Source organism: Grampus griseus (genome assembly GCF_964374135.1).
Source record: "Grampus griseus genome assembly, chromosome: 3".
NCBI lineage: Eukaryota > Metazoa > Chordata > Mammalia > Artiodactyla > Delphinidae > Grampus > Grampus griseus.
Genome location: NC_139019.1, coordinates 97,865,827 through 97,937,915, shown reverse-complemented (window position 1 = coordinate 97,937,915; position 72,089 = coordinate 97,865,827). Strand labels below are relative to the sequence as shown.

The 72,089-nt window shown below is 40.7% G+C and overlaps 1 protein-coding gene across 1 annotated transcript; it reads right to left on the bottom strand.

The window, feature by feature from the left end:
• Positions 1 to 43,829: 43,829 nt before the first annotated feature.
• On the bottom strand, positions 43,830 to 48,943 carry FAM170A (family with sequence similarity 170 member A; the record flags this gene model as incomplete). Its single annotated transcript, XM_082649996.1, has 5 exons — positions 43,830 to 43,898; positions 44,503 to 44,561; positions 44,834 to 45,560; positions 46,367 to 46,507; positions 48,874 to 48,943. The coding sequence occupies 4 exons, from the start codon at positions 48,941 to 48,943 to the stop codon at positions 44,555 to 44,557; spliced, it is 945 nt and encodes a 314-aa protein (XP_082506122.1). The 3' UTR covers positions 43,830 to 43,898; positions 44,503 to 44,554.
• Positions 48,944 to 72,089: the final 23,146 nt, after the last annotated feature.

The window sequence follows — 72,089 nt, the reverse complement described above, 5'->3', positions numbered from 1 at the left end:
ATATTAGGAAGGTAATGCATATATTTACATGAGTCTAAGAACATTTTTGTAGCCTCCTACAGCTGAAATATACTGAGCCACAACAAGCCTCCAGACAAAGCTCACTTCTATAATTTAAGTCCCATTTGCAATAACTTCATAGGACAGCACAGACATTAAAACATATAATTTGTGTCGGCGGCAAAGAGATTCCATTATTCACTTATTCATCTTGAGATTCTCAGTTACAAACCAAAGAAATTGTTCTAGCTCATTAAAGCAGAAAAAAATACTTCATTAAAAGGATATAAGTTTCAGAATCTCTGGGAAAGACCCAGAAGCAGGCTTGATGTTCACTCTTCCAAGAACAATCTCCAAAATAAGACACAAGACTGTTCCAGCACCAGGGCTACCACCAGGTACAACATCACAGTTTGCACTGGTGGTTCCAGGTACTAGAGACAACTCCTAGAGTCTTTTGGACTGTGCCTCTGGAAGGCTGGATGTCTTGGCCTGCGTCAATGTTTGTGCTTGGCTGCAAAGCATGATGGCTAGAAAAGTAAGGTTATGGGCTCTGCCACTGTGAGCGGTGGGCTAATAAGGCAAAGAACTCCCCACACACAAAAAAAGGTATACAAAGGTGCTGAGGAATCAAATGACCACTGCCCACCCGCCCACCCCTGCCAAAGCAACAGGGCATTAGATACTGGGTGAGAAAGTGTTAAAGGAAAATAAAATAACATGTTAAGAAACAAATTCTTGTGGAATTTTTAGTCTGTTGGGGAAGACAGGACAAAAATTAAGCAAATAATCACATTAATAAATGTATAACTACCAACCGCATAAGTGATCCAAAGGAGAAAGTTCTGGTTCTCTGAGAGCTCGTATCAACTGGAGATCCAGAAGACTTCTTAAGGAAATGATTTCTGACCTGGGATCTGAAGAAGGAATAAGAACTAAACTGATGAAGGGAATTGAAGAACATTCCAGAACATTCCATTCAGTGGAAGCACATATGCAGACAGCTGTGATGAGAGGGAACACAGCAAGTTTGAGGAGGAGGAAGGACCATGTATTTACTTGAGATTAAGGTTAGGGTGGGAAAAGAGTTGTGTAAATAAGGTTTGAGAGGTAGATGGGGCTAGATGAGGCAATATTTATGTCTTCATTCTGAAAGCAAATGTGGAAGGGGAGTGCAAGAGTACTCTAATCAGATCTCTGATAATTTTGTGTCAACTGAGCACTGGGAGGCTGTAGACAACATGTGGTTCAGGAGAGAGGTGATTGTAGTCTCACCTCTTACAAGACACTTGGAGAAAACCCACCAGCCACTTTACAGTAGATTCTTGTTGCTTTTTCTTCGGCGTGTGTAAGTTCTGTTTTAATCAGTTTTGCTAAAACTGTTATTTTGCAAAATTGAATTACATACATGCTTAAAACATTTTCTGATTTTGAAAAGTTTAATGTCATAAATATTCCTTTTTTGGAAACTGCATCTCTGATGACACTCCAGAGCATTTGCAATTCATAGCCTAATGCATTTGGCTAAGTTGAAATTCCTTGAAATTCAGAATTTATAATAAAAGGCATTATGGTTTCCAAATAGTAGTGGATGACCAGGGAATTACAGTATTTAGCGCTACTTTTCAGACTTCCACCTGAAAACTGCCTTTCCCTGGTCGTCTGATCTACTGTCTCTTCACCAATTAATTCTTAGTTAATTTCTGCATAAATAGCAATAGAAAGCTCTATAAGAACTTCATTAATTTTTTCTTCAATTACTTGAAATTTGGTTAGAACTGAAGATTTCTTTGCATTAAAGCAGCCTGAAGTATTAGCTTAAAAAAGTGTGGTTTGAAGCCAGGAGACTTGATGTTAAGTTCTGTTTGCATCACTTCCCAGATATATGACATTTTGAAAGTTATTGGAGTCTTTAGCCTTTGTTTTCTCAACTGCAAAAGAGAGGGCCTCCAGCTGAGTTGTAATGAAGATAAAATAAGAGGCTATTTCATCAAAGTGATTCGCACGCTAGACAAGTGTAGAAGCATAAACATGAAAATGATTTACTAAATAAACGGGGCTCGGAAATGCAGAAACATTGGGGTGCTTCATAGCAAAGAAAATATTCAAAACTTTTGCAGCATTTTAAGAATACGCACAAAAGTAGAGACCGGAACTGTTTTGACTGTGCCTGTGTTCCTTCTTTCGGGATTTTCCTTGTTGGTCTCTGAGTTTAGAGCATGTGAAAACCCTGGATCAGCCTCTAGCAGCCTCCCAGCTGGGCCACACCCCAGAAAGCAATCGTGGCAGTGAATTTAAACAGAGTCCAGGAGTAAGCAAGGCATATCTCTTCAACAGCCATGTATGCTTAGGTTCTTTTGGTGCACTATGTTTCATTTCATTTTATTAGCTGTTTATCAGATATACAGGGCGGAATTAATAATACGCCTCAGCTCAAGGCACTTTATAATCATCGATCCATATGAGTCTCTCTAGTTTTAACAGTTATTTATTCTAGTTATCCACATCTCCAAGGTAACCATTCTGCTGTATCTCTTTTTTTTTTTTTAATTTATTTATTTATGGCCACGTTGGGTCTTCATTGCTGCGCGCAGGCTTTCTCTAGCTGCGGTAAGCAGGGGCTACTCTTCGTTGCGGTACACAAGCCTTCTCATTGCAGTGGCTTTTCTTGTTGCAGAGCATGGGCTCTAGGCGTGCGGGCTTCAGTAGTTGTGGCACACGGGCTCAGTAGTTGTGGCACACGGGCTTAGTTGCTCCACAACATGTGGGATCTTCCCAGACCAGGGTTCAAACCCGCGTCCCCTGCATTGGCAGGCGGATTCTTAACCACTGCACCACCAGGGAAGCCCTATTTATTTCTTTTTATTTTAAAGTGCTCTAAAATGTGTTGTGTGATTTTGTTAGCATTTCTTTTAAACTATGTAAATCCTTATAGATCTCATTCATTTCCTTACTCTTTTGGACTAAGTACTATCTTTTTAAGATCCAATCTTATTTCTATGTGTACATCAGATATGTCCCTCCTAAAGCTCCATAACCACCCATGGTATGTATTCTCCAAGTCTTGCCTATTTACTCTACCCAAACTGCCACCAACTCCCACCACTGTAAACATTACTGTAATAGCTATCTTTATATCTTTCACACTATAAAAATATTTGAAATTTTCTGTGGGATAAATTCTCAGTAGCAGAATTGCTGTGTCATAGTATGTATGTACACTTAATTTGTCTACATCATGCCAGACTGTTCTTCAGAATGGCTGTATCAATCTACTCCCCATGAAGCTTTCTGCATAGCTGCTTCCCTGACAACACTCAGCATTATCCAGTTTTCTAATTTTTGCCAATTTAATACTGTTAATTTAACCTGAATTTCTCTGATTACTATCTTCAGCATGCCTTTGAGGACTTGGTTTTGAGAGTTTTCTTTTCTGTAAATTGCTCTCTCATAGTCTTTACCTGTTTTCCTATTGCGGTAACTGACTTGTCAATTTACAGAAATTCCCTGCTAATTATTAATTCCTTTCCAGTTTTGAACATGGAAAATACCTTCTCCCATTTAGTCATCTATTAATTTGGTCCATAGTGTTCTTCATGAATGAAAAACCTTAATTTTCCTGAGCATAATGAAGCTTTCACAGATTATTTCTTCTTTTCTAACTTTCTCATCCTTGGAGATCTTCCCCTGTGGTCTTCTCCCTGCCTGAAGTCTCACCTGAGGGTGCTGGGGACAGAATGACAGCTGCTCAAGTACAGAGGATGGATCAGTTTTGTTTGATGCTCTTTCCGCACAACTACAACAATGCCTGGACCAGGGTTAGTGCCATTATATATAAGTGCTAAATGAATGAAGTTAGAAAGTCTCCCAGAGCTATGGAGAGGTCGTTTCATCTCCTGGATTCTTTAAGGTGCACAGTTCCCCACAACTTACTTGGTTTGCGTACAAGAAAAATCCTTCTTGCTCAGGGAGGGAGGGCTGCAGTGGGGTGGAGCAACGGAAGCTGTTTGTCACTCTCTTTCCATGATTTCAATTTCCATGATTTCAATCTCCATATTGTTCCCAGTGGATCGTTCCGAAAAGTCAGTATCTGGAAGATTTTACATAGTTATGCATATGAGTAAGTATCTTGCTGGTAACCAATATTTCTTGCTGGTACAAACCAATCCAAAACGTACATTCCCACAATATTTCTGATTGTTTTCTTTATTGGGGTATAACTTACATGCAATAAAATTCTCCCATCTATACAGCATATTTGCAGGGGGAGCCTTAATTCTGATATAATTGTATTTAGCAATTTTTTGCTTTGTTTTTCCTTTTGAAATTTTTTGAAGTGTTTCCCCATTCCTAGATTGTAAAGATTATCTCATACATTCTCTTAAATCAGCTGTATTTTTTTCCCTTCTAACTTACATGTTTAATCTATCTGGAGGTAACTCATTATGTAGTCTTAGGTAGGGATCCAATTTTTCTCCATATAGTGAGACAATTTCCCCAAAAAACTTCAACTAAACATTTTCTACTGATTTGTGGTAATTCCTTTAACGTTTATTAAATTCCCATGGATATATGAGTCTCATTCTGAGTGTATCATTTTTTCCACTTATCTGTTTATCTGATCTTATACCAATAGCACATTGCTTTTACTACTCTGGCCTTGTAGTATGTCTTAATATCTAACAGGGAAAGCTCTTCATCTTTACCACTTCTCTTTAAGCAGCAGACAGCCATGAACTTTTATTTCTCTCTACAAATTTTACAGCAAATTTAATAGTTTCCCTAAAATATCTAACTGGAATTGTTACTGAAATTGCATTGCATTTATATACTAAATTAAAGAAAATCTCTGTCTTAATAATATGAATTCATCCCATCCAAGAGCATGAAATGTCATTCTCTTTCTTCATAGCATCTTTCATGTCCTTCACCCAAATTTTAAAGTGTGACAGGAAAATTATTTGAAACTTGGAAATAAGACCACAAAAAGGTGAGTGGGATATCCTTTCAATATCACATGAGGGCAAAGGTCACAAAAGTATAGTTATGAAATGTATTTAGTTTATCTCATTGTTCACCATTAATAAAAGGTCTCAAACTTAGTGAGGTTACATGTTAACTTCTAGAATTTTTTCCAGTAGATGCAAATAATTTTGTGTCTAATGAAAGAGATGACTCCAAAGATTTATGGTCTGGGTTTGGGACATTAGTTTTATAACTAATTCAGCAGTCCCGATATTTCTCTGCTAAACTGCCTATAAATCCCTGGCATCTTAAGTTCTCTTTGAACTGGCCATACACCTTATTGGTCCCCGTATTAATTAATGGGTTTAAAATCTTTAACATGTTGATTTTCTATTTGCATGAAAGTCATGGTTTTAACTTTTTGAAAAGCACACTTCGGTGAGTTCCTTCATAAAGGTCTTACATATTCTAGGTTACTTTAAGTCTTAGATAGTTTATAGTTGTATTGCAATTATGAATGGAATATTATTTTTCTGGAGTTTCCCGATTAATTACTGCTGGTATAGAGAAATATTTTTGATTTTGTAAGTTGATGCTGTATAAAGCAACTTTGCTAAACACATACTGGTTCTAATAGGTGGTCTCTGGATTCTATTAGTTCTTTTAAGTACACAATTACAATATCAGCAATTAATGAACAGCTAGATACTATACACTAATAAATTTTTAAAGATAGATAAAGTGGATAAATCCCTAGAAAATTATCAAATGCCAAAATTAGCCCTAATTTTACAAATACTTCCCTTGAGGTTGATCCTAGGTTTAGCTTCTGACTCTCAATAAAATTCATATTTATGTTGTGTACATAAATGACCTCATTTAATATCCACTAAAATTCTGTAAGTTAAGTGCTATGCCCATTATATATTGAAGAAAATAAAAAAGCGCATCGTAAAATAAGCGCATCGTACAAAGTCACAACATTAGTTGTGGTGGCTCCTTGTCAAAAATTCAGCTCTTGTGCCTTGAAACCTGGTACAATTTTCTGAGGCAGAAACTTTTGTGTGTCTCTCTGCCCCTATCCTCCAGGTCGTTTTATTACCTAGAAGTTCAGAAAAAAATAAAATTGATCATAGCAAAGAAATGTTCATCAGCTAATAGGGTAAGTATTCACATGAGGTTTGATTTTTGCTACCCTTACATCTACAAAGGAAGACCAATTTGTTATCACAGAAAAGTGAGAAATACAAAATGATATCTCATCAGGGGTTTTGCTTTCTCTTTGGAGTCTGGAGGACAAGCAGTTTCCTATAACTGATGAAGCTGCTTTTAAGATGTACTTGTGGCAGTGTTCTCAGATTCGGCAAATAAATATACAGGGTGCCCAGTTAAATTTAAATTTCAGGTAAACAATGGATATTATTTTAGTATAAGCATGTCCCATGCAATATTTAGGATATATCCAGTATGTGTATATGTGTGCATACTATATATCCAGTGTATATTATATACATATAGTATACATTATAATCTTTACCACAACCCTGAAAGATTATTATTCACCTTTTAATATTGATAAGGAAGCTGAGGTTCAGAGATATTAAGTAAATCATTCAAGGCCACCAGGTGGTAACTGGCAAAGCTGATCAAGACCATCTAAAACCCATGCTCTTATACTGCTTCCCCAGTTCCTCAAGTAACCCTGTGGGACAGCACCATGTTTCAGTTAACCCCAGTCCCATTCCCAGCCCTCTCCTCCCTTGCTCCACTCTATGGCAGGGGTTGGGAAAACTAAACTCTCCCTTTCCAGCTTCCATCACTTCCAGAGCAGGCCATGTGACACAGTTCCGGCCAGAGAAGTGAAAGCAGAAATTGACTGGAGCTTCTGGAAAATCTTGGCTTTCACGATCAAAGGGACAAACATGAGTCACTGATCTGCCCCTCCTCCTCTTGCCATGATCACAGATTTGATGACGGGCGATGTAGCCCTCATCTTGTGATGACTATTAAGGAAAGGCCAGGGGGTCTATAGAGTTGCCAGCCAACCCTGGTACTATCGAACCTCTGAACCAAGGAAGAGCAACACCTACCTCCAGACTTCCTATTAGGTAAAGATAAAACTATTTGTTTAGCTACAGTAAGTCAGGGTGCGAATTTCCTTTCCACACTAATTATTTGGGTGTTAGGGATTCTCAATAGATTCAAATTCAGACAACATGAATTGGATGCCTAATACTTCCAGGCTCCTTGATAGATGTCATCATAATTTAACCCTTACAATAGCCTTGTGTGGTGGGGATTACTGTACCCATTTCACAAAACTGCAGTTCAAAGAAGCCTCGCAGCCTGTTCAAAGTCTACCCTAAGCTGGTAGCAACATCAGGATTCAAACCTGTGTCATCTGAATCTGACTGTAGGCTTTTCTCTTTTAGATGACTGGAAACACTCGTATGATACTGAAATAACGGTTTGGTTTCATTTTGAAAGTATGCATTCAACAGGAATTTTCCAGTTTTCAGAGATGAATAATCATTTTATAAGGAAATTTTACTTTTACCAAAACTCATATTCCTTAAACTCACTGAATACATTAAACTAGCCTATGGTTTTTCATTTTTATGTAGAGCAAGTTATGTTCTCTACTAGGGAGAAAAGATGTGTGATAAAATAAAGGTTGAAATCCAAGGAACATTTTTTTAAAAACCAAGTACCAAAAACTACTACGTTACAAATGTGAAAAAAAAAACATGGAATATGATTGTAATAGTTACATCTCACATTGGCTGAGGATGGAGTATGTAATGCTGGAGAATTCTTTTACCATTGCATTTTACGCTGAGTTCACAGTACTACACTGACTGGCAATCTCTCTTCATAATGAGAGTCTTTCGGCAGAGGAAAAGAAAAATAAGTTGTCATCTTAAAAAAGAAAAAAAGTACTATAGAAAGGGACAAAGATTTGTCAAAGGGCAGCACAATAACCATTATGGGAAGGCATTACAAAGTCAAAGAGAGCTGGGTAACCACTCATTTGCCCACCAACTTAATAGGATAAATTCCTCCAGGCTCTTAAAAGATAATCAGCACACCAATTATTTTCTCAGGGCACAGGAGCAGGTCGAGGAATTACTGCTGTGTTCTGACACAATAACACAAGCCAGACAAGTCAGAAATGTCATCATCAAGCAGTCTAAGGATATTTGAGCAGAGAGATGTTAATCACAGGTGAGTCTTGCCAGTGGCTCTCCAATCACAGAAGTCAGGGTTCATTTTCAGTTCAAGCATGATGCTCTCAAATCAAATCTGGTATTAACGACATCCCACAATAAGGAGATTTGCAGCAACCATAAATCTTTAGATCTCTAAGTCAGTTGTCTATTTGTCCTTGTTGTCAGAGAGCACATATTTACTCAGCTTTCAGAGCAAAATAATTCATATAGATGCCAGAGATAGGGGAAGATAGCATTGATTCATGGACATGGGTTGCTGTGCAGTAGGTCTTTTGACGTAATAATAATTGCTATTTGTTTTGTACACTAAAAATAATTTCCAGGTACAAATATTACAATCTGTTCAAATCTATTAAGTTTTCAGGGGAAGTAACAAGAGTTTTGCTGGCTTAAGCAGTCCTCTGAAGTTCTTTTGTTGTTTCTATTGCTGTTCCATCGGTCTTTTAACTTTAAATATTTTATTTAAAAATTTTTAAACCTACAAAAATGCTGAAAGAAGAGAACAATAAATACCATTCATCTAAATTCATCAAAATATTAATATTTTATCACCCTTGGGTTTTTTTTCTGGGAATTTTCTTTTTTATTTTATTTTATTTTATTGATTTACAATGTTGTGTTAACATTTCTTTCCTTCTTGCCTATCTCTGGACTAATCATATTTTTTAATGTAAGAATATATATACTTTCTTGCTCTACCATTTGAAAATAAGTTCCAGACACCATGACAGTTCATCCCTAAATATCACACATCTGCTAAGAATGAGTGTTCTCCTATATCATCAGAGTATCACTTTCATATATCCACATTCAAATTTCCCCAGTTGACCAAAATTGTTTTTTTTAATTGTTTTACTTTTTCAATCTAGGATCAAATCAAGGTTCACACATTGCCTTTGATTATGTCTTTTAGTATCTTAAATCTTTTCCTGAAGAGCATTCTTTTTGTTTCTGTTTCTATTTTCACAACATTGAAAAATTCAGGACAGTTGTCCTATATTGTGCCCCACATTCTGTATTTAATTGTTCTTCACCACGAGAATCAGGTTAAATATTTTTGGCATAAGTACTACATAGCACACAGGGGATGCTGTATACCTCCCATTGTGTCAGGTATCTATTCTAAAGGTTAATTTTCCTTGGCAATGAAAACACATAATCCATGGGATAATACCTCTTGCCACCTCCAACAACATTTTACTCAAAAGTTTTAGTATTCTTTGATGATCTTTGCTTGAATTGCATTCAGGTGCAAAATGGTGATTTTTTTAAAAATTCTCTCCTTTTTCTACATTTACTATAATCTTCTGTAAAGAAGAGCTTTCCTACTTATTTCTTCTCTCTCCCTCTCTTTCCCCTCTTCCATCTATCACTATAGATTTATGTTCAATGTGATATAATCTCTTACCATCATTATTCTTTTCAATGCTCAAATTGTCCCAGTTTTTTTTTTTGGTTTTTTTGTTGTTGTTGTTGTTGTTTGGTTTTTTTTGCCATACGCGGGCCTCTCACTGTTGTGGCCTCTCCCATTGCGGAGCACAGGCTCTGGATGCGCAGGCTCAGCGGCCATGGCTCACGGGCCCAGCCGCTCCGCAGCATGTGGGATCTTCCCGGACCGGGGCACGAACCCGTGTCCCCTGCATCGGCAAGCGGACTCTCAACCACTGCGCCACCAGGGAAGCCCTCACTCAGACCTTCTTATCAGATTTCCCAGAAGTGGGGCAGAATGGGAGGAGGGAAGGATGAGGTTTAAGATGTCAGCAAACATCAAATAAATGGGGTCAGATAAAATTTTAAATATTTTTTAAATTTGTTTAATTTAAAAAACTTTAAAAATAGAAAAATTTTAAAAAGTTATTTTAATTTTAAAAAATAAATTAATTAAAATGTTTTTAAAATGTTTAAAAATGGGGTCAGACTATTACACTGGGCTACACTTACATTCTTTTACATAAGTCTATGAGATAGAGATCTGTTACATAGGTACCATGTGCGCCCAAATCACCTCCACAGGGTACATGTGAAGTACCTGGAATAAGAACACAAGGAACTTCCAGCTCTTTAAGTGGGAAACAACCTCTATTAATACACAGTAGCAGCAGAAAAATCATTATTCCTTTGCAAGTTACTTGACATTTTCAAATTGTTTCTAAATCAGTTATGGACAGGGCTATCAATTTTCTGTTTAGAAAATCAACTTTAGAAAGGATATGTGCTTTCATGATGTCAGAGGGCTCCTCAGAGGGTCAAAAGCATTTAAACTTGTCTCTCAGTCAAGACATCAAGATAATTCTAAGAGCCTCTATATTTCATATAAATGTCAGATTAGAGCAGCTCATCATTAAGTTGAATTAATAGAAATAACCATTACATTTAAACACTCAAAAAATAAAGCTACAGATCTTTGTCAAAACATATAATGATAAAACAATAATATTAGCAGCTAACATGAATTGAATGTCTTTATGTTCCAAACACATTATAGTCATCCTCGTAACAGTTCTTTGGATTTAATATTAATATTATCTCAAGTTTGCAATGAGGAAATTTAAGCCCAAAGAGGTGAAATAATGTGACCAACATCCCACGGCAGGTAAGTGAAGAAGTGAGAATTCAAACACAAAGCAGAAAAATAACATTGAAAATTCAACATTTCGGGACTTCCCTGGTGGTCCAGCGGTTGAGATTCTGTGCTCCCAGTGTAGGGGCCCCAGGTTCGATCCCTGGTCAGGGAACTAAATCCCCCACACACTGCAACAAAGACCCCACAGGTCACAACTAAGACCAGGCACAGCCAAATAAATAAAAAGATAGATAGATATTTTTTTAAAAAAAAGAAAATTCAACATTTCATTACTGTATTTTAGCTCTGAAAGTAGAACACGGATTGATTTCCACTAAAGATAGAAAGCGCCAGACTGGCTCAGATTTTAACCTAATCAGCATAAACTTTTATTCTCTTCTCTTCTATTTTTACCTTAGAATATTAGGGTCCAGCATCCAAGACAGCCAGTAGCCAAATGACCAGGGATGGGGCAGAAGAACTGTTTGGACTTTTCCAATCCAAAGGATCACATCAACAATCAGTTTGGAATTCAGTGAAGTATGCCCTGTTGCGGTCTTGAGGTGATTTTTTTCGGCTGAAATCCAGATTTCTCTGTGTTGTAACCACTCTGAAGAAACAGAATAAACCCCCCACCCAAAATCTGGTTGGAACGTCAAGACTGATGACACACAACAAGAAGGTATGAAAGGTTTATTACTTACATGAAATGAGAGAGGCGTTGAGTTCAAAAGTACCTATAGACTAATGGGTTAAAAAAATTGTTCAACCACTGTTTGACCTTCAGCTTTGGAGATCTCAATATCACATGTGTAGCGTAATAGTCTACATGACATATTTTTCAGAGCACTTTTACACACATCTCATTGAATCACCTCAATAACTGAGTGTGAATGACAGAAAATTTACCTATGCAAACGTGAAGCAAATATCTCATGTAATCAATATGTGTATTCCAGTAGGCAGAGGGTGCTAAACACCTTTATAACCCCTTGCTGCACGGCTTTGCTCAAATGGCTGTGGCAACCAGCTGTGCCGCAGATATAACCTTTGACAAAATGACACACCTCTGCTGTACTGCCCGTCACTTGCTTTCTGGCCCAAGCTTCTCTGTCCACTGAGATTCTGGGCTGTGATGGGTCACATGCAAATCTGTAAGTACAAGGAAATTAACACCCCTGGAGCAACCCTTGATTAACATAGGATAGGAACTGGGAAATAAACACTCACCTTTCCCTGTCCCTGGTGGACGATTCTGAGGCACATTCTGTGTAACTCCAGTGGGGCCCTGCTAGCATTGAGCCCCAGCTGCACGCAGCCACCTTCTTAAAATTGCATCCTTGGATTCACTTCCTTTCTCCCCTGTTCCACTCTTCCCAATCTGCTGTGCTTATCCTGCTTTATCAGATTTGGCTACAGTAGTTAATTAATAAATCGTTAATATATACTTCAAGAAAAATCACATTCCCTGGGGACTATTCATCAAGCCCTTGTCATAGAATCTGCTTTAGAAGGGAACCCAAACAAAATCAGAGAGTTTAAGTAACTTAAAAGAGAGTCAGTTAATGTTGCAGTTAGAAAACAGGTCTTCTGTCTGCTTATGGGATGTGATTAAAAGCACAGGCACTAAAGTCACATTCAACTGGGTCTGAAACTAACTGGTGTACTTTAAGAATGTGACTTGATTTTTCTGATGCTCAACCACTTAATCGGAATATTAATATAAATGATAATAACAATGGCCAGTCATTATTGAGTGCTTCCATGTGTACACTCTTTGCATATATTAACCTTCTAATCCTCACCGTAACCTTATGGCATATATATATATTATATATATATATATATTTTTTATTATTATTATTCAAGACCCATTTATTCTCTAATTCTGCCCACATGGAGACACCCTCCTTGAAAAGGCATTGAATCCTTCCATTCACTTTAACACCTTGTGCTGAAAACATGTGTTCTGAGGTTTCAACTATGAGATCCACATTCTTAAAGCACTGATTCTTAAACCTCATCTAGATTTCTCCCCTTGGATGGGGGGAGATGACCCAACCACAGCGAAGAACAGCTCAGGACTGTGGGCTCTGCTCGCCCAGAAGACCTTGCAGCTCCCCTGACCACCCGGCTGGATCCAGGACTAGGGCCCTGAGACGAGGGGTGCCTGCTGGACTGCCGCCAGCGCCACCGCCCCCAGCTCCTGTCCTCTTCACTAGGCTGGCTGTCACCTCTAGTTTCCCTGGAGTTTGGGGATTCCAGACGGTCTCTGCTCACACTTTTGTATGACGCCTGCTGCCTCAGCACTGCTGATCCACACTAATGGGGGAAAGCACACAGAACTGCTTTTCAACACACCAACATTCCACACAAAAGTTATTTTATAAGCCTGTGGGTTCTTTTTCAGCAGAGGAGATTTCCAAGGTCATGACTTCCCCCGGCTCCCCACTGCCCTTGCCGGCAGACTGGATATGCGTGGCCGCTGTGCTGAGTCGGGCACACTCCCGTGGCTCCACTCCGGAGCACTCTCCTGGAGAACCGAGGACGGTTCCCTGGGCTCATCTGTCCTGAAGCCAGCCCTAGAGTGACAAGAGCCACACCTGCAGGTCTATTCCACTGACCAGCCGCACAGGACCGAGCTGGGCCCACCGACCTTGGTCTGGATTGTGTTGGCTGATCATTCTTGCCTAGGTTCACAGGCCAACAGCCAGTGCCCTTCCTTCCCTGCTCATCACTGCACCAGTGGCTCACTCCTACCTGCTGCCATCACAGGCCTGGCAACCTCGTGTTCGGGGCCAGCCAAGAACTGAGACCCCAGCAGGCCCCTAGTTCCCAGCAGGCAAACTCCCCATTAAACTACCGCTGCCTGGCCGTGTTCTCGAGGCCTCAGAGCCGGGAAAGTCCGAAGGGCATAGCAAGCCGCTGCGCCCCCAGCCCCGGACCCGCCATGCTCCGCGAAGGCGCCGGGTCCTCGCCGCACCACTACCCCCAACACAAGCGACCTCTGCGCCCGCCTGTCCCGCGGACCCGGGTGCGCCTCCGGCCACGCCTCCGGCCACCGTGACCCAGGACGGAAGCGCGGGGCGTGGTGCTCGGCACGCGGCGGGCGCGCGGCGGGCGCGGGGACGGGCCCGGGGGCGGGCGCGCGACGGGCGCTGGGGCGGGCGGGGACCCCGGGTTCCGGCCCCGAGGCTGCGCGGACCCGCCAGGCCCACCTCCGTCCCCGCCGCCCGGAAAGCGAGATATAGTAATAATAATATTAATAATAGTATTACTAATATAATAATATTAATATATTGTATTAATAATAATATATAATTATATAATAATGTTGGTATTCTATTATTAATAATTATTATTATATATTATTATTATTGTCACCATTTTGCAGATGAAGAAACTGCGGTACAAAAAGCTTACTATGCCCAAGATCATAGAGCCAATAAGTGGCACCTCAGGTATTCAAACTCCAGACGCTCAAACTCTAGGGCTCACACATTTAATCATTATTAAACACATTTAAACACTATTAGCCTCCTCACAGCGTTGTAATAATAAAATTTAAAATAAAGCATCTAGTACAGTGCCAGTTGCATAAACAGTGCTTATAAACATTAACGCAAAAAGGAAAGAAAATACTTTTTAAAAAGTTTAAATCCTGATTTAAAAATTGACAAATACTTCTTTTCTGTTAATTTATCTTTGTTTCTCTAATTTCCTTTTTTCTTGGACTCTCTTCCATTAAAATGTCACTGCCCTTCCACCACTGTGACTCACTGATGTTTTATCGTTCCCTTGTTCCTGGTCCCCAATCACCTGCTCCAACTTTACCCATTTCTTCCTTTCAAAGCTCATTTTTCTCAATTTCAAGGCTGCTGACAGATCAGCCTGTGAAACATTAGAGAGTTTATTTTCATACCATTCCCTTCAGAATATCACCAGAATAAACGTATTTGTGGTACTTGAGACAAACACCCCAAAATACATGGACAGTTGCAATCAGTATTTGTCAGACCCTTCAGTATGTAAACAGAGGCTTCTCAGTGATCAAAAGGGATCAAGAAAAGGATTTCCCTGCATTGTGGGTGCTGCTTACAGTCTGAGGTACAAGCAAAAAATAAATAAATAAATAAAATAAACACTTTATTTGATTCACTAACAAGATCATCTTTCTTTTAATTAATAGCATAAGTACTAACTCACCTTAACTTTCCTCACAAATGATACCAATGAGGATAATTTGCATATGCAAAAGATTCACTCAGGGAGCTTTAATTAAGGTCCCTGATAACTTCTCTGATTGCATTTTTCACAACTGCCAAGAAACAGTGCAGTGCGGACTTCTTTCCCCTGGTCGAAGAATATTTTTTATAGAATTCTGAATGATTCAATGATCACTAGTGAAACATCAGCAGATGACACATAGATGATTCCACAACTGATGCACTTTGTCTCCTTAGGCAACCTTGAATTATCCTAAGTTTTAGGAAAGCAACATCTATAACAGCTTGACTCTTCTTTGGAACTAAGCCGAGTATGAATTAATTTAATTTATTTTAATTATATTAGGTATTTCCCAATGAAGAAACATTCCCAGGCACTGTAAGTAAACTTGCAGTTTAGGATCTCCTTTTGATATAGCCAATATTTTATGATAACTGTAAATGGAGTATAACCTTTAAAAATCGTGAAACACTACATCGTAACTTATATAATATTGTACATCAACTATACCAAAATTAAAAAAAAAAAACCTTCCATCGAACAACCTTTTCAAGGTGGTTGGCACATTGACATTTCCAAGGTTTGCACTGGTTCCTCTATTCCTGTGGAAAACAGCCATTTGCTCTGACTTCTGCACAATGGTTAATTAATAAAAAAATTAATCTACACATCAAAAGACCTTAATGGATCCACATCTCACACTGAAATATTCCCCCAGCTGAAGAGTTTACATATTGCTTACTCTTTCAGTCATCACTTGTTTCAAATGAGTAATTAAAGGAAAAGCAAAATTCTCAGGACCCACATATTCAATGGTATCTGTGTTTGTCTAATGTCAAGGATGTGCATATCCTTGCAGTTTAGGAGATAATATTTTCATGCCAAATATCAATATACTTCAGTGGTCATCATATAAATGTCTATAATTTCAATTTTCTCTGTGTGTTCCCAGTCTAGTTAACTCAAATATAGAACCCCATATTAAACATTCTGAAACATTGTGTCCTCCAGCTTTATCAGTTGAAGAAGTTGTACTGAACTTTAAAATATAATGAAATAAGATGTTTTTAAAGGGGAACTCTTAGCACCACTTTTACAGAGCACTCTTGGTACAGGAATCAAAATTATTAGCAGTGCCTTTTTTTTTCTTGTTTTAAGAGACTTCTCATTTCTGGCTGATGGTTACACCTCTAACTAGATTTCATGCTCCATGCTCAGAGAAAGAAAAGCACACACAGCTCTCCTAATATCCAAATAATAATCTCTTCACTGATCATCACAAAAGTCCAATCTCTATCCCAGAACCTATTAAATTAACTACAAAATCTTTGCTGGACTCGAGTTCTCACCAAAAAAGCCTGTCTGTGAGGACATTGTAGTCATTTAACCTCACTATTCTACAGGATATTCCTACATTCCATAATGTACCTGAAAGGGTTAAAAAAAAGTCCTTTCCTGTGATCCTGTGAATTAATCATAATGACTGCTCTCGATGACAAAGAAGGTCCCACATGAGGAGAGATCTGAGTGTAAGAACTACTGCTTGGTAAAAGCTCTGGCTTTCTGGGATATGCCATCATTTAGCCATAGGAAGTTCAAGTTACTATAGTTCAAAAACAAGAAAGGGATTACTTGCAGAATCCAATTGAAGATGGTAACAATCCAAGAGGCAATTGATTCCAAGGGAGGCACTGACGCCAAAGCTAAGCAGGGCTCTAAGAGAATAGCCAACATTGGAGGTCAGAAATTGGGTCATAGAGTAAGGGTATCAGGAGGGGGCAGCAGGCAATCAGCTCAGAGGACGCCTGCTCCCCAGGAGTGACACACCCCCACTGGTCCTTAAAGACCTACCACAGCAATGGTGCCTGGCAGGATATATTCACGAGAGATGAAAGCTTTTCCTTTTGAAGCTTTGATGGCTCTCCATAGCCTAGTACTACCCAGAATCATCCTGTGCTGCTGGAAGGCATGCAGCTAACAAGTGAGAATGGCACTTTCATCCATTTGTTTCTCAATTCTAGAATGCTATCCTTTTAAAAGAATATTCGAAAGAGATCTTACAGTGACCTCGGAGAAGAGGGACATACTGGGTGCAAATATTTGCTGTCATGCACACTCATTTAGTGCTGACTCCACCTCTCCCAATATCACCTCCCCCACAACCATCACTATCAGTCAGTTCACCAGGAACCAATAAGCAATATTACCCAAAGCTACCAAAAATTTAATTTTAAGTTCGAAATGGTTTCAGAGGGTGTCAAAATTGTTAATGCTACAGGGCCTAAACCAATGCTTCTCAAACTTTAATGTGCACACAAATCTCCTGAAGGATCTTGTTAAAATTCTATAGTTCTGGGGTGTTAACTGAGTGCTTGCGTTTGTAACAAGCACTCAGGTGATGTCAAAAGCTGCTGGTCTATGGATCACACCATTGAGTCCCTTGGTGACTCAGAACCCCCATAACTGTCCAATACTCTTGATGCTCCTTCAGATTAGAATTCAGCCTAGAATCAAATCAAATTCTCCAAATCAAGGGTTCTCAAACTGAACTCCATGGGTCTCCAGCTCTGGCACCAGACTGCCTAGGTTTTAATCTCAGTTCCTCTGCTTACTTCCTCCATTTCCTCATCTTATAGAATGAGTATAACATAGAACCTGTCTCATCAGGTCATTGCTGGAATTAATTGAGACGACTCAGGTAACATGCATCACATAGTTCTTAGCATGGTAATCAAACAACAAAGGTTAGTTGTCCTTAGAGGACCCCAAGAAGAACTTCAGGGCGCTCTATGAAGGCTTCAAAGTTATTTCTAAAATATTCTATGTGCTGCAATTCATTTACCCGAGAGAGAGTCTATGCCTTTCATAGATTCTCAATGGGATTCACAACCCCCAAGAGTTTGAGAACTGAATTTAACAGCACATTAAAAGTACTATATACCATGCCCAAGTGAAATGCAGTGATGATTTAACATATGAAAATCAATCATTGTAATACAGCAAATTAACAGAAGGAAAGACAAAACCACGTGATTATATCAACTGATGTAGAAAAAACATTTGACAAAGTTTAATACCCTTTCATGATAAAAACACAGCAAACTATTAATAGAAGGGAAGTACTTCAACATAATAAAAGCCATATATGAAAAACCCACAGCAGTGAAAGACTTAAAGCTTTTCCTCTAAGACCAGGAAGATGGAAAAGATACCCACTCTCATCACTACTATTCAACATAGTACTAAATGTCCTAGCCAGAGAAATTAGACACACAAAAAAATAAAATAAAAGCCATCCAAATTTGAAAGGAAGAAGTAAAATGATCTCTGTTCACAGATGACGTATTAGGCACAAAAATTCCTAAAGATTACACACACACACACACAAACCTGTTAAACCCAAGAAATAATTTTAGCAAAGTTGCAGAATATAAAATTAACATACAAAATTCAGTTGCATTTTTATACGTTAACAATGATCAACCTGAAAGAGAATTAAGAAAATAATCTCATTTACAACCGCATCAAGAAGGAGAAAATGCTTAGGAATAAACTTAGCCAAGAAGGTGAAAGACTTGTACATTGAAAACTACAAAACACTGCTTAAAGATATCAAGGAAGATTGTATTTGTATATAAATGGAAAGACATCCCATGCTCAAGAATTGGAATATTGTTAAAATGGCCATGCTACCCAAAGAAATCTACAAATTGAATGCAATTCCTATCAAAATCCCAGTAGCAGAAAAATATCTTATGATTCTTATGGAGCCTCAAGTGGCCATAACAATCTTGAAAAAGAACAAAGAAGCCTCACACTTCCTGATTTCAAAACACAGTACAAAGCAACAGTAATCAAAGTGGTATGGTACTGGTAGAAAAACATTTAGACCAATTTAACAGAATAGAGAGCTTAGAAATTAACCCTTGCTTATATGGCCAAATGATTTTTGACAAAGGTGCCAAAAATACACAATGGGGAAAATACAATCTCTTAAACAAATGATATTGGAAAACTGGATATCTACTTGCAAAAGAATGAATTAAAGAACTAAGTACAGGACCAAAACTATAAAACTCCTAGAAGCAAACATAGGGTAAAAATTTCAGGACATTACATTTGGCAATAATTTCTGGGATATGACACTAAAAGCACATACAACAATGCAAAAGTAGACAAATAGGACTACATCAAATTTTAAAACTTCCATGCAGGTAAGGAAACAATCAACAGAATGACAAGGCAACCTATTGGAATGGGAAAAATATTTGAAAATCTTACATCTAATATGGAATTAATATCCAAAATATCTGAGGAACTTCCACAACTCAACAAAAAACCCCACAAATAACTGATTTTTTAAGTGCAAAGAACTTGAATAGACAATTCTCCAATGAAGATATACAAATGGCCAGCAAGCATATGAAAAGATGCTCAACACCACTAAACTTAAGAGAACTGCAAATCAAGACCACAATGAGACATTATCTCACACCCATTAGGATGGCCACTGTCAAAAGAACAGAAATAACAAGTGTTGGAGAGGACATGGAGAGGTTAGAACCCTGTGCCCTCTTGCTGGGAATGAGAAATGGTGCAGCCACTACAGAAAATAGTACAGAAGTTCCACAAAAAATTAAAAATAAAATTACCATATGATCCAGCAATCCCAGTTCTGGGTTTCTCTGCAAAATAATTCAAAGCAGGATCTCAGAAATAAATCTGCACACTCTGCAACATTATTCACAATAGTCAGGAGGTGGAAGCAAACAAAATATTCCTTCACAGATGAATGGACAAACAATGAAATATTATACAGCCTTAAAAAAAAAAAGAAGGGAATCCTGTCAAATGCTACAACATGGATGAATCCTGAGGACATGATGCTAAGCAAAATGAGCCGGTCACAAAAGGACAAATACTGTATGATTCCCCTCATATGAAGTATATAGAGTAGTCAAAATCATAGAAACAGAAAGTAGGAAAGTGGTTGCCAAGGAAGGGCTGGAAGAAGGAGGGTGGGGGAATTAGTGTTTAATGGGTATCGAGTTTCAGTTCTGCAAGATGAAAAAGTTCTAGAAGTCTGTTGCACAACAATGTGAATACACTTAAAACGCTAAACTGTACGTTTAAAATGACTTAGATGATAATCACTGTGTTTTTATTACAATTTTTTAAATATATACTGACGTCTGAGTGCTAACCACAGAGAATATCATTTAATTTGTCTGGGATGCAGACTGGACACTGATATTTTTTAAAGGCCCCCTGTAATTCATCAGTGCCATACAGGACCATGGGCCTAGCGTCAGATGTTATGATTTTTCCGAGAGGCTAAAATCAAGATTTTTATCTTTATTTTTAGGTTTATATAAACATTGCTGATTTTTTTTTAATGCTGGCAACTAATTTTTTAAATTCTGTGCAAACCAAACACACCACTTGCTGCCTCTTGGGCTACCGATCTCCAAGTTCCTTTCTAGTTTAAAATGTCTGTGGATCAAAATTAAGTTTCCTGTGTCTCAGTAGGTGGCCTCCTTACCAGGGGACTCTCCTCTGGCTTTTGAATCTTCCTATGTGAAGTACTCATCAATAAAATGGGTCACTATGCACAATGGGGTGTCCCAAGAAGTGTATCATGGTTACAAGTCCTTAGCATGTGTGTGTTATCGTTTTGGTCAATAAACTAGACTGGAGGTTTTTGAACAACAATTTCAGGCAGAGAAACCTGTTTTTTTTTGAGGGGGTGGAGGGATGTTTGTTTATTTGATTTCCAGTTTGAGAGAACCCTGTAGTTTAAGCTGAATAGTACATGGATTCCTAAATACATTTACCATACAAAAGCTGAATTGCTTTGATGTAAGTAGGACTGGAGAAGTGGGAAGTGAATGACTGTGATTCATTTCCTGCCTTATCAACAGGCTTTTCTGTCCTGAGTAAACTCGGCTCCACAGAGCCTCCATCCAGGTTCAAAGGGAAAGGTTCAAGGGCTGGAGGAGGGAAAGCAGTGAGTTGAACATCTTCATCCCCTGTTCCTGAGTAACCACTGCTCTTACCCACTGTACTGAGCTTCTACTTAAGCTTTTCTTAGAAAAGGGGTTCAAGTGCTTTAAAGAAAGAAGTTAAAAAACCCTGACCTAGGGGCTTCCGTGGTGGCGAAGTGGTTGAGAGTCCGCCTGCCGATGCAGGAGACACGGCTTCGTGCCCCGGTCCGGAATGATCCCACGTGCCGCGGAGCCGCTGGGCCCGTGAGCCATGGCCGCTGAGCCTGCGCGTCCGGAGCCTGTGCTCCACAAACGGGAGAGGCCACAACAGTGAGAGGCCCGCGTACCGCAAAAAAAAAAAAAACAAAAAACCCTGACCTAGATGAGGGTATCTAGAATACTCATTAATTTTTCAGATAACACTAATAGAAAAGTAACTGCACAAATAGAAAATACAAGCACCAATGAACAGTGAATAAATAGATGGAAAAGAAAGTGGAATTCTGAGGCTATCCAACAAACCAAATCATATGTGAGTGTTTATAACACAACTTCAACCTAGAGAAAGCCTAAGTAAAAGCATGGGGATGTAAGGTCCCTTGCAGCCTGCTCACTGACCTTCCGCGTGGAGCAACACTCCAGGCTAGATTTTAGTGTCTGTGAGAGTGAAAAGCATGCTTAGCAGTGAGGTTAAGTAAAGGGTCTATAACATGAATCTTGAGGAAAGAGTAAAATAACCAAGATTATTCTTTCAAGATAAAAACACTATAAAAGATTGAATATAAAAAGACAAAGGCTGCAGAAGCAGCAAAAGAAAAAAATAGGTAAATTGGACTATATCAAAATTTAAAACGTTTATGCATCAAACTTTTGTACTATCAACAAAGTGAAAAGGCAGCTCTTGGAATGAAACAAAATATTTGCAAATTATATGTCTGACAAAGGGTTAATATCAAGAATATAAACAGAACTCCTACAACTCAACAACAAAACAAATAACTCAATTTAAAAATGGGCAAACACTTGAATAGGAATTTCTTCAAAGAAAATATACAAATATCTAATAAGCGCATGAAGAGATGGCTTCACATCTCTAATATTAGGGAAATACAAATCAAAACCACAGTGAGATACTACTTCCCATTCATCAGAATGGTTATTATCAAAAAAACAGAAAATAACTATTGGTGAAGATGTGGAGAAATTGGAACTCTTGTGCACTGCTGGTGGGAATATAAAACCATGCAACACTGTGGAAAGTAGTATGGCAGTTCCTCAAAAAATTAAAAATAGGATTACTATCTGATCCAACAATTCCACTTTTGGATATATACCCAAAAGAATTGAAAGCAAGGATGTGAAAGGATATTTGCCCACCCACATTCATAGCAGTAGTATTCACAATAGCCAAAAGGAGGAAACAACCCAGTTGTGCATCAACAGATGAATGGACAAAGAAAATGTGGTATACACCTACAATGAAATATTATGCAACCTTAAAAAGGAAAGAAATTCTGACGCATGCTACAACATGGATGAACCTTGAAGATATTATGTGAAGTGAAATAAGGCAGTCACAAAAGGACAAATCCTGTATTACCCCACTTATATACAATACCTAGAATAGTGAAATTCATAGAGACAGAAAGTGGAATGATAGTTGCCAGGGGTTGGGGGAAGGGAGGAAAGAGGAGTTATTGTTTAATGAATACTGGGTTCCCATTTTACGAGATGAAAAAAGTCCTTGAAGTGGACAGTAGTGATGGTTGCACAACAGTGTGAATGCCACTGAAGTGTATACCTTTTTATAAAATGGTTAAAATGGTAAATTACATGTTATGTATATTTTACCACAATGTTTTCAAACGTTTTTTAAAAACAAAGACTATAGCAATCATGAAAGCATATTAGTCCACGTGCCAAGTGAGTTTCATGAGATGCCAGCCATACTGACTTAACATATTTCTTCTTTACAATATCATCCCACTTCATTTGATAGACATGAGAATCTGTGACCCACCAGGGTGAACTCTGAGTGCACCTGCAATGGCAGGACTGGTCACAGGGACTGTGACTTAGAGAAGGAGATCAATGGAAACAAGAAGGAAAGCTTAGAAGGGCTGGTTGAACACAATGAGGTGAGCAGGAATACTAAAAACATTTCAGGCCAAAGGGATTTTAGTGAACCTGATGATTCTTGAATATTATTGGCAAAGCTACTTATAATAGACATCAAACTACTTATTGTAACAGGGGAGATAAAAGTCAACTGGTACAGTTTGTGAGAATGAAGTCTTTAGACTACTAACAAGACAAAAGTGTAGACAGTAGGGATTGTTTATCAGACACTAAATGTAATACAGAGAGAAACTAAAGGATCTCATTCCAAAAACACATAAAATTGCCTCATGGATGCTGAAACAATCTTGTGCTTGGAGACAGCAATGATTTCACACATTTTACAATATTGGAAGGTCTGGCCCCCCTTCCACTGGAAAAGTGAAGATTCTGATTTTTTTTTCATCTTCTCTGCTTCAGATGGATCTGAGAAACTCAGACTTGTTTGGCATGACGTGTATCACCATTAAATATGCTTAAAGGAGTTTAAATATCAATGGATAATGAATAACGTAAAATTAACAATGAATAAAAGACATACCAAATTTGATACTTCCACGAATTGAGAACTAATAGCAAATTCACAGCAAATAAGAGAAAACTCCAACAAAGGAACCTGGAAAAAAGCTCCAAAAGATTTAGTTATAATGTAAAAAAGAATTTTCAAGAAAACGTGTCAATTAAGCTTTTGGCAAGATTTAAGAGCAGAGGCAAAGCTCTCAAGTTCAGGGTGGTGCTAGAGGATCCAAGCCCCTGCTGTGCCTGAGGTAGGCAGTGAAGGAAGAAGATAAAGACATGATGCTTCATGGGAGGTAAGAACAGCTGGAAGATACACAAAGAGCTGCCAATGAGCTCCATCAGCCAAGTGGCCCCCCAGCCCACTGGCAGCCCAGTGGGAGCCAGACACCTGCGCACAATGCCTGAAGCACACACCAGAAGGATGTTCTGTGTCCAAAGACATGCCAAGCTTCAGAGGCAAAAGCCTGTCCAGGTGGGCAAGATGTAATTGACCTATGTGCTTTTCTTTTTTTTGTTCCTCTTGTTATTGATGTCAGGTCACTGAATATTCATATCTTAAAAGCTGTGTTCCATTTCATAGAGATAGCCATTTCAGGGTTTGGGATTTAGACAAATGATCTACTTCACAACAACCATCCATAAGACCCAGATCACTTTACTTCTCAGTATTCAACCTTCCTAAATCCTCCTAGATGGTTACATTTTACCCAAAAGACATCTCTCCACTCACAGGAGCAGGGCTTCATGGGGGAGCAATTGCTCACACTTTCTGTGACTCGCCAACCACGTTTCTTGTGAGTAAAGGTCACCACGGCTTAATAACACTTTCTGTGTAGAATATGGAGAGGAATACAATTGCATTTTATAACCAGATCCATGTTTGTCCTTGTGACATAGCGACAGAGGAGAATAAAACATTCACTGACTGTCAAGCCTCAAAAGATGACTTTAAATCACCCAGCTTTATGTTTCAGTGGCCTTTTTTATTGAAACATAATCAACTCATATTTGATGAAACAGACACAAGACTATGGGAAGAACAACGATTCCAAATGTGGAGAAGGTCTAGACTTCTTACTGTTCGTTATTTCAGTAATTTAAGCGTTTCGAGATTCAGGTCTATGAAACTCCTTTCTAACCCAAGTCAAGGACTTGGTCTCTCTCCAAAGTTTTTTAAAGAAAACACAGATTCAAAGTGAATGCACATCAGTCATGTGGGGGAAAGGCAGCTTTTGTAGTGAAATACGGATCTGAATCTCAGCCTTATCACTTATTAGTTACATGACCTGACATTAGGGTCTTTACCTCTCTGAGCCTCAATTTTCTGTCTGTAACAGGGTTCTAATAATGCTTACTTCTGCTGCTTGCTGAGGATATTAAATGGGGTAATGAAATCAACATTACCTGGCACAGAGCCAGGGACATGGTCAATGTTTTAAAAATTGAAGGTAAAAAGAGGTTAGGAAATTTCTGGCTTCTATATGTTCTGAGGAGAAGGAAGAGGATGGGGAGAGAAGGAAAGAAAAGAAGAAGTATCACAGCACAATGCACTGATATCCCTAAGATATGTCACTATCCTAACATCCTTTCTAACAGAAACACAGAATAGAATCAAAGACCCATCTTAGGCAGCCAACTCATAAAGCAGGTATAGGACTCCCACCATAACATCAGGAGTCCAACGGGTTCCACTGTAAGTAACTTGGATTTGTACTCAGACCATTCAGATGTGAGGATAAAATCATTTCTTAAATAAACTAAAGGGAATTTAAAGCTATCCCTCTACCCCCAGTCTCTACTGCAAGGGCTAAAGAATTTCCATATTCGTCTCCCTTTCCCACTCACTTCAGACATGCCATGTCCCACTAAGATGCATTTACCCTACTTCCCTCTCTTCCATCTCTGTTTGGGTGAAAAAAATCATCCATTCCTGTATTGGTTCAGTCTTTTGGACCATTTCTAATCGATTTTCTTCATATCTCATCACAGAATGATAACTTTAGGCAAGGCTTGAAGAGTAAACTGCAGACAACTAGCAAATTCAAAACAAGCCCAAGGTCAGCAGCACACCAGTGAGACCAGGGTTCATTCCTTAAACGTTAGAATCATTTCACGTGAAAATGAAAAGGAGGGTTAATCAGTTAATGGATCTGGCACGGTAGCATCCAGAGGGGCAGGGGAGGACAAAACACTGAATGAGTTCAGAGACATTATAAACAAAGAGGGTCATTGCCTACATGTTCCTGCTTCTCTCCTTAAGATCTGAATGTCCTTTGAATCCTAACATTTAAGAGTGCAACCCTTTCCAGCTCTGGGAGGCTTGAATGCCTCTAGTGAAATGCCAGCACTAATGAAAGTCTAATACCTTTCCACCTGCAGCACCTGTGCAGACAAATTGTACCAGGCTTCAGACAAGCTGAAGAGCCTCCGTGTGCTGTAGATGGAACAGCTGGTAGAGTCAGTGTTCATTTGCTGAATGGTTCCTGTAATCCCAGCTTGAGCTGGATAGGAAACTCTACAAAGGTAGCTAACTCGGAGCTTCCACGCAAGAAACATCTGTCAACTAAACAACTTTGTGTGAGATGCCTGCCTTCTCGGCTGTGGCGAATGATGACAAAGACTGCCACCAGATAGACTGACAATGGTAGTCAACACATCCTTTCTGAAGTGACACAGCAAGACTCCATCGCCACTAGCTCCAGTTGTTAAACAACATCTGGCACAGAACCGGAGTCATTTACCCAACCCCCTCTTTGGAATAAAATGAACACTTGGTTATTCACAATGCATTTGGTCCCCTTCCACTGAGAGGTATTTTAGCTACCTATTTGTTCTATCTATTGAGTGTATTCTGCATCATTGTATCTACTCTACAAAGCCTGTAAGCATTATTATCAAAAAGAAAGATGAAAAGAACCTTTTCAGGAACCTTCAAACCACCCAACTAACTTCAAAGTATTATCTTACTCCCAGAATTACCCCAGTGGGTACAAGCATATACTATGGAGAGAGTGTATTTTTCAATAAAATATTCCCTTTGTGTGTATGCATTGGTTGAAACATGCCCTATCTTCTTATGAAATTATTAGTTCATTATTAAAATTCTTCAATTGAACTATTTCTTGAGATCTGTTCCTTTGTTGACTCGTACCCACTATCACTGATCCTAATCCCACCCTATACCAGAGATTCTCAGTAAAAGGAAACGAGAAGATTGTACATACACGAAGCCTATGTTCACACCTTCTCTCCAAAACTAATACACCAATAAAGCCAATAAACCAACTGAAAATCAACAAAGAGAAAAAGAGATCCTTCCATGCTCCATGCCCACCTGATCTCACATTGTCCTACTTCTACTCTCAGCTTTGTCTTCCATTTCTAGATCTTTTCCTATCTTTGGGGAAAATCTGAACTTATCTTCTGAATGAAAAAACTAAATGCCTTTAGTGAATACTCACCCCTACCTCCTCCTTCACTACACAAACTTCATCATGCATTTTCAAGGCAAGCACCTTAACTGAGCTCCCCCTGACTCTCCACAATGAGGGAAGGGGACTGTCCAGAATTTCCCATCAGAATGAATTTGGATGCAAAGAGCCATCCGAGCTTTAAGGCTAGAAGAGGTTGTTCTGAATTTCACTCTTTGAGGAAAAGGATTTCTTTAAATGATGGTCCTTTAAAATGTTAATCTATTGGCAATGTGCTTCAGCATCACTTTAGGGAAAAACAAACGACACTTTGTTTCCTATAGACACTTTACTGTCTACAAGTTGAGTTGACTAACGTTTGATATTCAGTACAACATGATGGCCCAAAAGCTAATAAGAAACTTATTATGAATGTCTTCACAGCCTAAGACAGTAGCCTACAATTCCTTCCCATTACTGGTTCTGTCTTCCAAGCCTAATGATTACTCCTGCACATAACTTTACACTTTGATTTTTTATCATTACCAAGCCATCAGACATGGATTAGGAGAAAAGTCAAAGTAATAGGAAGTTATATCCCAATATTATTTTTGAGCAACTAACAGTTCTCACTTGAATGAAATGAATTTTATTTTACACCAAACTCAACGATATAGCTGTCGTCTGGAACTTCAGTGCTATACTCTACTTACTGGAAGTTTAGCTCATTGGATTCCTGGATTTCAGCACAGAAACCCTGAGTTCCACTCTTCAGGCCTGCCATTGAGTTACTATGTAATCATGCCTGAGTCATTTTTTGATTTGTTTGCTTTTTCTCCATTTGTAAAATGGCAATAATCCAAATTCACCAAGTCAGGGACCTCATTTTAGGATTTATTTTTAAGCTATGTTTCTAGAAGCCCTAAAATTCTGCATAGTTGTTTCAGGTGTTACATATAAATAATTTAGTCCAAATTTTTTATTTTTAATGTATATTTTAACACTGTGGGAATATTCTAGGAGTCACTAACTCACAAGTGATATATATTAGATTTTAACACATTTTGGTGAACCCCCTTGCAAGATATGTCTGGTTAACTCATTCTTGTCTTCAAATCTCAGTGTAAAACTCCTACCAAATTTGTGTATATAAATGACCTTACTTTAAATATGTTATTTATTAGTAAGTGTGTAGATTAGCCCTGGTCATTTTTTTAAAACGGCAGTACCTGGTTTGCTCTCATTTCTAAAGATGTGTAATCAAGTCCTCATGTATGTGAAAGCCTTTGTCAAAGCCTACATGCTAAACCAGTCCATATTGGGCATGTGCAGTACCTAGTCTTATCATGCAATCTTTGGGCAATGAGGCAAGACGGTGCTAGTGGTATATTGAGAAACTACTAGAGCCAGGTTACAAGGGCTGTTTGATTAATGGCAGATTTTGCAATCATGTTGGGGAATCATGCTGGATTTTCAGGGTGAAAAACAGTTTTTGGGATCATAAAGGGTTAGATGAGACACCATTCTGGGTTTCATGCAACTGGATAGGACCTCAGAGAATGGAAAATCCATGTTCCTTGAACATCTCACAGACTGGCCTATAGGTACAATTTGCTAAGTGCATATCATTTAAGTTTATCACAGTAAACTGTCCCTTCTCGAAGATTTATATAATAAGAGAACTCAGTTTTCCCATATCAGTAACACAGTTCTACAATGACATGCCCCTCCAATTTCTATACCATGTAAAATTCAGATTCATCTACCTGGAACACAGTCTTATCACATAATAGTCAATTACTCAATAACTAATTTCCAACAGATAATGTTTTAATATTATTTAATTATAAATCTTTTAGTACTTATTAGAAGTTTTGTGTGCTTCTTCTCTGACTTTGATGCTTATGATAAGAAATACAAGGGCTTCCCTGGTGGCGAAGTGGTTGAGATTCCGCCTGCCGATGCAGGGGACACAGGTTCGTGCCACGGCCGGGGAAGGTCCCACATGCCGCGTAGCGGCGAGGCCCGTGAGCCATGGCCGCTGAGCCCGCGCATCCGGAGCCTGTGCTCCGCAACGGGAGAGGCCACAACAGTGAGAGGCCCGCGTACCGCAAAAAAAATAAAATAAAAAAATACAAGCAGTAGTTAGGTATTGTTGGTGATGCAATTTTGAAATGGAATTTCTTACTATACCTCCCATGGGTTTCTGGGTAAAAACTGCGGAGTGTCCTGAGAGCACACAGAAGTCCATTACCATTTTCAACTACCTGCCTGTCAAATCAGTATTTTTATAATATAGTTTATACTTTGGAGTTCTAGAGAAAATTATATTTGTAAAGGGAATCAATCACTGGGGAAAAAAAAGTTTGAAAACTGCTATTTTGAAGGTACAACCACTGGCATCATTTGTAAATCAACCTGATAGGTAGAACCAAAACATCCAAAGTGTATTCCATGCTGTATTTTGTCCGAGTTATGAGTAGGCATCCCCACTGAGAGGGAGACTGCTTACTTCAGCCCAACTCAAAACACAGATGGAACAGCTCTCCAAAATCAAATATGCGGTCAATGCATGAAAAGAGAAAAAGTTAAGTTTTGTGGGGAGACACAAAATTTGGGTTTCATCTGAAACAGAAAGAATACACAGAGGTCCCATGATGATACTATCATGTCACTGATATTTATTATAAATATTGGATGCCTCTGGCCTGGTTTTATATTTATGATAAGGAATTAAAGCAGTTGTTAAATGCTGAGCTGTGATTACACATGGGTTCCAGCTACGCTCTTAGCCTTCTGGTCTGATTCAATCTTTTTTTTTTTCTTTTTTTTTAACATTTTTATTGGATTATTTATTGGATATTTTTTGGATAATTACTTTAAAATAGTGTGTTAGTTCATGCTTTATAAAAATGTGAATCAGCTATACATATACATATATCACCATATCTCCTCCCTCTTGTGTCTCCCTCCCACCCTCCCTATCCCACCCCTCTAGGTGGTCACAAAGCACAGAGCTGATCTCCCTGTGCTATGTGGCTGCTTCCCACTAGCTATCTATTTTACATTTGGTAGTGTATATATGTCCATGCCACTCTCTCACTTCATCCCAGCTTACCCTTACCACTCCCCGTGTCCTCAAGTCCATTCTCTACATCTGCGTCTTTATTCCTATCCTGCCCCTAGGTTCTTCAGAACGTTGTTTTTTTTTTTTTTTTAGATACCATATATATGTGTTAGCATACGGTATTTATTTTTCTCTTTCGGACTTACTTCACTCTGTATGACAGTCTCTAGCTCCATCCACCTCACTACAAATAACTCAATTTTGTTTCTTTTTATGGCTGAGTAATATTCCATTTTATATATGTGCCACATCTTCTTTACCCATTCATCTGTTGATGGACACTTAGGTTGCTTCCATGTCCTGGCTGTTGTAAATAGAGCTGCAAAGAACATTGTGATACATGACTCTTTGTGAATTATGGTTTTCTCAGGGTATATGCCCAGTACTGGGATTGCTCAGTCATATGGTAGCTCTATTTTTAGTTTTTTTAAGGAACCTCCATACTGTTCTCCATAGTGGCTGTATCAATTTACATTCCCACCAACAGTGCAAGAGGTTTCCCTTTTCTCCACACCCTCTGCAGCATTTATGGTTTGTAGATTTTTTGATGATGGCCATTCTGACTGGTGTGAGGTGATACCTCATTGTAGCTTTGATTTGCATTTCTCTAAAGGTTAGTGATGTTGAGCATTCTTTCATTTGTTTGTTGGTAATCTCTATATCTTCTTTGGAGAAATGTCTATTTAGGTCTTCTGCCCATTTATGGATTAGGTTCTTTGTTTTTTTGATACTGAGTTGCATGAGCTATTTGTGAATTTTGGAGATTGATCCTTTGTCAGTTGCTTCATTTGCAAATATTTTATCCCATTCTAAGGGTTGTCTTTTCATCTTATTTAGGTTTTCCTTTGATGTGCAAAAGGTTTTAAGTTTCATTAGGTCCCATTTGTTTATTTTTGTTTTTATTTCCATTACTCTAGGAGGTGGGTCAAAAAGGATCTTGCTGTGATTTATGTCATAGAGTGTTCTGCCTATGTTTTCCTTGAAGACTTTTATAGTGTCTGGCCATACATTTAGGTCTTTAATCCATTTTGAGTTTATTTTTTGTATGGTGTTAGGGAGTGTTCGAATTTCATTCTTTAACATGTAGCTGTCCAGTGGTCTCAGCACAACTTATTGAAGAGGCTGTCTTTTTTCCCTTGTATATTCTTGCCTCCTTTATCAAAAATAAGGTGACCATATGTGCGTGGCTTTATCTCCGGGCTTTCTATCCTGTTCCATTGATCTATATTTCTGTTTTTGTGCCAGTATCATACTGCCTTGATTACTGTAGCTTTGTAGTATAGTCTGAAGTCAGGGAGTCTGATTCCTCCAGCTCTGTTTTTCTTTCTTAACATTGCTTTGGCTATTCAGGGTCTTTTGTGTTTCCATACAAATTGTGAAATTTTTTGTTCTAGTTCTGTGAAAAATGCCATTGGTAGTTTGATGGGAATTGCATTGAATCTGTAGATTGTTTTGGGTAGTATAGTCATTTTCACAATGTTGATTCTTCCAATCCAAGAACATGGTATACCTCTCCATCTGTTTGAATCATCTTTAATTTCTTTCATCAGTGTTTTCCAGTTTTCTGCATACAGGTCTTTTGTCTCCTTAGGTAGGTTTATTCCTAGGTATTTTATTTTTTTTGTTGCAATGGTAAATGGGAGTGTTTCCTTAATTTCTCTTTCAGATTTTTCATCATTAGTGTATAGGAATGCAAGATATTTCTGTGCATTAATTTTGTATCCTGCTACTTTACCAAATTCATTGATTAGCTCTAGTAGTTTTCTGGTAGCATCTTTAGGATTCTCTATGTAAAGTATCATGTCATCTGCAAGCAGTGACAGCTTTACTTCTTCTTTTCCAATTTGGATTCCTTTTACTTCTTTGTCTTCTCTGATTGTTGTGGCTAAAACTTCCAAAACTATGTTGAATAATACTGGTGAGAGTGGACAACCTTGTCTTGTTCCTGACCTTAGAGGAAATGGTTTCAGTTTTTCACCATTGAGAACGATGTTGCCTATGGGTTTGTCATATATGGCCTTTATTATGTTGAGGTAAGTTCCCTCTATGCCTACTTTCTGGAGGCTTTTTAACATAAATGGGTGTTGAATTTTGTCGAAAGCTTTTTCTGCATCTATTGAGATGATCATATTGTTTTACTCCTTCAATTTTTTAATATGGTTTATCACATTGATTGATTTGCATATATTGAAGAATCCTTGCATCCTGGGATAAACCCCACTTGATCATGGTGTATGATTCTTTTAATGTGCTGTTGGATTCTGTTTGCTAGTATTTTGGTGAGGATTTTTGCATCTATGTTCATAAATGATATTGACCTGCAGTTTTCTATCAATGTGACATATTTGTCTGGTTTTGATATCAGGGTTATGGTGGCCTTGTAGAATGAGTTTGGGAGTGTTGCTCCTTCTGCTATATTTTGGAAGAATTTGAGAAGGAGAAGTGTTAGCTCTTCTCTAAATGTTTGATAGAATTTGCCTGTGAAGCCATCTGGTCCTGAGCTTTTGTTTGTTGGAAGATTTTTAATCACAGTCTCAATTTCAGCACTTGTGATTGGTCTGTTTATATTTTCTATTTCTTCCTGGTTCAGTCTCGGAAGGTTGTGCTTTTCTAATAATTTGTCAATTTCTTCCAGGTTGTCCATTTTATTGGCAAATAGCTGCTTGTAGTAATCTCTCATGATCCTTTGTATTTCTGCAGTGTCAGTTGTTACTTTTCCTTTTTCATTTCTAATTCTGTTGATTTGAGTCTTCTCCCCTTTTTTCTTCATGAGTCTGGATAATGGTTTATCAATTTTGCTTCTCTTCTCAAAGAACCAGCTTTTAGTTTTATTGATCTTTGCTGTTGTTTCCTTCATTTCTTTTTTATTTATTTCTGATCTGATCTTAATGATTTCTTTCCTTTTGCTCACTTTGGGCTTTTTTTGTTCTTCTTTCTCTAATTGCTTTAGGTGTAAGGTTAGGTTGTTTATTTGAGATTTTTCCTGTTTCTTGAGGTAGGATTGTATTGCTATAAACTTCCCTCTTAGAACTGCTTTTGCTGCATCCCATAGGTTTTGGGTCATCATGTTTTCATTCACATAACTGATGTGTCTTAGATGCTTAACATGAAAGCAAATATTCTAAAATCAGCAGTGTCCTTTTGATTTTTGTATCACTTCTATATTATATAATTATTTAAACAATACTGTAGCCAATTAATGTGCATAGGGAAAAATGAATCAACTGTAAAGAAAACTTAAGTTTTTCTATTATTTAATATCTTTTCATAGAAGGCAACTTGACAACTTTTTTTTCTCAAGAAAATGACTTCCTATGTGTCCTCCCAGAATCAAACCCAATCACAAACATTCCAGTTCAAATAGTTAATATGAGAAATGGATGAAACTCCAATAGGAAAGTGAGATAGGGAAGAGAAGGCAAGCATTAAATACTGTGTTATAGCCATGTGGAAAAGTGGAGGTAATCCACAGAGAAACTCTGGGAAACACAAGCTTCCAACTTGAAGGGCCAGGGAGCTGGGGCATTTAGATACCCACTCCCATCAGTCCTTGGTTGAGGACTGCTGCTGGGAAGCTATTAATTCCCCTCACTTCCTCCCTGCCATCTACACAGGCAGAGCAGACTTCAACAGCTTCAGAAGTTCCTGGGCTGGAAAATGCCAAATAATGGCAGTTGAAAGTTTGCCACATGCACAAAATGGTAGGGTCTAAGAAATATAGGAGGGACATTGAACAAATTTCCAATAGCAGGCAAGTGTCAAATGCAAATTCAGAGGGCTTCACAAGTGATCTTAGCAATTAGAATGGATAATAAGAAACCTCTCTCAACAAAAGCCTGAGATGCACTATTCTTATCATTTGAATAATGAGTGCTGCTTTCCATTTTTTTTTTTTTCTTTTTTTTTGCGGTATGTGGGCCTCTCACTGCTGCGGCCTTTCCCGTTGCGGAGCACAGGCTCCGGACGCGCAGGCCCAGCGGCCATGGCTCACGAGCCCAGCCACTCCGCGGCATGTGGGATCTTCCCGGACCGGGGCACGAACCCGCACGCCCTGCATCGGCAGGCAGACCCTCAACCGCTGCGCCACCAGGGAAGCCCTGAGATGCACTCTTCTTATCATTTGAATAATGAGTGCTGGTTTCCATTTTTTTTGTGAGTGTGTGGTACGCGGGCCTCTCACTGTTGTGGCCTCTCCCGTTGCGGAGCACAGGCTCCGGACGCGCAGGCTCAGCGGCCATGGCTCACGGGCCCAGCCACTCCGCGGCATGTGGGATCTTCCCGGACCAGGGCACGAACCCGTGTCCCCTGCATTGGCAGGCGGACTCTCAACCACTGCACCACCAGGGAAGGCCTGGTTTCCATTTATTAAACAGTTCTTTTGTGCCAGGTACTGTACCAATGGCCCAACGTCCATGATCTCATTTAATGCCCACAACAATCCTATTATTACATCACCAGTTTATAGATGAGGAAGCTGGACTCAGAGGGATTAAGTAATTTACTGAAGTAACAGACACCAGCCCAGGTCTCTCAGTTGCCAAAATATTTTTTCTTTCTGCCTCCCACTGTTTTCAATGTCCCTAGATGGACAGATATATTTTCTTTAGCTTGAGTATGTCATTAGCTCTGGAAATTCTATCTAAAAAACATCACAGTCCCCCGCTTTTCAGAGAAAGACCTGTGTCTTCATATCTTTGAAATTCCAGCCTGTGTACCAAAAATGGAGAGACTTCTCACCTGATGCCCCTGCCGTTTTTGCCGCATGGACTTTTACGAGAAGCTCTCATTTAGTGCTCTGCACCTGCCCCTTGGTGGTTAGCACTTTCAAAGAGCTGCAGGCTCCATGAATTACAAAATCATCTCTGCTTCTATTTCCTTTCCCGTCTGATTTCCATTTGCTCTGCCTGGTCATGGATGGGAAGTTTCTTTTCTTGTAGCATCATTCCAGTCTGACTTTTCTTTCACCTCTTCACATTCCACATTCCATCAAGTGGCAATTTTATTCTAAGATCACCAGTTAGATCTTTAAAATAGATTTTCAAAGAATATCTGACTGTTAGAACTTCAAATAGCTCAAATATAACCATTTTCTTCAATAAACCTAAATTCTAATCTATTTTAAATAGCATTTTGAGCAAAATAATAATTCATACTCACTTGTATTGGTCCCTTTTTCCTCCTGAGTCTCCAAGTCACTCTTAAAACCTTCAAACTTTACGTCCTGTAATGCTATCACAGCACATTTTTAATTATTGGTATCAAAAGAAAGGGACTATCATAGGGGAAAAGCCTTCTATGTTATTTTACCAGCTTAATTTCTACACAAAAGCTTTGAAATAATCAACAAAAAGAAGAAATGTGAATCCAAATATGCCACAAACTAGGAAGACAGTCCAAGAATTAACAATGAAGGTCAAATCCAAGTACAACAAATCCCATGGAGAATACTGATATGTTTTGCTATAGTGACATTTCATGGTTAACTGGTGGTTTGTTAAAGATTACATTTCCAAGACCAAAAAGAATAATGATAAAACACACTCAGAAATGGAAAGCAAGAGGGCTCTATAAACAGTAGCTGTTTGGAAATTATAAATGGTACTAAATGACTAATAAGGAAGATAAACAGCTTACCACTTCTCAGGGAATTTTGTAACTTTCAAACCACAGAGTGTTGTGGGCAGAATTTGATCAAAGGTCTCTAGAGTACACTTTCATCCTCATGAGGTTGGGGGCTATGAGTTGGAAAGGCCTTTAGCGGTTATCTACTTCCAGCATCCTGCCCCAGAATTCCTCAAATTCCATTTTTTTCCCATAAGCTGTTATTTCCATCCAGGTGTTACATGTACCAGACCCCTTTTCTACAGCAATGGCCCTTTCAGGTCTTGAGGTAATTTTAAATAAATACAAAGAAAAATCTGCCTTGCAGAATCTTAGATTTCACTGATTTCACATTGCTCTTAATGGAACGAAGGCATGGCATCATCTGCCTAGCCTCATATAAAAAAGGAGGAAAAAGCCAAAAAACATTCATTGCCCCATTGAATCTGGTGACCTACATAGTCCCATGTGTGACACTGGTCCCACATAGAAAAATTTGAGCTTACTGTCCACGCTGAGGCTCAGTTAAACCCACCCTATACACAGTCACCTAAGTGACTTTTCTAGAACACAATCTGATGGAGTCACTCCTCTGCCTTCACCTTCAGTGAATCTCCATCGCCTACAGAACAAACTCTAAATGACAGAGCCGTGGCTCTCTTTCCAGCCATATCTCCTATCAACCCCCTTTCTCAGAGTTCATGCCCCAGCCATACTGAAGAACATACAATATTCTCTTTATCTTAAGGATTTTGTACAGAGTGGTCCCTCTGCCTGAAACTTTCTTTCTTCCTTCCATCTTTGCCTGGGAAGGTCCTGGAAAATTTCTACTCACCCTGCTGATCTCCACTATCACTTCGTTCAAGAAGTCCCTCTGGGTCTCCCATTCCCTACCTCCACCACTGGGCTTAGTTAAATTTAGCCTCCTGTGTACACCCACAAAGACCCACCTCCTCTATCAAATGACTTATTTCCTATGTTGTAATTACCTATTTCTTTATCAGTCTCTCTGACTGAACTATACACTCCTTAAAGACTGAGAATTTGTTTTCTTCACTATCATATCTAAAAACCTAACAGAGTAACCGACACATGCCAGTAACTCAGTAAATACGTGTTGGATGAATGAATGAATGAATGAATGAACAAAAGAACAACACACTGACCAGCTGTATGAGGTCAATCTCTAGTCCATCCCTCCCTCTCTTACCTGCAACCTAAAACAAAGCCCAGTACTTCTGGATGCCTTCCCTGGTCCTGGAGCATTTGTGAAATTACAGCAACATCATTCCCATCCCAGACACCTCCACTTCCAATAATTTGTTCTCCTTGGCTATAGTAACACCAGTTACCTAAATGTGGCCCGTCTTCTCCCACCACATCCTAAATCCTCTGAGCCAGGTGCAGCAGCTTCCTTTCACGATGCTAGGACAGGCCACAAAACAGATGATAATCCCTTTGCACATTTCAAGGAGCAGCACCAAGGGAACAGTACCTGGGAAATGCCATTGAATACCAATGGCATTTCAGAATATCCATGGCATTTCTATAGCCTCAGCACTTCTCTCGCTCTGGGAATGAAGGTCCAAAAAGCACATCAGAGAATGTTCATAGTTGTAAACAAGCTCCACCTTTGAAACACAATCTAGATAGAACCAAATATAAAAGCCTGAACAATGGATGAAGCCAAGGTCTCCTCCATGATTTCCCTTCTGACAACCTTATTGTCTCCTCAACCATAAAAGGTGAACTTGAAACTCAGGACCTTGCCTTGTCACCAGAAACATCCAAGCTTGGATCAGTCTTTCTAAGACCATATATTTGCTCTGTGAACTATTAGAGACTTGTCACATACACAGAAGTATAACAGGATTATTTCTATCTACCTGGGGACCTGGAGTCTTTCACATTGCTCCTGTTAAAACTCTCAGAACAGCAAAACTTTACCTACAAAGTGTTAAAGCTATGACACTCCCAATTTTCACAAACCTCCTCATCTCTTGTGAGTCACATGCAGCCAATTCCAGGAATTGGAAACATGGTTGTGAGGATGAAACTGACTTTGGGGCTCCCCTTGGATATGGTCTTCCAGACTTACCAAAAGGCCATTAAGAGGAAGGTTTACCCCACCTCAGGGAAACCCGAGGAAGTACTTGCAGTCAAGGGCTGCCCGTGGCTTCTGAGCTAGGTCCGAAAAGAATTTCCTACTGTACCTGGATCTGCTGAAGCAATTTCTGCTGTCCGAGAGCCAGCAGGTACCGTTCCTGAACTGCCTCCATTGTGGACCATCAGTAGGGCTGTCAGATTTAGTAAATAAAAATACAGGATACCCAGTTAAACTTGAACTTCAGATGAATAATAAATCATTATTTTTAGTATAAGTATATCCTATGTACTATTTGGGGCATACTTATCTTAAAAATGTACTCATTGTTTTTCTGACATTCATATTGAACTAAACAGCCTATATTTTATCTGTCAACCCTACTCATCAGAAATGATGGAGGCTTATCGAGATCCAAGAGATGCCTCAGAGCATCCTCAACTTTTATTTATATGTCCTGGACAGTGAGCACGAACTTTCCACTCCCATTAATTGGCTATAATGGAGTATGTTCCCAATTTTAGAGCTTTTTCTACTTGTCATTGTTATTATCTTCCTTATTTTAAAGAGATGTTTATTTTTCTCCAAACTTAATAGCTCATCAGAAAGTATTTGAAAGTTCATTAGACAAGGGAAAAACAACACGATTCTGAAAAGTGAAGGAAACTGCCTGGTGTTTAGTAAAGAAGTATTAGGGAGATTGAAAAAGCCAAACTTAATAAGCAAATCTCTCCAAGGGTATTTTCATAGCTTGATACCCTCCCACACCCTGAAAATATTATTACATCAAGAATGTAGAACTACTAACCAAATGTAAGGCTCCCATATGATTCTATCAAACTGAGGAGGCTTCTTTACTAAGCAGTGAGCAGACTTGCTGCCCCAGGGACCTTGGCAGTTGCAACATAGAGCTCTTCCCTTTGGGATGGAAGCAGCAAGTTTTCCTGTGGTCTACACGTTGGCCCCAAAAATATTACACTCCCAATACTTGTCAACTTTAAGTATTTTTCTACATATCTCCATTTTTCTGTTACTATTTGGACTACATCCTAGACTTGACATTACATAAATTGCATTCAAGAAGGTATTTTTAAAAGTTGGTAGGAAATCTTAAATCTATAGCTTGCAGTCCCTGGCTTACTTTCATCCAGGTGCATAAGGGTTTTCAAAAGTAGTCAGGTTAGTTACCCCATATCACAACCCCACGCTTGTGTCAGAGATATAAAAATGTAACATGATATTTAAGGTTTTAGTTGCAAAATCATCAAGCCTTCCAGACAGAGGCAATAGAGCAAAATGATTACAGAGGCATGGATTTTGATTTGCTCCAGTGTCTTGGGCAAGTCACTTGGCCTCTGTATTTATTTGTACTTATCTGCACTTATCTGTCACTTGGGGGTTATAATTGTACCTAGTCCATGGGTATATTGTACAAATTATCTGTAAAATAGTTAGAAGAAACCAACACAGAGTAAGCACTCCACAGACATTGGCTATTAGCTATTGGAAATATTTCTCCATGAAAAAGATTACTTTATCAGTGGATGACTCGGTGGGAGAGAGTGAATCACAGAATCACAGCATGTTGAAAGTGACCTAGTTCACACTCTTATGTGAAAAAAAGAGAAGTGTGTATGTGTAGAAAATGTCTGAAAGTTTACATAACAAATAGTCAATCATCTTAACTTTGAGGATTAGAATAAATCAGGAAAGAAGAAAAGATTGAGTGTAATTCAATTTCTATATCATTTGTGTTTCTACACTGAGACGTTTAACACACTGGAAGTGCAATTTTTTTTAATGTGGCGGGATAAAGGTTTTCAAGTTTTCCTGATACATCTGTATTATTATTTCAGAATTGCTGGCATTCCTTGTCATCTTCAGATCTACACCCATTTGAGTCAGTGGGCCATTCTGGACGGAGGAGATAATAGAGCAGAAGTGAAGTGAGAGAAAAGGAGAGAAAAGATTTTCTCTTTTCTCTTAAAAGAGGAAAGGTCTTTGGAATGGGAACAACTCACAACCAAACTTTTGGAAAGGATGTGATGGAAAATGAGACAAACATCCTACCCCTGTGATGAGAAGGATTCCTTGGGCTGGATGGAGGGAGGTCAGAGGTGGCTGGACAAGGAAACCAACTAGGGAGAAACACACATAAGTGCAGAGCAAACACCCTGAGGCCACTCAGCCTGACTCCATGCAAACATATGTCCAGCAGCCAGCCCTTCACCTGTGGTTCCCCAGCAAGACAGGTACCTCGGGGGTACCAACTCATTCTGAGTCCATTATGCCTGGCCATTCATAAACCGCTGTCTGACTTGTGAGGAATAAACTCTAAATGCTTATGAGGAAATTGGGGAAGGAGATTGAAAGGTTACTTAAACAGAAAAACAAGTTCAGGAAGGCAGGATGGTAGAGAGACAAGAAAAGGACCTTAAAAGATAGAAAGGATTTGCCAAAGAGGAGAAAGAAAAAGAAATTATTCTGAATGGGTTAACCTGCAGCTAGGAAGTTAAGGAAGATTATTGATGTGTGAGGACTATGGAATAAAGTGAATAAAATTTATCAGAAGTTGCTGAGAATATGGTAAGAAGCATGATTATCAAATTATTAATTTCCTGCAATGGGATTCTAGGGGGACACTAGGAAGGGGAAGCAAATGTTCATGAGATGACAGTAGCAGGTGGAACGTTGTTTCAGGGGAATATCAGTCTTGCAGTGTGTATCAGAGGAGGGCAAGTGTGAGCAAGCAATGAAATACTAAGTGTATACGGTTCCTTCACTGAGTGCACCCAGCCCCGTGGTCAGACTTGAGAACAAGCAGGACTTCAGGTACTGGAGCTACGTTTCATTCATCAAGACTTGAGAAGACACCCTTAACTCAGGTCTTCTCTTCAAACTCCATCTTTCCTTCTTGAGCTTCATTTGGCCTCCTCCCTTACCCTCAAGCTGTGGACTAATGCCACAGAGCAAGATGGGTCACTAGTGTCCTCCATCCCCTAGCGACTGTGGTTCACATCAGTGGAGTACCAAAGGCAATAACCAAGTAACAGACACAAGAGTGTATGAACAAGAAGAGATTCTGATAAGGCTTTCTGTGACAGTGTGGACCAAGTCGGCTGTATATGCCTGGTATCACCTTCATCATGAGCATCCTTAGGGGAGAAGTTCTCAGAAGGCAGAGCCTGGCTCTCTAGAGGCTCTGCGTCCTCACAGCCCACTCAAAGACCTCAGTTACAGCTTCGGCCCCCAATATCTCTCCCTCTGCCTACTCACGGTTTTTGAAGTCTTTCCTCCACATTTCTCTTGAGAGATGGAGGAGGAGGAAGAGGTTCAGGCCAGCTCAGACTCCCCTGGGATCCCAGCAGGATGCCTATCATTAACCTCCCACCTTCTAGGAAGCTCCTAAGATCTCCACATTTGGGGGAGTTTTCATTTCATCTGTGCTTCAAATTGCTGGCTGGAGATGGCCTGTCGGAAGGTGGCTAAAAGCAAGTAGGAATCCTTCGGGCAGCCTGGCCCTTCTCGACTGTCAAACATCTTCAGGGAGATTCTAGGAAACATTGTTTGTTCTAGAGAAGGGAGGGAAACAATCCAATTGTCCAATAATGCTTGAATGGAAAATAAATGATGCTATACGCATGTGACGAAATAATATCAAACAGTCAAAAATAAAAGACCTAGATCTATATGGATTGACGTGGATAAATCTTGAAAACATAATATTGATTGAAAGAAAATAAGATAAAGAATGTTAGATTATGATAACAGGTATGTAAGTATTTAAATATTTAAAGCAATTCAACATATTGCTTGTATATATATATATAGATGCAAGAAAATAAACTTTATCCAAAGAACACATTATTTACATTTAATTTGCTCATTTATCTAGGAAACCCAAAAGAACCCACAGATAAACTAGTAGGAACTAATAAGACGGTTCAACAAGGCAGACAGATACAAGATCAATAAATTTTAAAAACCAATCAGGCTCCTCTACACTGGTGATAACAAATTAGAAACTGTAAAAGAAAATAAGAAAAAAATAAGATCTAAAAATAGTTACAAGAGCTATATAAATTTAGAGCTAAGCATATGTAAAAGTAAATAGAACTAACAAACTGAGTATGACCAGTTAAACTCTGCCCAACCCAAGGATTAAAAAAAGACCATTCTTACTTTATGAGAACAGACCCTCTTCTTAAGTAGCAGATCAGTAAGTGAGAGTGAATCAAAGAAACACAGCATTTGAAAAGTCAGCTAGTCCAAGCCTCTTGATCACACATACAGAAGCTGAAGCCCAGGAAGGTTGAGTTACTTGGTAAAGGGCCCAATGTCCTGACTGAAGGACTAGCATTTTTCACTAATTCATAAGACACAATCAACTTCAGTACCTTGGAAAGAGATGGGAAAAAAATGAAGAAATCAATCATATAGTTACTCATCTTTAAGTACAGAAATAGCCATGACAAAATTACAGGTATTGAGGGAAAACTGAAGTACAGAGTTTAAAAGGTCAATAATCCATTGGAGACTATTTAAAATATTAATATTAAATCTCTATATAAAAGACATTAAAAGATCTCCAATCAAAATGTTAATTTTAGAATAGATATGGTATGATATAATTTATAAATAAAAAATCTCTATAAAGCTATAAATCACATATAAAGCACCTACATATGTAAATTCATGGACCAAAAGTCTTGAAATCAGACAGCTAGTGATCAATAATCTCTACAAAAGGAAGTAGTCTTGAGAGTGGGGTTGGGGGGTTATGAAGGGGGACTTTTATTGTACTTTTATACATTGTACCCTTTAAAATAATTCAGTTTTTTTAAATTAATTTATTTGGGGCTGCATTGGGTCTTTGTTGCTGCCAGCGGGCATTCTCTAGTTGCAGTGAGCGGGGGCTACTCTTAGCTGTGGTGCACGGGCTTCTCATTGCAGTGGCTTCTCTTGCTGCGGAGCACGGGCTCTAGGCGCACAGGCTTCAGTAGTTGTGGCACGTGGGCTCAGTAGTTGTGGCACACGGGCTCTGTAGCGCAGGCTCAGTAGTTGTGGCGCGCGGGCTTAGTTACTCCGTGGCATGTGGGATCTTCCCACACCAGGGCTCGAAGCCATGTCCCCTACATTTGCAGGCAGATTCTTAACCACTGCGCCATCAGGGAAGCCCAATAATTCAGTTTTTTATAAAGAGAATATTCCTAATATTATTCCTAAATTTTAAAAATATATAGTTGGATAACACTATGAAAAATTAACTGATATATTTTTTGTTATTTCTCTTTGCTCCGTGGATTTTTTTCCCCATCCGGTCAGCTAGGCACTCTGAGTTCACTGCATTAGGAAGGTAAAGACTCAGCAGAAATGAGGGAGAAAAAAAGAAAATTCTCAGCTTTGGAATGTTAAAAACGGAGGCCACAGTAGAACAGGTGAGAATTCTGTGAACAAAAAATAAATCTCATTTCAAATGTAAAAAGTATTCTCTGCACTGGGAGGCAGGAGAGGGAGGGAGGGAAGGACTGAAGGAGAGAGATCAGCGTGGCCAGGGACATAGAAACTGTGCTTGAGGACGATATGCCCAGGAAGACAATCAGAATCTGGAGAAGATTCAGCCTGCACGTGACCATTACCTCCAGCCAGCACCCCCATCTCAGATCTCAGGAAATTCAGAGAGAGAGTGGGAGTAAGTCAGGAGGGCCACGCACACAGTCTGTGTGGCAAGGGTTGTGGCCATTCCCTATGTGTGAGAAGTCCCCAGCAATTTCCAGGCCTCCTTCTGGAAAATGCTGGCGGACGTCTCTAGTGCTTATGCGAAAGCTTGTTCACAAACCTTGAAAGATACAGATGTAGATGACTGATAGATAGATGCATAGATAGAAAAATGTAATTAAATAAAACATCCAGGAAAGGTTTGGAAAATGCCCTTTATTGCATATGATGTTTATAACATTATATTAATGTGAGACTGAGTGCTGGTCCCTTCATCCTCCTTCAGACCACGGCATTCTGTCTGCTACTATCCTGAGGGTCCTTTCTTCTCCCTGGAATGGAGAAAACAAATGAGGTAGAACAGGAAGAGACAAGAAGCAGTATAAGCTCTGCTGGTCAGGGTTACCCTCCAGCGTTGCCTTAAAGCTCAGAGCCACACACAGCACAGTGAGCTTGGCTCCAGATCAACTACCGCACAACGAAGGTTCTGGAACATTTCCATATCTCGGGGGACCTCATTTCCACGTGACTCTCTTTCACATTCCCCTTTGCCCCAGAAGGCTAGGTACAGTGGTCAGGGTGAGATCTCAGCTCAGGCCAAAGGCTCTCAGACCTCAAAGTTCTGGTCCTGCAAGGGGCCCTGTCCTCTCTTCAGACCACTCCTGGCTCTCTCTGCCGAGAAGGAGCTGCTGGAAGTACATGCTCTTAGAGTTGAAGTCCACCGTGCAGGCCCTGAGAAAACTCCTAGTCAAAACGCTCCACATTCTTGTTTAAGTCAACAGAGGTCAATTCCTTTGGAAGTGCTGGGTGTGTCCCCAAGTCGACGCAACTGCACAGCCATTAGGTAAACCAGCACATCTCTGCAGCCCCTTCCCTTAGACTCCTCTGGGCCCTCGTGACATAGGCTCAGGAGACTGTGCCAGCCTCCAGCCTTACCTCTTCCAAGAGAAGGCCACACCGTCTTCCGGGATCTTCTGTCCCATGAATCTCAGTTGCTGTGTGGAAATCAAAAGAGAGAAAAACACTTCTTAGCTAAAGAGAATTTCCTGTGGGAGCTGAAAAGCTCAGGATAAATTCCCACTTACAGTCATGACTTTATTATTAAATGACTGGGCCAGAAGCACGGGAGCCGGTTATCTCCCATTCAGTTGTCCCCCGAGGTGCTAAAGCCCCCAACTCTCCCTTATGGAAGCATGAGCCTGGGGTGGTGAGACGGGACTGGCTCAGGGAAGGTACAGCTCCCTCCGCAGCCCCAGCCCCTGCTCACTTCCTGTCCTTCGGAGAATGAAACACATAGACTGGACACCGGCTCCTCGGGCAGAGGTCTTCCCCCGTGGGCTGCTGCCCCTCATTCTCCTTTTCTTCTTGCTCCTCTTTCTCCTCCTCAGAGGTGCTCTCGGATTCCACATTGTCCGTCAGCTGGGACATGGCGAGATGAAAGACATGGCAGCTGAAGCCGTCCTGGACACTGTACTGCACGTGCTGCTGGAGGATCTCCAAGGTGGGGAAGACCCGGCAGCAGGCCATGCACCTGAAGCCCATCTCCATGGTCACCAGCCAGTCCGGTGTCTTGGCCCTGGGCGTCTCCTTGACTGCAGGTGACCCTGATGGGCTGTCTGGCTCTGCCCTTTCCTCACACTCATTCTCCTCCCCAGTGGGCTCACTGTCAGACAGGTTTCTGGTGGACACATGAGAGATGGCATTGCCTACCCACACATGCTCAGGAAGGGTCACTTCTTCTCTCCTCAGCTGCTTTTCTAGCAACTCCAAGGGTTTCTCTATCATCCAGGAGACAGCTACACCCTTGTTCACTTGTACCCGCATGTAGAATATTTTCATGCCCCTTTCCTCTTCGTCTGTATACAGAGAGTCCTCATACGATGAAGAGGATGAGAAGGAGACATACTGTGATGGGGGAGTGGTCTCCCCTTGTTCCTGAACCTGGGCTACGGGTGCTCTAGGCTGGGCAGTGTCTCGATGTAATCTCTGGATTTCTGAAAAAGGAAATTAAAAACATAATAACATGCATGGGCCATGCCAGAAGCTGAGGGAGCAGGTGTGGTAGACGAGGGAGGGACATTTGCATGACATAGCTGTGTAATGAGCTTGGTGTCTGTTGGCCGTAGGATGGAGTGGTGTATCTGGTGTCATCTGTGGGCTTTTCATCTGCGCGTGGGGGGATACTGGAGCGGTGTCTGTATACAGGGGTGTGGAGTATGGTGGTGAGGGCTGTGGTATGTGAGGGATGCGGAAGGATGCGTGTACGACAAGGAGTGTGAGTTTGGGAATATCGGTGGTGCATTACTTGTGGAATGGGGCTGTGGTGCAGGAGAAGAGCACTGTGGATCACGTGCCTGGGGTTTATGTGTGCACTGAGAAGGGCTGTGCCTGGAGGGCGGATGTATGTGTGAGCTGTGTGGACCTCAGCTGGGTGGTCCTGCTCTCAGGCTGGAGGTCTATGATGAAGAACTCTGTCCTTCTCTGGAAGCAAGGGCAAAGACAAACCCTACATTTCCCCCTGAAGATGCTTAATCCGGTCCCTCTGCCCTCCACCTCAAGCCCAGACCTTTCCGGCCCCTGCTCCTTGACTTCCCCACCATGGTGGTACCAGGATTCACACGCCCCCCAGACTCAGCTGGGATCCCTGCCCTCGTAACAGCTCAGCCATCCTGCCCAGGCTCCTCCACAGAGCCCTCATCACCTCCGATGACCCTGGGTTTCCTCTCAGCCTCCCTGGGATCTGTGTGCCTCCTGCCTCACAGCCAAGCACCCCCTCACCTGAGGAGCCCCGCGCCCTTACCACTGCAGATGAGCTTGCGTGGAGAAGAAGCATAGGAGAAGTATTCAGAGGCAGAGGAGACCTCCCCTGACCCTGGGCTGCAGCCTTGGGCCACCACAGTGGATCCAAGCGGAGGGGGATCCTCTTGTGACTTCAAGATTCCTGAGGGAGGAATGAAAGGCTCAGGGTGGGTTCATCAGTCCTCTGTCCACAGATATTTACTGAGTGTCTGACACGTGTCAGGTGCAGCGAATACACACAGTTGAGAGTGTGGTTCCCGGTGGATACTCCAGTATTTAATTCAAATCAATACTTATTCTGTCAGTGTCTTGTTGGTAATGTAGGCCTCAGTGATGACTGCGTATGAGGGAAGAGTGAGTGATGTGTATCAGTTAAGTCTGTGGTAAGCGTGGGGTTGGCGTGGGGAGCACAGTGCAGATGTGTCTATCTGTGTCTGTGGCCTTTGTGTGCGTGGTTTCTGTTCACAAGTCAGGAATTCCGGGACATGTAACTTTTCCTCATTACATGGTGTGGCTTGTATTTATGGTGTGTGTTCATTCTTTCATTCACCAAGATTCAGTAAGCAGCTATTCCTATGTATCCGGCACTCTTCCATTGTTCTAGTCTCTGGTAATGCTGCACATTCTAGTAGGGGAAGACAAACACTAAACAAAAATACAATCAATATATAATACATCAGCTGGTGGTAAGTATATAAGGGTTGCCAGACTTAGCAAACAAAAATACAGGGCAGCCAGTTAAATTTCAATTTCAGATAAACCCAGAATAATTTTTTAGTGTAAGTATTCCCATGCACTATTTGGTCTTACTTATTTTTAGTGTAAGTATGGCCCATACAATATTTGGGACATACTCCTACTGAAAAATTACTTGTTGTTTATCTGGAATTCAAAGTTAACTGGATAGCCCATATTTTATCTGGCAATCCTGACATGGGTTAGTGAGACTGTGGTTTACTGTGGTTTGTACAAAGTGGGTCTGGCATTACTCAAGAATGTGTTATAAGTGTGGTGTGTATGACATGTGACTGGTTCTTATAGAGGTATTTAGAGATAGCTGAAGTTAGCTGTGTTTGTGCGAGAGTTGAGGAGATACATATATATATATATATAGTGTGTGTGTCATATATATATAGTGTGTGTGTCTATATACATATCTCATCTCCAGCGTTTGGTGTTGGAGGAGAGGATTGTGACACAGGTGGGTTGTATGAGAATGTAGTACAGGAGTGATGCGTGTATATACCTACATGTGCTGTGTGTGGTTTAATAAGGAAGTCGTATGTGGGGTGTGTGATATTTTTGCTGTATCAGAGTGTACATGGGTGTATGAGTTACTGTCTCATAAAACACCCCTAACAATAATTCTGTATACACTCCTACATACACCGAGTGTCCCCCAGGTCCAGGCAGGGTGACAAGAACTTTACCATGCAGACTTTATATCTGATAAGCACTCTACCCCCATTCATCCCGCTCTTCTCTCCACTACCCCCACCCCCCCACACACACACTCTCTCACACACACACAGGAACATAGAGAAAAATATTCTGAATGGTGGGGACAGGGGCAGTCATTGCCTTCCCCAGCCTGTCCCAGCCACTGCCTGAAAATCTGCCTGCTGTCTAGACCTCCATTCCCAGGGCCCATCCTACAGTCTCCAGGGCCCTGGGCCCGGTAGAAGCTACTGGGCTCTAATCTGGGGCAGAGGCCTCTAGCTGGAACTCTGGGGTGGGCTCCGCTCTGCCCCACTTCCTCACATGACCACCCCTCTCCCAGGGCAAGCTACTCGCCTACATTTAATGCACGCAGGCACCACGTGGCCCGTGGCTCTCAGAGCTCCCCGCAGGACCCTGAGGACATTTCTCACCCCTGCCCACGTGGTCTCAGTCTCTGGAAAGCCCTTCCCTTCCCTTGATTTCCTTTGGGAAATTCTTCCTGTTGAAGGAATAAAACTTCCTTGCTTTCAATATGACACCATCCCTAGACAAACAATCTTCTTTTGAACTGCATTCCACTTCTCAAGGTATTTTTCAACAAGGCCTTCAACTCATGGGGCTTCTCTTTCCACTTTGGTAAAAGGGGCCAAGCAACTCATGGGTCTCTCTCAGCATCCTTGCATCCTTCACATCCCACACCTCATGACCCCAGGGAAAGATCAAAGAGAATAAGAGACAACTCGGGGACTGAGAAAAGCTGCACCTCTAGGTCTGTGCGAGCAGGATGCAGCCTGCTGTGCATCCGACAAAGCTCCAGGCCCGGCAGCCCCAGGAGAGAGTCCTCAGACCAGCGGAGCTGACCTCCCATCTCCCAGAACGGGCATCTGGCCCGTTCTGTGCCGTCTCACACCACAGGGACCCTCCGGATGGATACGGCAGCATCAGTGAGACAAGGTCTCTCGCTCCCTGCTTCACAGGTGACAGGTTCTCAGTAACCCCCCCTTCCTAGAGAAGGTTCAGTTTGGCAGAAACCCATGTGCCCCAGACAAGTTGCCCCCCCCCACATACCTCCTCCCTTCTCGGCAGTTTCCTGGGACTCTTCATTTTCCAGATGTTTCCTCTTTTGTCGCTGTTTCATCGTACCAACTAGAAGTCTCCCTTAGAAGATGCCTCACCTCCAACTCCTCCTCTTCCCTACAGCTTGGCCCTTCTTGGCTCTTGGGAAATCCGTTGAAATGATTCAATACCAATAAAAATAGTCAAGTCTCCTAAATGGCTGAAGAACTTAGACCACTTAGTGAACCGGCAGTACTGCCTAGCGCTCACCAGGGCTGCTAAGTTTCAAAGGTTGCCACGGCCACAGCAGAGTTCTCTGACCTCAAGGATGACCTCAGAGCATTCTGTGGACCTAGGTTCAACAGTCTCTGCAACAGCACAGACCCCATTTTCAAGAACAATTCCTTTTTCCCAGTAGAACCTTTCCCGTAAATTCAACTCTCACATCTTTCCAATGTGGCAGGATATTTTGAGATGTTAATCTGTTCCTGTTTATTTTCTTTTCTTCCTTTATTTCACCCTTTCCCTTCTGCATTCAGGTGGGTAGCAGACCCTATGTTCTCTGGCCAGTGGAAGAGCCTGGCAGGGCATAGCAGAAATAGCATGCTGAAGATCTTGGCTTTTATTTCTAAAATCGCAAACTCCATGGAAAAGAGAGGATACTTGAGCAGAAACATAACAGAAGCAGGTTTTTGAAATCAGGTACTGTCTTGTTTCCCTACTGGAGTGTTGAAATGTGCTAATTAAGTCAGAGAGAGATGTCTGCAAATCCTAGAGGAGAAAAGGCCTCTCAAGTGTGGCTGGAGGGGTAAATGAGGCAAAAACTCTAAAAGGAGATGGCTATAGTATGCACACAAGCAGAATCATGGCAACCTGTCCCATGCCTGGCACAGCAGCCACCAAACCTAAAGGAGGCATGGCCCCCGAGCTGATGGACATCTACACTTACAACTGTGGGCTCCAGTCAACAATGATCATGCTTCCACCCACTTCCTCAAAAGCTTGGCCCTGTATGACTTCCAAATAGGGACGGCGGAAATCCAAACAGGACACCAGCAGGATCAAGGCTTAAAATACAAATTACGTGGAATTATAAAAAAAATTTTTGTACTGTTTCTTGCACACCTCTGCTTGTGGGCTGTAATTTATACCAGTTATAAGTGGCAATGCATCTGGATCCTCCTGATTCCACTCTAGAATTAGAGACACCTCATTTTGAGGTAGTGGCCAGGATCCAGTGGGAGTATTGGTGCACGGGACGAGGTAGACTCCCAGAAGTCACTGCTTTCATTAGAAATACCACATGGACTGAGGCGGGTCCCAATTTGAAAGGGCACTGCAGAATGATTTAAGGTTTCAGGCAACAGGAGAGTGAAGAGAGGACAACTTCAGCCTTGTGAGGGTTTGCTGATGAGATTAAATCTTTCTGCTTCTTGGAGAATCCCTAGAAAAGATGGGGCAAGGAGGATTTTTCTTCTTAGTTTTTTTGGGGTAGAAATTTCCAAACATACACAAAGTAAAGAGAATGATATAAAAGGAGTGCAGCACCATTTACCCATCACCCAGTTTCAACAATTATCAAAAGTCTGCCATTCTTGTTCTGCTACACACACACACACAAACACACTCACTCACTCGCACACTTTTAGTTTTTTGTGTATTTATTTTGGTTTAGGAGTTTGGGGAGGGTGGGGCAAGTGCTGTTTTTTATTGCAAATCTCAGACATTATGTCATTTCTCCTTACATGCCATAGTATTTATCTCCAACAGATAAAAACTTGTTTCTAACATAACATCATTATCTCACCCAACAAATTTAATTATCATTTTTTCTTACCACAATAACTAAGCCATACTCAATTTCCTCCAAATGTGTTTAAATGTCTTTTTTTATACATGATCTATTGAAATCAAGATCTAAAGAAGGTACACACCTTGCAATATGTCAATGTGTCTTTTAGTCTACAACAGTTCTCCCTCCCTTTTTTTTGGCACTGATTTGTTGAAGAAACTAGGTAATTTATCCTTTAGAATTTTCCACAGGAATCTGTTGATTGTATTCCTGTGATGTCATTTAAGATGTTCCCTATTACCTCTATTTTCTTATAAACAGGTAGTTACAGCTAGAGAATTAATTAGATTTAGATTCGATTTCATGTTACTACAAGATTATTTTATAAGTGATGCTGTGTACCTTCCTATTGCATTGCAACAGGAAGTACAAAAAGTTGTCCGTTTTTTTGTTTTTTTGTTTGTTTTGTGGTACGCGGGCCTCTCACTGTTGTGGCCTCTCCCGTTGCGGAGCACAGGCTCCGGACTCGCAGGCCCAGCGGCCATGGCTCACGGGCCCAGCCGCTCCACGGCACGTGGGATCCTCCCAGACCAGGGCACGAACCCGCGTCCCCTGCATCAGCAGGCGGACGCTCAACCACTGCGCCACCAGGGAAGCCCTGTCTGATTTTTAATGAAGTTAAGGTTGATCGGTGAGGTCAGGTACTGTCAGCTTGGTCCCTCCATCCATAATGATGAGGAACCACAATGCTCCTCACCAACCTTTCAACAAAGAGCATAACAACCGTTGATGATCACCACTTCCTTAGGAGTTGAACTTTCATTAGAAGTTCTAATTCCATCATTCCAAGGAGGATGATTCTTTAGGCATCTTTCTTAGACTCTGAATTTCTGAAAGAAATGAACCTCCCCTCAGAAAAGGAAAGACGATTCCAAATGTACCAGCTCAGGTTGTCCAACCTAGAAGCAATGGATTCATCACAGCTAGCCCCAGCTAGGTTGGGACATACTTTGGTCATTCCTTCATTTCTCTGTCCATTCTTCATTATATAAACAGTTATTTAGCCCCTCCTATGTGCCAGGCTCTCTAGATTCTGTACTTGAACATTTAAGAACAAAAGAGATACAAAGATTTTCTCTCAAGGAGCTTAATTCTAGAGGAGAAGATAGACAACTTTTTTAAAATAAGTAAAATACCTAGTAGGTTAGATATTTGCAAGTACCGTGATGAAAAATAAAACAAGAAACTGGATATGGGACTATAGGAAATAGGGGAATTTCTATGCTGAATGGGAGGTCATGGAAGGCTTCACTAAAAGGGCCTCATCTCAGTAGTACCTGAGGGCAATAAGGGAGCTTAGAGCCAAGGTTACATTTTTTAGGCAAAAAGAGACTGGAGTCTGGGTCAGGGATTGCTTGGCGTGTTTGAATACCAGGAAGAAAGCCAGCGTGGCTGAGGGAGGGAGAGAGTGGTAAGAGGGGAAGTCAGAGGGATAATGAGGAACCAAATTATATAGGGTTTATAGGCTACTGCTAAAACGTTGGCTTTTACTCTGAGTGATGTGGGAAGCTTGGAGAGTTTCAAATGAGAAATTACATTTTAAAAGATCACTCTAATTGCTTTGTTAAGAACAGACATTTGGAAGGCAAGGGCAGAATCAGAGAGAATAGTGGGCCTATTGCAATAAACCAGGAAAGAGATGAACCATAAAAGGAAAACTAGGTAAACTAGACGTCATCAAAACTAACATCGTTTGCTATGTGAAAGATTCTTTTAAGAGTATAAGAAGTCAAGCTAGAGACTGGGAGAAAATATTTACAAACTACATAGCCAACAAAGAAGTAAGTCTATAACATATAAAGAACGCTCAAACTCAACAGTAAGAAAATAAGCAATTTGATTAGAAAATGGACAAGAGATATGAAGAGATTCTTCATTGAAAAGGATATACAAATCGCAAATAAGCACATGAAATGATGTTTAACAGCACTAGCCATTAAGAAAATGAAAATGAAAACCATAATGAGATACCACTACTCAGCTATCAGAATAGCTATGGGATCCAGGTAAAAAATTAGCTTGTTTCTCCAAACAAATTTTTCTTAGCACCTGCGAAGTCACTATGAAAGGTACAGTGAATAAACATTTTGCTACCCACGGAAGAGCAAGTAAGTTAACACTGGAGAAAACACTCCATAAACCGTACAAGCTGCACAAAGGTGAGGCGCAACAGTTACCCTCAGGAGCTGTAATTCTGAATACTTTTAACCTCAAATGGACCATGACCTTCTCTGTTCCAACCTAAGATTCTATAGTCGTTTCGCAGTATCCTCAGGGGATTGGTTCCAGGAGCCCCTGCAGACACAAAAATCCACGGATGCTCAAGTCCCCTATGTAAAATGGCATAATATAGTCAGCCCTCCTTACCTACAAGTTTCGCAGATGCAGATTTAACCAACCATGGATAGAAATTTTGATTCACATTTGGTTGAATCTAAGGATGTGTATTTACTGAAATAAATCCACCTATAAGTGGACCCACGCAGTTCAAACCCACGTTGTTCAAGAGTCAGCTGTAGTACCAAGTCCAGTGGGGAGGGACAGGGGGTTCCCCATATCACCAAGCAATTATCAGACACCACCTGAGTGTTGTACAAATGCAGCTCAATTCTGACACTATTTACACAAAGATAGCGTCAGATTCCACAGATTAGGGCTCAGTCCTACAAGACTGCTCCTACCATACACACACACACACACACACACACACACACACACACATTCAGACACCAGTAGCAAATAATGCAGGTTTCCATCCTTGCTTCTGACCAACCAGATGTTGCTTTCAGCTCGATTAATCCATTCACACAAAGCGGGCTCACAGAACTCAGAGAAACATTTTACTTACTAGATGACCATTTTACTTACTACATATTACAAGTTTTATATATATATAGACTCAGGAACAGCCAGATGGAAGAGATGCATAAGGTAAGGCATAGGGAAAGTGTCTAAATCTTTCATGGTCTCTGAGCATGCCACTCTCCTCGTATCTCCACATGTTCACCGACTCAGAAGCAATCCAAACCCCCTCCTTTTGGGTTTTTATGGAGGCTTATTAACATAAGCATGATGATTAAATCATTTGCCTTCGGTGAATGATTCAACCTCCAGCCCCTCTGACCACTTCAGAGGGGTGGGAATGGAAGTTCCAACCCTCTAATCACTTGGTTGGCTCTACTAGCAACGAGCCTTCGTCCTTAGACACCTTTATTGCCCTCAGCACTTAGGAAATTCCAAGGGTTTTAGGAGCTCTGCGCCAGAACAATTGAAGACCAAATATCTATTTCTTATTATATCACACAACCACCTTCAATTTCTACAGCACTGCCTTCAAGAGGTTGCCCAGTCCATATTTCAGTATTTCCAATGATAGGAAACAATTCCCCTCAAAGCAGCTTTGACATTTATGTATAGAAAACTTAAACTTTAATTCAGTAAAAAGAAGGATCTTCTATATCCATAGGGCTTTCCCTATGTATCCCAGTTATACTCTTTTTTTTTTTTTTAAGAAGATGTTGGGGGTAGGGGTTTATTAATTAATTAATTTAATTTTGCTGTGTTGGGTCTTTGTTTCTGTGCAAGGGCTTTCCCTAGTTGCGGCAAGCGGGGGCCACTCTTCATCGCGGTGCGCGGGCCACTCACTGTCGCGGCCTCTCTTGTTGTGGAGCACGGGCTCCAGATGCACAGGCTCAGTAGTTTTGGCTCACGGGCCTAGTTGCTCGGCGGCATGTGGGATCCTCCCAGACCAGGGCTCAAACCTGTGTCCCCTGCATTAGCAGGCAGACTCTCAACCACTGCACCACTAGGGAAGCTCCAGTTATACTCTTTGAAGACCATATCAATCAAGAATAAGCTTGAACTACTACTGGCATTTTTCACAGAGCTAGAACAAAAAATTTCACAATTTGTATGGAAACACAAAAGACCCTGAATAGCCAAAGCAATCTTGAGAACGAAAAATGGAGCTGGAGGAATCAGGCTCCCTCCCTGACTTCAGACTATACTACAAAGCTACAGTAATCAAGACAGTACGGTACTGGCACAAAATCAGAAAGATAGATCAATGGAACAGGATAGAAAGCTCAGAGATAAACCCACGCACATATGATCACCTTATCTTTGATAAAGGAGGCAGGAATGTACAGTGGAGAAAGGACAGCCTCTTCAATAAGTGGTGCTGGGAAAACTGGACAGGTACCTGTAAAAGTATGAGATTAGATCACTCCCTAACATCATACACAAAAATAAGCTCAAAATGGCTTAAAGACCTAAATGTAAGGCCAGAAACTATCAAACTCTTAAGAGGAAAACATAGGCAGAACACCTTATGACATAAATCACAGCAAGATCCTTTTTGACCCACCTCCTAGAGAAATGGAAATAAAAACAAAAATAAACAAATGGGACCTAATGAAACTTAAAAGCTTTTGCACAGCAAAGGAAACCATAAACAAGACCAAAAGACAACCCTCAGGATGGGAGAAAATATTTGCAAATGAAGCAACTGACAAAGGATTAATCTCCAAAATTTATAAGCAGCTCATGCAGCTCAACAACAAAAAAACAAACAACCCAATCCAAAAATGGGCAGAAGACCTAAACAGACATTTCTCCAAAGAAGATATACAGACTGCCAACAAACACATGAAAGAATGCTCAACATCATTAATCATTAGAGAAATGCAAATCAAACCTACAATGAGATATCATCTCACACCAGTCAGAATGGCCATCATCAAAAAATCTAGAAACAATAAATGCTGGAGAGGGTGTGGAGAAAAGGGAACACTCTTGTACTGCTGGTGGGAATGTGAATTGGTACAGCCACTATGGAGAACAGTATGGAGGTTCCTTAAAAAGCTACAAATAGAACTACCATATGACCCAGCAATCCCACTACGGGGCATATACCCTGAGAAAACCATAATTCAAAAAGAGTCATGTACCAAAATGTTCATTGCAGCTCTATTTACAATAGCCCAGAGATGGAAACAACTTAAGTGTCCATCATCGGATGAATGGATAAAAAAGATGTGGCACATATATACAATGGAATATTACTCAGCCATAAAAAGAAACGAAATTGAGCTATTTGTAATGAGGTGGATGGACTTAGAGTTTGTCATACAGAGTGAAGTAAGTCAGAAAGAGAAAGACAAATACCGTATGCTAACACATATATATGGAATTTAAGGGAAAAAAATGTCATGAAGAACCTAGGGGTCAGGTGGGAATAAAGACACAGACCTACTAGAGCATGGACTTGAGGATATGGGGAGGGGGAATGGTAAGCTGTGACAAAGTGAGAGAGAGGCATGGACATATATACACTACCAAACGTAAAATAGATAGCTAGTGGGAAGCAGCCGCATAGCACAGGGAGATCAGCTCAGTGCTTTGTGACCACCTAGAGGGGTGGGATAGGGAGTGTGGGAGGGAGGGATACGCAAGAGGGAAGAGATATGGGAACATATGTATATGTATAACTGATTCACTTTGTTATAAAGCAGAAACTAACACACCATTGTAAAGCAATTATACTCCAATAAAGATGTAAAAAAAAAAGAATAAGCTTGAAATTTTATTGTAACAAATAATTCCTCCAAATCTCAGTGGTTTAAAACAACAAAGGTTCATTTCCCGCTCCTCGTACATGCCCATCATGGGCTGCCTAGGAGTTCTGCTCTTCATTGTCCTTATTCCTGCCCCCAGCTTGACACAGCCACCTCTCTCAGTCATCTTTGTAGAGAGAAAGAATTCTGGAGCCTCACACTGGCAGTGTGAGTTCTGGCCCAAAAGTAACACACATCACTTCCACCCAAAACTGTTGACCACAATCTTATTTTTAGGGAAACCACTGCCCAAAACCGCCTGCCCTGACCAGGCCCGATAGTAACCACTTGCACGAGTTATCTTACAACAGGAGGTCCCGGTAAGGAACGCGGAACTAACAAACTACCACCAACCGGAAGAATTCGGGATAGGTCAAAAGGAGAGAGGAGACTCCAGTCCATATGTCCTACCAACCTCCCAGAATCCTTCTCGCTGGAACCTATCCTAGCTGAGCAATGTGTGCACCACCAGAAAGGATCCTGAGTCAGAATGATCGGCCAGAGACAACCCAGAAACTAACCCCATTACCAAAAAACCTGAGACTGCGAGCCACATGGCAGAGCAGTTCTCCTGGGTTCCCTTACCCTGCTGCTCTCTGCCCGGACACGCCTTCCCAATAAAGTCTCTTGCTTTGTCAGCATGTGTGTCTCCTCAGAAAATTCTTTTCTGAGTGGTAGACAAGAGCCCACTCTTGGGCCCCGGAAGAGGTCCCTCTTCCTGCAACATTATCATATGTCTCTCCATTTTCTAAACTCCTTAGGGAAAAGTAATTGTGAACAATACTACTGAATAGTACAGAAACCATACAGAACAATTCTAATCCCTCCCTGTTAAATATAAGACTTGACAAAATCATCAAGCTATGCATTCACAAAACTGGGTCTAGAACTCAGATCTCTTAGGTCATGATTCAGAACCTTTTTCCACTATGCTATGTCAGGATTTTTATACCAAGACAGTGTAGTTGGGTTAATAATGCCTTTACTTCATTTTTTGTTTTTTTTCATAAATTGATTCAGGAGGGAGACTTTGGAAGCCCCTAAAACACTTGCCTTAAACTGAAAAGCAACTGGAAAATAATCCCACTGCCTTTTGAAATGGTTGACCTAGTAAAGATTAGATGTCTGGGAGGCTTTTATGTTCTGAATATAGGGAATAAAAAGGAAACAATCTTCCTAAGTCTTTAAGAAACAGGGGGAAAAACTCTTGACTCCCACTTTGCCATTTTGATTAGCTTGTTGACACTTCAGTTCTTTGAGTAATAGCAGTGGCAACAGCTAGAGTTTAGCCAAGATAAAAGTATATGTAATAGTGTGGCGGCCCCTGCAGAACCACATACCACTGTAAATGCTTTAGCTCAATCCTATTTGCTCATAGGTCTGTGCGAAGTAACAAATGGTTCTGAAACATTTATTCCAAATAGCTTTCTTATTATTACTTTAAAGATAACTTGGCTGCCAAATACTTGCTCCCTGGTGAAAAAGAACGCATATATGGGAGGAGGATTTATGTATCAAGATATGCTGCTTATTTCGCTCCTGCTGATACAATGCACATCTAATGAATTAGAGATAATCTTCCTCTCTTCCCCAAACTGTAGATAAATGAGTATGTCGTTTCTCCCTCCCTTCAATTCATCCTGGTCATAGTTATTTTCTTTAAGAATATTATTCCCCTGCTTAAATCTTAAATGGCTTCCCAACGCGAGAAGAATAAAACCTAAAATATTCAACCGAGCATTCAAAGGCCCGTAGGGTTGAAGACCCTGCCGAGTTTTCCAGACTAAGCATAACACTCACCTTCCCGCCTCCACTCAACTAGGCCAGACTTCCCTCCCTCCATCAGAGGACAGGCGCTTGCTCAAGTCATTTCTTTCAAAAGTATAATTTTTCAAAGTACAATTTGTTTTTAAGTCCAATTAAAATCCCACTTTCTACAAGAAGCCCTTCCAGATATCCCAGTGAGAATGGACCACACATTTTCCCAGCATGTAAGTTGTACCTCTGTGATAACTCTTTTCACATTCTTCAGTCGGGCAGACTCTTAACGAATGTGTCTGATTTCCCCCACAACATAGAGTAGGATCCCTTGGAAAGTAGAGGCCAAGATTCCTTATCTCTGGATTTTCCACATCTCCTTGCACTGAGCATGATCCCTAGCAGGACCCTGGTGGCTCCTGGGCACAAAGCCTGTATCAGTGTCCCCCATTTCTTGATTACAGGAAATAGGCTTCATTCAGCCTCCATGACCTTCCCTGAGTTCCAATGAGCAGGTTCAAACAGTTGCTAATTAGAGAAGGGAGGGGATGTGAGACAAGGGAGGAACAGTCAAAAGAAACAATAGTGCAGCCTTGGGGCAGGGTCTTGGTTCCCCCTCAAGGGATACACATAACAATATCTTTGAGCTGTTTTGCAGATACTGAAACCCCCACTACTTGGGAGAAGTTAATGGTGTGCTACCCACAAACACACAGACCCCAGAACCAGTTGGAACCGTAAGGTTGATGATGCTGACTCCCACTTACCTCACCACCAACCAATCAGAGGAATGTCCATGAGCTGATCACGCCCTCCTCTTTGACCGATTACTATAAAACTCCTCACTACCCTCTCCAGGTCAGGGCCACAGAGTTTTGAGGGCAATCGCCTGCTCTAGCCCCCCTTTGCCTGGCAAAGCAATAAAGCTATTCTTTTCTACTTCACCCAAAACTCTGTCTTGAGATTTAATTCAGTGTTAGGGTACAGAGGCCGGATTCGGCTTCAAGTATGAGCTCTCCTATCCCGCAAAAAAACAAAAGCTTAAATAAATTGCCAAAGTACTGGATCTTCTTCCTCCCTAGGCCAAACAATGTCCTGACCAGTGGCCTCTCTTCTTTTTCCCCATACCAGCACAGGAATGCCATCTCTGCATTTATGCTTGCCTGTCACCATGTTCATGTAACTGAACAAAAGTGACAGCCCTGTTCATCCCATGTCCTGTGTAATCCACCCAACTCCTTTCATCTCCATCTAAAACTATTTTTTACACTGCCTAAAATTTAACCATAAAGAAGCAGTATTTTGAATATTTACCCTTCAAAGATTTTTATTAAAATACAAGTAACCTCATGAGAAGTGATGCCTTAACTTAAACCATCATCAGCCATTGTTTTAGCAAGGACTAGGGGAAAACAGGCTGAGAATTGGGCCATTTTTTAATGGGATTGGAAATGTAGAGACAGGAAAAAGAAGAACTGGTATCTGGTCAGGAGGTAGATGTTGGGGAGGTGGTGAAAAAGTACCAACAATAAATATTCAACTTCCTCATAAATTTGCAACAGACGAAGTCTTCCTGAGCTGGTGCCCCTGTGTGAAGCAATGTATTAAGGACATAAGACATACAGATCCACTTCAAATTAATAATGTTAATAAACTGAGCTGAGACTCAGAGAGTTCAAATAACTAGGGTTGAGAAGAATATTCGAAGTTTAAAGGAGCCCAGGGATTGAGGTAAAACCCACAACTGTAAAGAACACCTTTCCATCAGGGACTTAGCTTCTATGTATGAATTGTAAGTAAGGGAAGCAGCCTTAGAAAGCAGAATCAGATGATTACTGGTGCCTAGGAAAACCTCTGGCCTAAAGAAGTAATCTGAAGTTAGCCCCATCATCCTCTAAACCCATTTGGTAGGGTTTTGAAAATCTCCACCATGAACATAATACACTTGACATGAATTCATGGAAGTAAATGAGGTTAACAGGATCTGACCAACATCTTAGTGTATCTTCCAAAGGATGGGCAGTGTATCCATAATGAGGAAAGGAATATGAAACGCTCACAAATCCCATGATTAAAATGCCTCTTGGTCTATAAATCATGTTTCCCTGCTGTTCATAGCTCTGAAAAGGATTAGAGAGAAACCTACTCCTGGGTGTGACAACTGGGGTCACTGAAGATTAGATGTTGCCAGGAGCCCACAGAGTCTGCCCTGCAGAAAGCAGTGAAATGATCAAACCCCCACCACTCCTTCTGCTGGAATATTTACTGTTGACACAAGAGTTCAGCTGTAGACTATGAGCAAAAACCTTCTGTCAATCCCTTTCAGTCCTTAATGGGATAAAAAGAGCTAGAGATCTTTCAAAACAGTTGAAGATTGCTACCTGACAGGGAGCTGGGAGTAGTGCAACTAGCATATGGGTAATTTTTAAGGCTACTTTTAAGTGTGAAGCCCTTTGACTGGTTCTCTGTCTCATGGGTGTCCCGAAATTTCCATCTCACTGAAATTTGGAAAAGAATTCAGGCTCTATCTTTCCCCAGAGAGGGGAGGCAGCCACAAGCTTTACAAACCTAGAGTTTGTACATACGGCAAAGTTAGATTTGCTTACTATTGGAGCCTGACAATACTTGATACCTGATAAAAATCACTATCAAATAACATTTATAAGAACCCAGTTGCATGAGATGGGGTACTATGTTGAGGATCACAGTTACAGCAAAGGCCTCCAGGTGCCCAGAGTTTAGGGCAAGCAAATGAACATATAGGAAAGGCAAAATTTAAAAATGGCAGACCAAATTTGAATGGACCAAGTAACTGCTTTGCCGTTGTACATTCTTCCTATCCCCTGTCACCCATCCATCTACCCATCCCCCCAAAACATACCCCAACCCTAGTGACAAAGGTGGAGGCAAAGCCTGGAAGGACAGTCCACAAGTACTGAGATGCTCAGGGTTGGGAAGGACTTCGATGCTTGTGAAATCCCAATCCATGGTACCTTTGAATTTCCTCTGCCATGGCTCCACCAAGTAATTACTTGGCACATGTCCTAGGACCTTCAGGGACTGGGAATCCACCACTTTCTAAAACAAAACAAAAAATAAACTCAACATATTTAGGCAGATAAAACATATTTAGGCAGATATAACAAAAAATTCTTCCTTGTAAGGACAAATCCACTTCCCCAGAGCCTGTTGCTTCTGGTTGCATCTTTTAGGGCCACAGAGAAAAAAAAAAAAATCAACATTCCTCTTCCACAAGACAATCCTTCTAATATTTGAAGACTGTTATCTCAGCCCTTCAGGTCTTTTCTTCAGCTACACAGCCCTATTTCCCTAAACGTCCAGATTTCATTTCTACATTGTGATGCAAACTTTCTCCTGAATGTGTCCTAGTTGCTTTATATTTATCTTAGTCTACATTCCCCAGAGCTTAACACAGTATTCCAACTAAGGTCTCACCAAGGCAAAGTAGAGTGGGGTTCTTACCTCCCCCACCAGAGATACTTCTCTTAAGACTGGCTTTTTGGTAGCCACATCAAACTGCTAACTCCTACTGAGCTGATACAGCCACTTTAAAGTAGCCAAGTCATACTTCAAAACCATTATTTCTTACCAAGTAATGTAGCTATCTGGGTTATCCAGACCTCTTCTATCCCTCACCCAAAGACCATCCATAAGCCTCACCCCACCAACATAAAAGCACAAGAAATGGGTAAAGTTTTCTGTTTTGTACATTCCTTTGAAAAAGCTGAAAATTCTTTGATTTGCCCATGACTCCTCAAAATACCCCAGGTCAAAAATTGTCATCTCAAAACGTTATGCAACTCGGTGAGCTAATTTCATAAATCTTTAAATACCATGAAGGATACCTAATACGTTAAACCATTAAATGGATCCTGCCTAATTAACAGTAAATCCTAGGGGAAAGAGTGCAGGTCTGTCATTAGAGCCACCTGAGTCTGAATCGCAGCCATATTCATAAAGTGCTGTTGGCCCAGGACAACTTATTCTGAGTCTTGCTTTCCTCCCCTAGAAATGGGGCTAATACATCCACCTTGCCATGTCCTTGTATAAAGTACTTGACACAATGCCTGGTCTGTGGCGGATGGGCAGTAAATGATATGCTTCCCCTCGCAGCACAGATTATTACAGCTTACACCCCATTTCCCTTAGTAGATTCCTAGCTCTTAGAGAAAGGGCCTGGGACTTCCTTGTCTTCACATCCCCCAGACCCTCAACACCAGTGTAAGCAGACACACGTTCCTGTTGAATATAAATGTGAGCATTTGGCTTTAAATTCAGTTGTATATCATATAGAAATAATTACATTTCTGCTCTGGCCTCTCAGTTTCAAAGGGATATTTTTTTTAATTCCCAGGGAATAGCTAAGATTACCTATTATAAAAAAGAAAAAAGATAGACTCTACTCAAGTCTCGGGCAATCATGTTCAAATGGTGCTCTAAGTCTCGGAGAACAGGTTGACATTGACGTTTCTAATATTCTTAATGTTGACCCAATTTTAAGCTCTATTTCTCTCCTCAAGTAACCGTGTTTCAAGACACAACCAGAAAACAGGAGGGGCAAGACGAGGCTCTGACGGGGAAAGCCAACCTCTGATATATCCAATTTCTGACCTATGGCTCAGTCAGCTCAAGGGAAGTTTTGTGGGTCCCCAGTGTCTTCCCAGGGTGACAGACACTCCCACACGGCCTCAACCAGGCTGAGGTAATTGTTACTGTTATGGCTTTAACGATGTGAGTGGGAGAAGATGAGAATTCTGAAAGAGACTTATTTACTGCAAAGCATCCCAAATATCTCATTAATCTGCTTTTCATTTGGCAAACTCTTCCTTCATTAAAAGTGCCACGTTCTTCTATGCGGTTTATGACAAAGTAAAACCGTCTCTGGGAGGCAAAGCAGCAAAATGGAAAGAATGTGGGCTCTGGAACAAATTAGACGTGAGTTTGATTTCCAAGTGCGCTACTTACTTGTTCTGTGACTGTGGGCAGTTTTCCTTAGCCTGTTAGAACCCCATCTTCCTCATCTGTCAAGAGAAGATGATTGTCCTGTCCTGGTTTATGAATACTGAGATCAGCTCTAGGCCCTAGGGCACTATGTTTGTTTCTCCTTTAAGGTTCAATGGTCACCTGCAAAAGGAAGATCATAATATTACCAACTTCATACACTTCGTGATGAGGATTTAAATGGGTGAATGTATGTAAACTAATTAGAACAGAGTCTGGCACAGAGGAAGTTCTATATAAGTGTGTTATCATCATCATTAAGGATTAAATGACACACATAAAGGACGCTTTGAATATGACTTGCACCTGTTACACATGAGGTGCTCAATAAATGAATGGGAAAATATCTCCCCTCCCAACTAGAGACTTTTCCTTGGGGTCTGAAGAAACTCCTTGGGTGGGAGGAGCTTTTCAAAATTATATACTCAGGGCTTCCCTGGTGGTGCAGTGCTTGAGAGTCCGCCTGCTGATGCAGGGGACATGGGTTCGTGCCCTGGTCCGGGAAGACCCCACATGCCGCGGAGCAGCTGGGCCCATGAGCCATGGCCGCTGAGCCTGCGCGTCCGGAACCTGTGATCCGCAACGGGAGAGGCCACAACAGTGAGAGGCCTGCATACCACCCCCCCAAAAAAATTATATACTCAGAACTTTAGAGAAAGAGGGATCACGTAGATAAAACCTGTTTACAAAGAAACAGACTGACGGATGTAGACAGGGAGAGCAGGGATGAGAGGTAGAGAAGGGAGCTTCCCTGGTAAGGTGGCACAGTTATCAGAAAAGAAGATTCCAGGTCTCCTGATACCCAGATGACTACATTCTTTTCCCCAGGTCATGCTGCCTTTTAAGTGTTGTCTTGATTGAGAAACACCTTCCTACAAACAGAGTTCAAATTGTCAGGTGACCTCTGATCTTCTTTGCGGTTCCAATAAAATGAGAATAAAGAAAAGACGTGGACTCAGGATGGTTTAGGAAGATGCTGGGAATGTAAAGGGAGAGAACGGCTCCCCCAAAAAATCCCAATTCAGAGCAGGGACTATTTACCTCGCTCTGGTCAGTAAAATAAGGGCAGTGCACCCAGATACCTGCCACCCACAAATCCAAATCCAGGAAGCTCTGCCTCCCTTGGTTAATTTTAAACGCTGCTTTTATATCGCAGTTTAGATTTGTTTTGTTTTGTATGTACAGTATCAGTGAGCTCCAGATTCCTTATTCCTTAGCTCTAGGAATGAGAGCCCTTTCCAGCTGATTTGGTGTCACTCACCACTGAGGGAGGTAGAATATTCCTCTTCTGATTGGAAATACTCACTTTATTTCAGTGGGTCTTCTTCATTTCTTTCCCTTCCATCAGGGAGATAGATCTCACCTAGGGTGTTCTGCCTTTCAAAGCAGTTTTCACTTCAACAACTAAGATTTTAAAAATTTTTTCAAGTAACCAAAGAAACAGAAGCCAAGAGTACAAGAAAGAGAGCACAGAAAAATAAAAGGGAAAAAAAATCAGCCCCAGGGTGAACACAAATATTGATATTTGGGGTCCCCTAAGCTTGAGTCTAGGCTCTATTTTGTGCTGAAATTCTGGGCTCCTCTGGCAGCTAATAGGTATAAACGTCTGCCAAAAAACGCTAATAAGTATTTTCATGAGGAACCAAGGGGGGGACAAGGTGAGGGTCTTAATACAGTTTCAATGTTCCCCAGCTCTGTCCATGGCCTACCTACCCTCATGGACTCAGTGCTAAAAAGAGAAGGCTGTCCATCTAAAAATAAAGAGAAGGCATACTAACAATCCTGCCCTGCTATGAGATCCATGCATATCCCAAAAGGGGGAAGACTGCATGTCCTGCTTCTGCATGGCTCACATCAAGAACTCCAAGAGAGAAATCAGAGGCAGAGGCAAGAACGGTACCAGGGGAGGCTGCACAACTGAGAGCAAAATCTGTGTCCCCTGTGAGGGCAACCAGCCTACCACCACGGGGGCTGAAGCGAGGGAGGAAGGGAACGCATCATGGAACCCACAGGAGGCGGACAGAACTGGAGCGCATGTAGGAGACAACCCGTGGGACTCCGCTGGGGCTGGGTGGGGAGGACATGGAGATTTGTAATAGCCAGAGAGATAAAAAGCTAAAAATACGGGTTATTACCATTGCTGTGACCCCTTTTAAAACTCCAGGCTAGCGTGGCCTGAGAAAATGGGTTGACATTGGTAATACCACCTCCTTCTGTTATTTCTCTACAAGTTAATCTGCACACAGTGTTGTAACGAGGATCCCTAGTGGGCTGTATTCATCCAGACTAAAGCTCTTCTGATGCAGGTGTTCCCAGTAAAAGAAATACGATTCTTGATTCTTAGAATTTAATTATGTGCTGCTCTTTGTATATTAAAGTAATTCAAACTACTGTACCACTGGGGTATATGATTTGTATTACTTTTCCTATAAGTGGGATGGGCTGGTAAAGAATCATGCATTTTCTCACGAAGGTTCCCTTGCAACTAATCACACACGTTTGAGAAATAGCAGGTCAGGACTAGAGGCACCGTGTGTGTCCATGAGACAATTTCTCTGCAAAGAAGCAATATAATATAAAGAATGGTTAAATCAATTAAACAAGGAGACCATTAGACTGAGGCAGCTCTAATACATTAGCCTACATAAGCAAACCAAAACCTAAGCCTGTAATGCCTCAAGGGTAAGAAAGTGAAACCTAAGGACAACCAATCGCAGACAGCCAATTCAGCTTTTCCAAATAATGCAACTGCTTCAGCCAATCAGATAATTCCCTCGCTTTGCTTCCCCTGCATCTTCTCTACAGAAGTCTTTCTCCCAGCTCCCGTATGGGGAGCATCCTAACCATTTCCCATTCGGTGCTGCTTGATTCAAATCAATTTTTGCTGAAATAAACTCTTAAAATTTGAATATGCCTCAGTTTATCTTTTAACAGAACTAAGCAACACTAGTCCAGAAGATACACCAAAAAGCATTATTATTAGCTAGCGCCTAGCCTTAACCTGTCTGGGTCTCAGTTTTCTCATGAGTTAAAAAAAAATTTGCAGTTAAAAAGATTTCATATGCCACCCCTTGGAGTTCTTGTGAGGGCCAAAAGAGAGTATTTGAAACATTTTCTAACATTTTCTACTATAAAAATAAGGGGCCACCTAGTCCATTGGAGTAATGGAACTTTGTTTTCAGGTAAGTTAAAATACCTGCTTCCTTAATTATTAAATTTACAATTTAATAATTTATAAAATGTATCACTCCAGCTCCTAATTCTTATGTGATGACATGAAGTACAAAGGCAAAGAAAAGAAAAAGACCAAATCTCCTTCAATCACAGTATCTGGGCCGTTCTGGCTCATATTAGAAATCTCTGTATGATATTACATTCTAACATCCGATATTAAGCTTTCTTTCAGAGAATAAAGAAAATATGTGCCAATATTAAGTTATTCTTGCCACTGTTGTCTTAAATGAATGTGGGTGTCTTCTTAAGGCACTTTATACAAATCAATATGCCACCAACCTAGTGAAATGTGGCCACCCACACCAAAAGTACGACTAGAGAGAAGCATCCAGCCCATGAAAAAAACTAGTGACTTTTAGTGAACAGAATAAGGAAGAAATTAAATTGGAGTCTGTGGGTGGTGACAGCAGAAGAAGTGGGTCATCCTTTTAAACCTCATTTCCTCCGAAGTTTTATGTTAAAGAGGCCCACCCACCAAAAAGTGAGTTTCCATATTGCCTAGGGAAAACGATGTCAAAGTAATTTGAATATTTCTCAAATAACTTTCCTTAATACCCTATGCAACTGAGAAATCCCACAGACCTGTAAATCTTAACAAAGCCATTGTTTCCAGCTCTAAACCCTGCCTTTGGGTTTGGCTTTCTCCCTTTCTTTATGGATGAATAACATTTTCAATCAAGTTGTTTTTCTTCTTACTCTGGGAACCAAGCTCATTTTGCATAAACATAATCCTCTCTGGCATAAAGCCAGAGATTTTCAGGCTCTCTGGCTTTACCTTCCCTTTCTCATCACTACTAGAACATGAGAGTCACACTCCAGGAATCTCAGGGGGTGCAGGAGAGATGCTGTGCAGTGGGATGCAAGTTGCTTCTGAAATCTTAAGAGCAGAGTCACCTCAGAGAAGATGCTTCACACCCAAGTCAGGTTCTCAACTGTAAGCCATGTATAATAGTGACACTAGTAAGAATCAGATAAGACTTCACTCAATGACTGCTCCTCTATGAATGCTATCCTGTCCAGTTTCCCCCTCCCTTAATGAGAATGGCCCACTTGCCACCTTTGCCTCCACCACTGAGGTGTATACAAGCTTTTATCACAACGTTTCCGTCATTTACTTGCTTTTTTTTTTGGCCGTGCGCCTTGTGGGGGGATCTTAGTTCCCCGACCAGGAAGGGAACCTGGGCCCCCTGCAGTGGAAGCACAGAGTCCTAACCACTGGACCAGCAGGGAATTCCCTCATTTACTTGTCTATATTTCTGTCTACCCTCACCAGACTGAAGACTTTTACAGGGCAGTACCTTTGTCTTATTTATTTTAGAAATCCCCAAACCATGCTTGCCAATGTTTGTTATGTAATAGGCTCTAAAGAAATGTCTGTTGAAGGATTAATTTGTTAATTGACTGACTAGTTGATTGATTGAATGAATGTCACAGATGAAATCACCCTAGAAACCTCCTATCGCTAGACAAATGTAAGTCATTATTATGTGGAATTCCATAAATTAGCTTTGAACTTGAGGTAATTAGGCAATTGCTCAAAGTCAAGAGGTAATGGACCTTTTAAATGTTCTTATTTCATATCATCCTTTGTTCTTGTTTATTTATTTAATCCAGACAGCTGCCAAGAATTTACACATCTTAAGATAATAACACACTAAAAAAAAAAAAAAACAGTCCCTGCCACAGAAATACTGAGAAATATTCTGCTGGCTAAATTAGAACTGACTCTTAGAGACACAATGATGAAATTACAGACTTTAAGTTCTTTCTCGAGTACAAACTGGTGTCCTGGGGAGACCATTAATGCTAACGCCAACACAGAACAATGAGGGGACTGTCCTCAGATGCCCATTTTGTTTTTACCAGTTGCTCTCAATATGAGAGTACTTACAGGAAGTAGCTGGGTGTTTGGTTTTTTTTTTTTCACTCTTCACTTCATAAATATTGGACACTAGCTGTGTGTTGGCTAAATATAAGAGATGCGAACAAGGATTTCAAGGTGGCGTGTGGGTTGCATGAAAGGTTCTTGACAAGATTACATATACCATAACCAAGGCAGAATGAAATGCCATAAGACAAACAGAAATACAAAACTCCCAGTGCAGTAACAGGCCCCTGGAGAAGATCAGAAAAGACTCCATGGAGGAGGTGGTAACTGTGATAAATTAGGCTTTGGACAATACGTCAATCCACATAGACAGGGAGAACAGCGTGGTGGGACTGGGGAAGAGTGGGGATTCCAAGGAGTAATGATGCTATACAGAAATTACAGAAGGGAGGGCCAGCTCCCATGGCTGTTTTTAGTCTTCATTTCCAGAAGTTTCCATTCCATGTGCTCCTGGTATGCTAATTTGACTCTGGTAATAACCAATTTGACATTAGTGTATTTAATGTAAAATAACACTGATATCATTACTATAAATCTCTCTCTCTTTTCACAGCAGCAATAAATATTATCTTGAAGCAACAGATCAAATACTACATTTATATAATATCCCTAGAGAAATTATTCAAAATTGAAGCACATTTTGAGTATATTATAATTACATTTTCTTTAATTTTCCACGGAATTCAAAACAAATACTTCTCAGCGTTTTCTGAAAATGATCTGTGCTTAACATGGAAAAACCTTTTAATTACTATAGCATAACATCTTGCCAACTTCTACATCATTTAATCCTTGCCAGATTCTGATTCTAGCATTAGAATTAGCTTCTCTGGAATATTTTTACAAGCTGGGAATGGACATGTTTAACTGTATAACATTCCTTAACTTCATCAAACTCTAGAACAGCCCCTTCAATCTGTGATAGAAATAAAGAATCAGTTTAATGGTATGTCTCTCAAACTAATGTTCTGAAGGATATTAACAAGTGTTTCATTAAAAAATGAGAAATGTTAATAGAACAAAGTTAAGTAAAGATTTCCACACTTAGGTGTGGAATCTAAAACATTCAACAAACTAGTGAGTAAAACAAAAAGAAGTCAGACTAGCAGATACAGAGAATGGACTGGTGGTTGCCAGTGAGGAGAGGGAGTGGGGAGGGGCATTATAGGGGTAGGGGATTAAATATGGGGTTATTATCGGATTATATGAAATCATCTGTATGAAACTTCTGAAAATTGTAAAGCATTGTAGAATTTAAAGAATCTTTCATTCAATAAAATAGTTTAAATTTTTTTAATTTTAAAAAATATTCACTTAGATTTGAATTGGGAAGATTACCTGAATATATATTTGGACTGCTCATAGAGTAGGTGATTCAATACCTGACAAAATAAAGGGTACACCTTTTCCAACTAGACACCTCGGGAGTCTATAACTTTACTCCAACAATATCACCTTTATTCAAAATATTTCTGAACACCTCTTTAGTTTATGACATAAACTTTAGTTTATGACATAGACTCAGTGGTGACAACTTTTCATCATTTATGGGTAGATTTGATTTGGAGAACAGACAAAGACATTCAGAGCCAGATCTGGAAAATAAGGTAAATGGCCTTTTGATCACCTGGAATCTTCCTGTGAAGTAATGACACCAACTTTCTTGTGTAACTTATGAAGTGGTTCCAAAACCAGTAAGATAGGAAGAATTCCAAAGTGTTTTAAATAATGGTAGCATCATTAGAAAAGATATCTTTCTCCAAAAAGAATGTGACAAATTAAACTTTTTGTTATGAACATTTAGATATGGTTGTTCAAAATAGTTCTCAATCCCTTTTTTCACATTTTGTTCAAAAGTAACTTGTCAACTTAAGGCAAATTCCTAAAGATACCTACCTACCTACCAAATGGGTTATTTCCCTTTCAAGTATTGTTTGAAAGGAGAAATGAGACTTACTCTGTCAGCTCTGGCTCCCTCCCCTTTACAGGGTAGAAAAAAACCTGAGAGAAGAAAAAGACAAGACAAGACTGGGGGTTGGGATATGGGAGGTAGTCAGCAGATATTATCAATGGCCTGGAGGTCAATCAGATTCACAAGGCAAAAGGATTGTTTCATAATCTCCCAATACCTCTCAAATCAACCAGGCAAACCTCTGATGGTTTCCAGTCATAATAGTTACATTACATGAATTTTAAATAACCTTAAAGCTACGGTTCTTTTGGCCCTGAGCAATACAGCAATGGGCATTTAAGACACCTGGCTTCCAACACCCATCCTGCCCCTGCTGGTGGGGCCTTAGCACCTGAGATAGAGAACTCTGTTTTGTTCATTAATGAATCCCAAGCATTTACAACATATACTCATAGGTGCTCAATAAACACTTCAAGTAAGAAGGCTTACTCTCACTAGGCCTCAATTTCCTTATGTGTTAAAGAAGGTTATTAGCTTAGACCAAGAGATTCCTGTCATAATCATGAACTTACTAATGGAGACTCATCATTTTTTCTTTCCTCTGCTTTCCAGTGGCAAAAACCTTTCCCCAAACTATACCAAAGAGCCAATGGTCAACTGTCTCTTCCTCACGCCTGACTACCATCTATATTATCAACAACATTTTGCTTTCATAAACTCAAGATTTTCCAGAAATGAGCAGGTGTAGCTAAATGATGGAGTAGGAAGAGGTGAGCTCACCCTGAGCTCACTTCCTCCCATGGGCACACCAATACTACAACTATTTACAGAGCCACTATCGATGAGAATGACCTGAAGACTAGCAGAAAAGATTTCCCAACTAAATATATAAAGAATCACAATGAGAACTTCCCTGGTGGCACAGTGGTTAAGAATCCACCTGCCAATGTAGGGGACACGGGTTCGATCCCTGGTCTGGGCAGATCCCACATGCAGCAGAGCAACTAAGCCCATGAGCCACAGCTACTGAGACTGCGCTCTAGAGCCTGTGAGCCACCACTACTTAGGCCCACGTGCCACAACTACTGATGCCCGCGTGCCTAGAGCCTGTGCTCTGCAACAAGAGAAGCCACCGCGATGAGAAGCCCGTGCACCACAACGAAGAGTAGCCTCCGCTCACCGCAACTAGAGAAAGCCCACACGCAGTAATGAAGACCCAACACAGCCAAAAATAAATAAGTTTAAAAAAAAAAAAAAAAAAGAATCACAATGAGATGGGTAGGAGGAGTGGAGATGTAGTAAACTCAGGAGCTATACCCCTGGGGTAGGTGACCCACACTGGAAGGATAACCACAACTACAGAGGTTCTCTCCAAGGAGCAAGAGTTCCAAACCCCACATTGGGCTCCCCAGCCAGGGGGTCCTGCACTGGGAAGATGAGCCCCCAGAACAACTGGCTTTGCAGGTCAGCAGAACTTGTATATGGGAGAGCCAGAGGGCTCTGGGAAATAGCTTAAAGGGCACATGCAAAATTTCACATACTCCAAATCCCTGCGCAGAAGCAGTAATTTGAAAGGAATTTGGGTCAGACCTACTTGCTGATCTTGGAGAGCCTCCCAAAGAGGCAAGAGGCTAGTGGGACTCCCCCTGGGGACATAAACACTGGTGGCAGCCATTTTGGGGAGCTCGTTCTACCATGAGGACACTGGAACTGGTAAGCACCACTTTGGAGTCCATCTGCTAGATTATTAGTGCCAGGGACTTACCGGCCCACCCAGTGCCAGCCCCGAGCCTCCCAGGCCCCACAGCCAGCCTAGTAGGGACCCAGCCCTGACCATCAGAGAGCCAACACTGGCCCCAGGATCCAGGAGGCCACACAGCCAGCCATATTGAGACTTATCCCCACCCACAAGCAGGTCAGCATCCACTGCACAAGGTAAGCCTGGCA